Genomic DNA, 72089 nt, shown 5'->3' with positions numbered 1-72089 from the left:
GAGCAGAAGCTTTTTAGTTTTATGAAGTCCCATTTATCTATGCTATCTCATAGTCGCTGTGCTGCTGGGTTCCATTGAGAAAGTTCTGACCTAAACCTATTAATTCCAGAGTATTTCCTACTCTTTCCTGTAACAACTTTAGAGTTTGGGGTCTGATATTAAGATGCTTGATCCATTTTGAGTTAATATTGGTATAGGGTGATAAACATGGATCTAGTTTCAGTTTTTTGCAGACTTCTAACCATTTTTCCAGCAGTTTTTGTTGAAGAGGCTGTCTTTTCTCTATCGTATATTTTTGATTTTTTTGAGGCTACTGTAAATGGAATTATTTTCATGTATTCTTTATCAGTTTGCTCATTATTAGTGTATAGAAATGCTAATGATTTTTCTATGTTGATTTTATATCCTGCTACCTTGCTATAGCTTTTGATGATGTCTAGAAGCTTCTGAGTAGAGTTTTTTGGGTCTTTAAGGTATAGGATCATGTCGTCTGCAAATAGGGATATTTTGACAGTTTCTTTACCTATTTGTATTCCTTTTATTCCTTCTTCTTGCCTAATTGCTCTGGCTAGGAATTCCAGTATTATGTTGAATAGGAGTGGAGATAGTGGGCATCCTTCTCTGGTTCCTGATTTTAGAGGGAATGGTTTCAGTTTTTCTCCATTCAGTATAATGCTGGCTGTAGGTTTGTCATATATAGCTATTATAATGTTGAGGTGCTTTCCTTCTATTCCTAGTTTTCTAGAGCTTTTATCATGAAATGGTGTTGGATCTTAGCAAAGGATTTTTTCTGCATCTATTGAGATGATCAAGTGGTTTTTGTCTTTGCTTCTGTTAATGTGGTTTATTACATTTATTGGTTTTCATATGTTGAAGAAGCCCTGCAACCCTGGGATGAAGCCTACTTGGTCATGGTGAATGATCTTTTTGATGTGTTGTTGAATTCGGTTTGCCATTATTTTATTGAGGATGTTTGCATCAATGTTCATTAAGAAGATTGGCCTATAGTTATCCTTTTTGGAGGTGTCTTTGCCTGGTTTTGGGATAAGTGTAATACTGGCTTCATAAAATGTGTTTGACAGTTTTCATTCCCTTTCTATTTTGTGGAACAGTTTAAGGAGGGTTGGTATCAGTTCTTCTTTAAATGTCTGATAGAATTTAGCAGTGAATCCACTGGGTCCTGGACTTTTCTTTTTGGGGAGACTCTTGATTGCTGCTTCAATTTCATTTTGTGTTATAGAACTATTCAGTTTATTAATATCCTCTTGGTTCAGTTTTGGATGATCATATGTATTTAAAAATCTGTCCATTTCTTTAAGATTTTCAAATTTATTTGAATATAGGTTCTTGAAGTAGTCTCTGATGATTCCCTGGACTTCCATGGTGTTTGTTGTTATCTCCCCTTTTGCATTCCTGATTCTACTAATTTGGGTTTTTCTCTCTTCATTTTAGTCAGGTTTGCCAGGGGTCTGTTGATGTTGTTTATTTTTTCAAAGAACCAACTTTTTTTCATTAATTCTTTGTATGGTTTTTTTTGTTTCTATTTCGTTGATTTCAGTTCTTACTTTTATTATTTCTCTCCTTCTATTTGTTTGGGATTTGCTTGTTCTTGTTTTTCTAGGAGTTTGAGATGTATCATTAGGTCATTGATTTGGGATCTTTCAGTCTTTTTAATATATGCACTCATGGCTATAAACTTTCCTCTCAAGACTGCCTTTGCTGGGTCCCATAGGTTCTGGGAGGTTGGGTTGTGTTTTCATTTTCATTGACTTCCGGGAACTTTTTAATTTCCTCTTTTATTTTGTCAATGACCCACTGTTCATTAAGCTATGGTTATTCAGTTTCTAGCTGTTTGCATGTTTTTGTCTTTACTTTTGTTGTTGAGTTCTAATTTTATTGCATTGTGATCAGATAGAATGCATGCTATAATTTCTATTTTCTTATATTTGCTAAGGCTTGCTTTGTGCCCTAGGAAATGATCTATTTTGGAGAAGGTTCCATGGGCTCCTGAGAAGAATGTATATTGTGTAGAAGTTGGATGAAATGTTCTGTAGACATAAACTAGGTCCATTTGATCTATTGTATATTTTAGATCTAGGATTTCTTTATTGATTTTTTTGTTTGGATGACCTATTGATTGATGATAATGGGGTGATAAAGTCTCCCACAACCACTGTGTTGGAAATAATGTATGCTTTTAGGTCCTCAGGGTATGTGTGATTAAATTGGGTGCGTTGACATTGGGTGCATATAGATTGATAATTGTTAGTTCCTTTTGGTCTATTTCCCCTTTTATTAGTATGGAATGTCCTTCTTTATCTCATTTGATCAATGTAAGCTTGAAGTCTACCTTGTCAGAGATAAGTATTGCTACTCCTGCCTGTTTTCGGGGGCCATTGGCTTGGTAAATCTTCTTCCAACCTTTCATCCTAACCCTATGATTATTTCTGTCAGTGAGATGGGTCTCCTGCAAGCAACAAATTGTTGGATCTTCCTTTTTATTCCAGTTCATCAAACGGTGCCTTGTGATGGGTGAATTAAGTCCATTAACATTAAGTGTTAATACTGATAGGTACGTGGAGATTCCTGTCATTTAGTTGTCTTAGTTGTTTGAAGATTTGATTGTGTGTACCTAAGTTGAGGTTACTCTCTACTTTCTAGCTTTTTCTTTTCATGTAGGTTGGTGCTGCCTGCCCTTTCATGGTTATGTTGGGTTTCACTTTCTATGTACAGAATCCCTTGAAGAATATTTTGTATTGGTGGCTTTGTGGTCACATATTGTTTTAGTTTCTCTTATCATGGAAGACTTTTATTGCTCCATCTATTTTGAATGATAGTTTTGCTGAGTAGAGTATCCTGGGGTTGAAGTTATTTTTATTCAGTGCTGGGAAGACCTCACTCCAAACTCTTCTTGCTTTTAATGTTTCTGTTGATAAGTCTGCTGTGATTTTGTTGGGTTAACCCTTGTATGTTATTTGTTTTTTCTGTCTTACAGCCTTCAATATTCTTTCTCATGTCTCTGTACTTATTGTTTTAATGACAATATACCATGAGGTAGTCATGCCAACATAGTCACCACTTGACTGCATCCTTAAATACTGGTAAAGCTTTGGTCCAGCTAACCTAAAAATGATGACTGAAAGTGACTTTATGTTCACAGTACTAATTCATGTGGGCAGAAATGCCTGTCTCTCAGGGGGAGATGTCTTTTATTCCTATTACAGATTACTATTGTGAGACTGCATGTTACATGTAACATGTCTTTATGTTCCATTTGAGAGCCCTTTTGGAGATACCATGTGGTCATAGGAAATGATGTCATGATGATGGTGCCACCATGTGTCCAGCATCATCTTACCACTCTCTAGGGTAAGAAACTCATGGGTGACACTGTCTTGTCATCCCCTAAGAAAATTATAACTAATTTATGGCTAAAATTCTCTATATTAAGGGCTGAGATGTAGCTCAGTGGTAGAGCACTTGCCTAGCATGTGTGAGGCCCTGAGTTCAATCCCAGCAGCAAAAAAGAAAAGACAAAAAAAATTCTCTAAATTAATATAGTTTTTATGCTACATAAGAATTTAGCTGACAAACCTACTAAAAATAATGACAAAGAAATGATTTGTTTAAGAGTACTCTCTGGAGGAGTTAGAAAGATGGCGGCTAGAGGGAGGAGGCAGAAAGGAAGCCTCCTATAGTAAAATCTTGGAGAGACGCTGGAGACACACTTTGCAGGCATAATCACTGAGAAGAAGCATAACTTTGACCCCTCCACACCTCCAGCCGGCGCAGAGAATCTCCACTTCACATTAAACAGAGAAACCAGGAGGGCCCCCAGGCTGCCAGTCGCCCATGCCCAGATGGCTTGGGAAGATGCGGACCAGGTGAGCTTCACGGTACCGCGGTACTCCCACAGACAAGCCTGGGCCAGAGCAGCATAGCCCCCTGGACAGACTGACCTCCACCTGGGGAAAAAAGAGAAACTGAGTAATAAGCAATAAGAACAATTAAGACATGCGGGAAAGAGGGTGGGGTGCCCTGAGTGCTGAAGATTGGGGAAGGGAATCCTTCCCAGGACTGTAAATAAACAAGTCAGGTGGGCCAGAGAGGCTCCGGTGGGAGACAGGTGCGTGCCCAGCAACCAGGAGTGGGAAACCTTGTGAGAGTGGCAGAGGGAGGAAAACTCCACAGGAGAGGAGGGAAGACCCACTTCCCACGTGAGCTGTAAAGAAACATGGCGGCTGCCAGGAGCAGCAGCACTGCCCAGTAATCAGGAGCAGGAAAGCATGTGAAAGTGGCAGTGGGAAGAAAACTGCACATGAGGGGAGGGAAGACCCACCTCCCACATGAACTGTAAATAAACGCACAGGCCTGACAATGTGGGTGCAGTGTCACCTTTCCCAGTGTGCTTGGAAAGGGCAAAGCTAGTAGCAGAGACTCCCGCACAGGAGAACTCCAAGTAGTCAAAGCCTTCAGGGCCAGGTGAGTGCTAAGCTCACCCCAGAGATCTGCATAAATAATGCCACCAGTTACAGCAGACTGAGAGCAGCAGGCAGGCAAGCCACAGCTGCAGACACCATTCTCAGAACTGTCTCTAGACTCTTTTTTTCTTTTTCTCCCTACCCTTGATAAGAGAACAACTGAATTACACCTGCATGCTGAAAAACTTATTGAAACTGTATTGCATTTGAACTTGGGACACTTGGTGGGTTTTTGTGTGTGTGTGTGTGTGTGTGTGTGTGTGTGTGTGTGTTTGTGTAGTTTTGTTCTACTTTATGTGTCCCCTTTGATGAGACAACTACAGAACAACATCTGAGGCACCATCTCCAGGATTGGAGACTGAGACGGAAACCCAAATTACTAAGACTGAAGCTTCATTGCATTTGAACTTGGAGGTTTTTTGGCTTTTTGTTTTTTTTTTTAATTTTCTATTTTCCATTTTATTTTAATTCATTTTTATATATAGATATTTCTTTTATTTACTTCTTTTTTACTTTTATTCTTATCTTTATTTTTTTATTTTTGATTTCCAGTCCTCTCTCTGTCTCTCTAATATCTGTTCAGCTTCCTGTCAATTAGTACACTAATGCTCCCTATTTATACCTTTGAAACTTTCTTATCTGAAACCTTTTTCTGCTTTCTCCCTCTTGTCTGTGTATTTGTTTTCCCCTTTTCTTCAACTTCTTACATTCCATCTCAGCTCACCCTTCCATTCTAAATATTACCATTGTTATTATTACAAGCTAGAAAATACTTAATTGCACACAGTACAGGGACAGTAACAACAACAAAGACGATGACGGGAAGACAGAAAAAAACAGGGAAACCAGTTTCCCCACAGCAAAAAGTTAGTACAGGAATCAGAGGGGAATGAAGAAAACAGAAACTCAGATCCAGACTCCAACAAAATGAAGATAAACTATGCCAAAGGACCCAATGAAGCCCACAAGAATAATTTAAAAGAAGACATACTACAGGTACTCAATGAGAATTTTATAGAGATGATACTGGATAGGGTCAACCAAAATGTACAGGAGACACTCAAGAAATTCCAAGACAACAAAAAACAGAGAATTTGAAAAAGCAAAAGAAGAAATAAAGGAAACCATAGAAGCACTGTATAAACACCAAAGTGAAAGAGAGAAAACAATGAATAAACGGATAAATGAACTCAGGACAAAAATAGACAACATTAAAGAGGAAACCAACCAGGATATGGAAAACCTCAGAAAAAAGAACGAAAGAGAACTGCAAAACAATATGGAAGGCCAATCCAGCAGAATAGAACAAACAGAAGACAGAATCTCAGAACTTGAAGATGAAATGATAATTAAAGGAAAAACCGAAGAACTATTAACTATACAACTCAAGACCTGTGCAAAGAAAATGCAAGAACTCACCAACTCCATCAAAAGACCAAACTTGAGAATCATGGGCATCGAAGAAGGAGAAGAGGTGCAAGTGAAGGGAATGCGTAATATATTTAACAAAATAAAAATGGAAAATTTCCCAAATCTAGAGAAAGATATTCCCATACAGATGCAAGAGGCCTCCAGGACACCAAACAGACCAGATCAAAATAGAACTAACCCATGACATATCATCATTAAAACAACAAGTTCAGAAACTAAGGAAAGAACATTGAAGGCTGTAAGAGAGAAAAAACAAGTAACATACAAAGATAATCCCATCAAAATCACAGCAGACTTCCCAACAGAAACATTAAAAGCAAGAAGAGCATGGGGTGAGATCTTCCAGGCACTGAATGAATTAACTTCAACCCCAGGATACTCTACCCAGCAAAACTATCATTCAAAATAGATGGAGCAATAAAAGTCTTCCATGATAAGCAGAAACTAAAACAATATGTGACCACAAAGCCACCACTACAAAAGATTCTGCAAGGGATTCTGCACACAGAAAGTGAAACCCAACTTAACCATGAAAAGACAGGCAGCACCAAACCACAGGAAAAGAAAAAGCAAGACAGTAGAGAGTAACCTCAACTTAGGTACACACAATCAAATCTTCAAACAACTAAGACAACTAAATGACAGGAATCACCTATCAGTACTAATACTTAATGTTAACGGACTTAATTCACACATCAAAAGGCAACGCTTGATGAAATGGATTAAAAAGGAAGATCCAACAATTTGTTGCTTACAGGAGACCCATCTCACTGACAGATATAAGCATAGGCTAAGGATGAAAGGTTGGAAGAAGATTTACCAAGCCAATGGCCCCCAAAAACAGGCAGGAGTAGCAATACTTATCTCTGACAAAGTAGACCTCAAACCTACATTGATCAAACGAGATAAAGAAGGACATTCCATACTAATAAAAGGGGAAATAGACCAAAAGGAAATAATAATAATCAACCTGTATCACCCAATGTCAACGCACCCAATTTCATCAAACATACCCTGAAAGACCTAAAAGCATATGTAAATGCCAACACAGTGGTTGTGGGAGACTTTAACACCCCATTATCATCAATAGATAGGTCATCCAAACAATAAAGAAATCCAAGATCTAAAATATGCAATAGATCAAAAAGACCTAGTTAATGTCTACAGAACATTTCATCCAACCTCTACACAATATGCAGTCTTCTCAGCAGCCCATGGAACCTTCTCCAAAATAGATCATATCCTAGGGCACAAAGCAAGCCTCAGCAAATATATGAAAATAGAAATTATACCGTGCATACTATCTGATCACAATGCAGTAAAAGTAGAACTCAAAAACAAAAGTAAAGACAAAAAACATGCAAACAGCTGGAAACTAAATAACTCATTACTTAATGAAGAATGGATCATCGATGAAATAAAAGAGGAAATTAAAGAGTTCCTGGAAGTCAATGAAAATGAAAACACAACCTACCAGAACCTATGGGACACAGCTAAGGCAGTCCTGAGAGCAAAGTTTATAGCCATGAGTCCATATATTAAAAAGACTGAAAGATTCCAAATCAATGACCTAATGATACATCTCAAACTCCTAGAAAAACAAGAACAAGCAAATCCCAAAACAAATAGAAGGAGAGAAATAATAAAAATAAGAGCTGAAATCAATGAAATAAAAACAAAAAAAAACATACAAAGAATTAATGTAACAAAAAGTTGGTTCTTTGAAAAAATAAATAAGATCGATAGACCCCTGGCAAACCTGACTAAAATGAGGAGAGAAAAAACCCAAATTAGTAGAATCAGGAATGCAAAAGGGAACATAACAACAAACTCCATTGTAGTCCAGGAAATCATCAGAGACTACTTTGAGAACCTATATTCAAATAAATTTGAAAATCTTAAAGAAATGGACAGATTTCTAGATACATATGATCATCCAAAATTGAACCAAGAGGAAATTAATCACCTGAATAGACCTATAACACAAAATGAAATTGAAGCAGCAATCAAGAATCTCCCCAAAAAGAAAAGTCCAGGACCTGATGGATTCTCTGCTGAATTCTATCAGACCTTTACAGAAGAACTGATACCAACCCTCCTTAAATTGTTCCACAAAATAGAAAGGGAAGGAAAACTGTCAAACACATTTTATGAAGCCAGTATTACACTTATCCCAAAACCAGGCAAAGACACCTCCAAAAAGGAGAACTATGGGCCAATCTCCTTAATGAACATTGATGCAAAAATCCTTAACAAAATAATGGCAAACCAAATTCAACAACACATCAAAAAGATTATTCACCATGACCAAGCAGTCTTCATCCCAGGGATACAGGGGTGGTTCAACATACAATAATCAATAAATGTAATAAACCACATTAACAGAAGCAAAGACAAAAAACACTTGATCATCTCAATAGATGCAGAAAAAACCTTTGATGAGATCCAACACCATTTCATGATAAAAGCTCTAAGAAAACTAGTAATAGAAAGAAAGTACCTCAACATTACAAAAGCTATATGTGACAAACCTACAGCCAGCATTATACTGAATGGAGAAAAACTGAAACCATTCCCTCCAAAATCAGGAACCAGACAAGGATGCCCACTATCTCCACTCCTATTCAACATAGTACTGGAATTCCTAGCCAGAGCAATTAGGCAAGAAGAAGGAATAAAAGGAATACAAATAGGTAAAGAAACTGTCAAAATATCCCTACTTGCAGATGACATGATCCTATACTTTAAAGACCCAAAAAACTCTACTCAGAAGCTTCTAGACACCATCAATAGCTATAGCAAGGTAGCAGGATATAAAATCAACATAGAAAAATCATTAGCATTTCTATACACTAACAATGAGCAAACTGAAAAAGAATGTATGAAAACAATTCCATTTACAATAGCCTCAAAAAAAATCAAATACCTAAGTGTAAACCTAACAAAAGATGTGAAAGACCTCTACAAGGAAAACTATACACTTCTGAAGAAAGAGATTGAGGAAGACTATAGAAAATGGAGAGATCTCCCATGCTCATGGATTGGTAGAATCAACATAGTAAAAATGTCAATCCTCCCAAAAGTAATCTACATGTTTAATGCAATTCCCATCAAAATTCCAATGACATCATTAAAGAGATTGAAAAATCTACCATTAAATTTATATGGAAACACAAGGGGCCACGAAAAGCCAAGGCAATACTCAGTCAAAACAACAATGCAGGAGGTATCACAATACCTGACTTCAAACTATATTACAAAGCAGTAGCAATAAAAACAGCATGGTACTGGCACAAAAACAGACATGAAGACCAGTGGAACAGAATAGAGGACCCAGATATGAAGCCACAAAACTATAACCAACTTGTCTTTGACAAAGGAGCTAAAAATATATGATGGAAAATAGCAGCCTCTTCAACAAAAACTGCTGGGAAAACTGGTTAGCAGTCTGCAAAAAACTGAAACTAGATCCATGTTTATCACCCTATACCAAGATTAACTCAAAATAGATCAAGGATCTTAATATCAGGCCACAAACTCTAAAGTTGATACAGGAAAGAGTAGGAATTACTCTGGAGTTAGTAGGTATAGGTAAGAACTTTCTCAACGAAACCCCAGCAGCACAGCAACTAAGAGATAGCATAGATAAGTGGGACCTCATAAAGCTAAAAAGCTTCTGTTCATCAAAGGAAATGGTCTCTAAACTGAAGAGAACACCCACAGAGTGGAAGAAAATATTTGCCAGCTACACATCAGACAAAGGAGTGATAACCAGAATATATAGGGAACTTAAAAAACTAAATTCTCCCAAAACTAATGAACCAATAAAGAAATGGGCAAGTGAACTAAACAGAAATTTCTCAAAAGAAGAAATTCAAATGGCCAAAACACACATGAAAAAATGCTCACCATCTCTAGCAATAAAGGAAATGCAAATTAAAACCACACTAAGATTCCACCTCACCCTTGTTAGAATAGCCATCATTAGCAACACCACCACTAACAGGTGTTGGTGAGGATGTGGGGAAAAAGGAACCCTCTTACACTGCTGGTGGGAATGTAAACTAGTACAACCACTCTGGAAAAAAATTTGGAGGCTACTTAAAAAGCTAGACATCGATCTACCATTTGATCCAGCAATACCACTCTTGGGGATATACCCAAAAGACTGTGACACAGGTTACTCCAGAGGCTCCTGCACACCCATGTTTATTGCGGCACTATTCACAATAGCCAAGTTATGGAAACAGCCAAGATGCCCCACCACTGATGAATGGATTAAGAAAATGTGGTATCTATACACAATGGAATTTTATGCAGCCATGAAGAAGAATGAAGTGCTGTCATTAGCTGGTAAATGGATGGAATTGGAGAACATCATTCTGAGTGAGGTTAGCCTGGCCCAAAAAACCAAAAATCGTATGTTCTCCCTCATATGTGGACATTAGATCAAGGGCAAACACAACAAGGGGATTGGACTATGAGCACATGATAAAAGCGAGAGCACACAAGGGAGGGGTGAGGATAGGTAAGACACCTAAAAAATTAGCTAGCATTTGTTGCCCTTAATGCAGAGAAACTAAAGCAGATACCTTAAAAGCAACTGAGGCCAATAAGAGAAGGGGACCAGGAACTAGAGAAAAGGTGAGATCAAAAAAATTAACCTAGAAGGTAACACCCATGCACAGGAAATCAATGTGAGTCAATGCCCTGTATAGCTATCCTTATCTCAACCAGCAATAACTCTTGTTCCTTCCTATTATTGCTTATACTCTCTCTTCAACAAAATTAGAAATAAGGGCAAAATATTTTCTGCTGGGTATTGAGGGGGTGGGGGGAGAGGGAGGGGGTGGAGTGGGTGGTAAGGGAGAGGGTGGGGGCAGGGAGGAGAAATGACCCAAGCCTTGTATGCACATGTGAATAATAAATGAAAAAAAAAAGTGTACACTCTGAATCAATGTGATATTTTTGTGTGTCATTGTGTGTATTTTGTGTATGTCTTACTCTGCTGTCTGTCTCCTACCAATTTTGGTCACCAATTTTTTATTTTTTTGAGTTCATTCATGTGTGCTTAAATTGACATTTTTGGCATGCCTAGGCCGAAGTATGTGTATGTCTGTGTTTAGTTGTTTTTAAGAGAATTCTTAAAATACTTTTATAATGTTAATGTGTAAAACTGTCTCAAAAGTTATCTTAAGTTCTGATCCCAACCAGGCCTACCTATCCTCTGCCTTAGGACTAAAGAGAATTTATAGACAATTATCTGTTTCATTCTATCATAAGTGTAATTTACATTCCACTCTTTTATAATTTGGTTTATTGACCCATATGTTCTTGTAGATTCCTTTTATAAAAAAAAAAAAAGTAGTTTAATTTACTTTTCCTCCTGAGTCTTTTAAAGTATAGGTTTACTAAGAGTTTTACTAAAAATGGTGTTATCTAAATTTGGGTTTTTACAAAGTTTGTTTCAAGATACAAATTAAAGTCTGTAAGTTTATTGAGTTAGCTATAGTTTAAAAGTTTGCCTAGAAAATTTTCTGAGGTCAAAATTTAAGGTACCAATATGTATTTTAAAATGGGTCTCTGTTTTATCAAGATAACTGTCAGAGATTTTTAGTGCTGTAGGCTGATATAAAAATTTACCAAAAAACAAAAGTGCACTCTCCAGAGGGGGTGATGGAACCTTACGTTTTTATTGGATCTACTAAAAAAACAAAATGATTAATCCTAAAGTTACTGAATAATGTGTGTCATTAACTCTCAATGACTGAGCTATTATTTTAGGGCTCCAGGGGCTGCATGCAGGTCAACAACAACTCTGCTGTGAGTCCCAAGTCATTCTGTTAGTTAACATCAGCAGTCTAGGATGTGATTTCTTATCAGCATCCAAGTCATGGCTCTGTCATTGGGTTTCCTAACTTTATGTTTATTCCCTAATCTCTGTTTCTGTATCTAATCATTTGAGACATTAATCTTGTTGGTTAGAGTTCTCTTTTCAGAAAATGTACTGTTCCCCCATTCTTCTCAGTTTGCAAGCTGACTACAACCCCATGGCCAATTTTGCACATGTACTGCTGGTTCTTTCCTCACAGTCAAAGAATCCTGAGCTTTCTGCCCATAGCATCACGCTGCAGCAAGTGAAGGACCTAAATGTTCAGAAAATCTGACCATGGGCTGTGGGTCTGTATGCTAATTTCTTTGAGTCTATTACTGCTTATACTAATGCTCCAAAACTATTCAGTTTTCTTGCACTGAGGAACTGTTTCCCCATTTTTAACTCCTAGCTTCCATCAGCCAAGCTTACCTTGGTGTGATTTGGATTTGGTAGTTAACTCTGTACTGGTTGCCAAGAGTTCATATTAGAATGTTTCATTTTAACACTCAGCAGATTGTCTTCCTTTACAGTTTGTCTTCCTTTGCATTTGTATCTTTTTATCTTTCATGTTGCTTTTTGTATCAGCCTCTTTGCCCAGTATATGATAGTTCTACTAATGTTTCATTGTTTATTGGTAAACATATCTTCATTAAGAGGTTTTTAAAAAAAAAACTCATCAAATTCAATGAGTAAGTTCTTAACCCATTTGAAATTTTTTTACTATTCTTTGCATTCTGCCTAACTTAATCTCTTGCCAGACACAAAAACCAAGTTATTTTTCTTATAACGTGAAGAAAACTAAGTTTAAACTAAATAAAAATTCTTTTAAGTAGTTTTAATACTGCTAGTGCCTTGTACATGTATCTAAATGTTATAAAATCATTTATAGAATTAAAAGTGTACATGCAAACAATTATAGCTCTTTTAGCTAAAGTACCTTCTATTTAATAAGGTATTTGGCATTTCTGCTGCTTATGACAAACGCTGAAAGGTCTGCCATTTAGGCATGACATCTGTTTGTCTCAGCTAGATAAACATTGTAATATATATAATATGCAATTGAGCATTAAAACACTGACTATTTGGAGTTATTGACACTGCTTGCCCCTAACTAATGGGAAATTTAAGGTTTTTAATTGTCATTACTGTATTAACAGTACTGACAACTACTAACCTGTCACTTTACTTAACCAAAATTCAAGGTTTAAAATGATGCTGTTACTACCTCCTTTATATGTTACTGTGACTTTGTGTTCATGTATATAAGCCTTCTAAAATAGAATTATAAAAAGGTACTGTACCAAGTTGGTGTCTTAGCCTCTTTTCCCAATTGTAATAAAAGATTTAGTAATGCTGGATGCAATAAAATATAATTAAACTTATATGTTAATTGCTAAATTGTTAACCATGGTTATTTTAAGTTTTGTCATTACAATTCTGATACTTCAGGAATATTTATAGACAAGTCTATGGAAAATGACTCTGATAAGTGCTTATCTGACAAGCAGGAGAGACATTCTTAAGTATTGGGGTCATTTTGTATTTTCCTTGTAAAACTTTATAAATGTTGTCTGTTGACACTTAACAACAATTTGAAGGTGTCACTATATACCATATGGGACAGACAATTAGATTTAATTAAGCCCAGCCTAAGAGACACTTTTTTTTTGAGATAGAGTCTTACTATGTTGTCCAGGCTGTCTTTGAGCTCACCACCCTCCTGCTGAGGCAAAATCCTCCAAAGTGCTGGAATTACTGGCCTTTGCCACTGTGCCTGGCTTAGAGCCATTTTTTAATAAATCTCTTTGTTGCTTACTTTGAACTGAGATCATATCAACATTGACTTCTGATCAGTTTGATGCATTACTCCCCCTCCACTATGGAACAAATTTGACTTTCCAGGAAAAGATACTCCTGGCTTCAAGAAACCAAACTGCCAACTTAGCAGAATCTTCAGAGGCAACTGTTAAAAGAAACAGCTTAAGGAAACTAAAGTTCAAAAGTTCTGCACAGATGAGAGGACTTCTTCAGATCTAAATGGAGTCAATTACACAAGACCTCTAAAAGTAACAAAAACTGAGAGATTTTCAAAAGGGTACTCTTATGCATGTGCTCAAATATTTAAGCTTCCTAGGCTTCTGGCAAAAGACAAGCTCATGTCTTTGGCCAAGGCCTTCTGTTTAAGCAAAGGCAATATGATCATTTCTACTAGCTCCAGATCAAGGTAGTTTATCCTCTCTCTTGTATTCTACTTTCAGTGGTATCTAACTTCTGCTTAGGAATGCTGTGAGTCTTCTTTCTGTACAGAACTGATTCACTGATGTTCACCCTCTAATTGGACTGGCACCTGCCCACTAGTACACATAGCCCCTAATGCAGATATTACCTCAAAGATCAGTCCTTAACTGCCCACTATAGTGGCAATTCAAACAGAGGGCCACCAAAGGATTAGGAATAGCTACAGGTATAGATACCTATAGGAAAAATAACCATAAGACTCTCTGCCACTTTTCAAATGAAAAATTAGATTCTTTATCTTTCCAGGGTCCCTGCTGACATGCCTATCACTGTTCATGTTCAAGTCATGCCTTCAAAGCCAGATTTATCTCTTCCAGGATAAAAATCAACCAAGTGTGTGACCTGAGTTCTAACCCTAGTACCAACAAAAATACAAATAAGTAAAATATAGATGAGATTTTTTTTCCTGCTCACTCATTAGTTTAGTTTCCTCGTTTTTTTCTTTCCCTATTATGACAGTGATGGTGTTCATACTTTTTATGTCTTTTTCGGGGTGGGGGGCTGGGGTTTGAACTCAGAGCTTCTCACTTGGAGATGCTCACTACTTCAGCCTCACCTCCAATCCATTTGCTCTGGTTGTTTTGGAGACAGGGTCTGAAGAACTATTTGTCTTGATCTGTAATCCTCCCGATCTCAGCCTCCCAAGTAGGTAGGATTACAAGTGTGAGTCACAGAGGCCCAGATACTTTCTCTGCCTTAATTGGCACTGTGGTTTGTGACTTCTGTTCTGATCCATGTTGATAGCTCTACTTCAACAAACCCTGTCTGTTTGTTGTTCCCTGGAATGACTAAGCCCTAATTTATCTGCCCTCTATCTAAAAATTCAAAATGTTGTTTTCCCCTGAAATCTTTTATATGTCATCTTGACTGCATTTGTGAGAACTTTTCTAGAGTGTAAACACTAGAATGAATATCTAGTTTATCCAAACTACCCAACAGGGGCTGCAAATTCAAGTTCATGCTCTAGGTGTCATGCTTAATATCCAAGTATTATCTTGCAGCCTGTGAGAGAATCCATTACACAGTACTTTCTAAGTCCTTGGTTTTAAAACATTAAAAAAAAAAACTCTCTTTTCCAAATTGAAAGAGAGATATTTTTCACATTTTTTTATATTTGAAAATTTGGGGCAAAATTTTTACATTTATCCATTCTTGGGACATTCTCCTTTGTAAAGACTCAATCTACCTATGCTTTGCTCAGTTTTCTGTTCCTACTTTTTGTTTCTAATTTATGAACGGGTTAATAATTTCATATAGTAAGAAAATCAATCCTGGTGCTGGTCAGTTATGCCTATAATCCTAGCTTCTTGGGAAACAGAAATCAGGAGTATCACAGTTCGAAGCCAGCCTAGGGAAATAATTCACAAGACCCTGTTTCAAAAATACAAAATAGAAAACAGGACTAGAAGCTTAAGTGGTACAGTGTCTGCACAGCCAGTGTGATGCCTTGAATTCAAACCCTAGTACTACTGCAAAAAAAAAAAAAAGTCAGCAGAAAATCTGCTATGTGTTTTTCAAGGTTTTTCCTGAGCTTCAAGTACTCCTTCCAATTTTGTTATATTTCTCCATGTAAACAAATTTATGAATTTTTTCCAAACTTTTAAAATTATTTTTCTTTGTATCTTCTGGATTTGACTTTGAAGACACCCTCACACACACACCTTTTTCTATGATACTGGGTTTTGAACTCCAGGCCTCACGCTTGCTGGGCAGACACTTGAGTCTTTCCTCCAGCCCTGTTTTGTATCGGGTATTTTTGAGATAGGGTCTCATGAACTATTTGCCCAGGGCTAGGTGATACTCCTGATCTCTACCTCTTCAGTAGCTAGGATTACATGCCTCAGGCACCCAGCTGGACCTCTTTTCTTAAAAACTATCTTATTAACAAACCTATTGAGGCATGGTTTACATACCACACACACAGTTTGTGTATGTAAAATGCCAAGATTTTAATAAATTGATACATTTCTTCACCTACCACATTGTACTTTCAGAATCTTACAGCTCAATCCAATCCCACTTTATGCACCAACTGCTGTGTCCTCACATTGACCTCTATGCCTACTTCGTGTAAATGGAGTCACATGACAAGTAGCCTTTTCTGTCTGGTTTCCTTCACTTAGCACACTCTTTCTGAGGTCCATCCGTTCTGTAGCACTTACCATCACTTTGGGCCTCTCTCAGATTGTACTGCATCACTGTGAATGGTATTGCATTGAACACCTACAGCATGTGATGTTTATCCATTTAATGAATGTCAGGAATGTGGGTTGTTCCAGTGCGGGACTAGTATGCCTAATGCTGTTCTGAACATCGGCACACCTACTTTATGAGGACTATTTTCATTTCCAAGGAGTAGAATTCATGGGTCTTATGGCAAACAGGTGTTTAGTTGTGTAAGAAATTGACATTTGTTTTCCAAACCTGTTGTAACATTATACACTCCCACCAGCAAAACATCAAGATTTTGTCTTCAAATAATTATAATGATGATAATGATCACAATAGTAGCATCAGTAATAACTCTTGTACTAATTTAAACTTTCTTTGAAACCTATTCCTCAGAGGTCTGTTTTGTTGCATTAGTAATAGAGGATGTCAGTATCTTGAAACTCTCCAAGTGTCTTTTGTTTGGGAATGGGTGTGGCACTGGGGTTTGACCTCAGGACCTATAGCTTGCTAAGCAAGCACTCTACCACTTGAGCCACCTCCCTAACCTTTTTCCTTTAGTTTTTCAGATAGAGTCTGATACTTCCCTAAACCCTCTGCAAGACTAAGTCCTACCTCAGTTTCCCTAGTAGCTGGGATTATAGACAATGTACCACACCACTCACCTCTCCATGTATCTCAAACTAAATCAGAATGGCTTAAATCTAATTGTCCTCAGTTTTGCTAGTGTATTTAATCAACTGTTGCAGCAGTTTGCTACCTGAGATAAGAGGCTCTGAGGCAATTAGCAGGAAGCAATGTTTTATTGTGCCAGCACAGGCTCAGCAGTCCAAAGGCTGAGGCCCGAGGACAAAGGGGGTCTCACCTTATATACCCTTGCAAACAGGTTACAGAGGCAATAAAATTAAAAAATAAGGTTTAACCCATATATGGTTACATGCAATGCTATAGGCTACTTCAGCCTAGTGCTAGTGCCCTTCTACCCCTAGTGCTATGTGACCTTCTTCACCTTTGAATTCTTTAGGTTCTCTCTCTGCTATGCCATCCCTTCACCCCGCTACCTTATCAGAACTCAGGCCTCATTTATTTTCTTCTGATCCTCCTCCCTGCTGCAAACAATGAATGAATAACAGGTGTCTTTAGAGTACAGAAATAAGTTTTATTATCTTATAAAGCAAGTTCTTCATTATATTTCTTTCAAAAATATAACTGGAGGGGGGAGAGGGAGGGGGCAGAGTGGGTGATAAGGGGAGAAAAAAGAAAAAGAAGAAAAAAAAGGAAAAAGAAAAAAAATATAACTGGAAAATTTATCTTCCTTATAAAATTCCATACCATCATATTAAATTCTAAAACAATCTTGTTTGTTGTTTTGTTTCATTCTTATGAATGGCTAGCACACAATACTCAATGTTTCAAAAAAAGGCTGCATGCGATTCAGAATGCTTATCATGAATCTGTATCTCTTCATGAGAAATTACATAAGGGGCATCAAGAGGCATCATTTCTATACCCTAAAACTATTCTTTTCTACTACATCCAACATTTTTTTTCCATATTGAGGTTTGGCACAGGGCTTCAAACTTCCCAGGCAGGTGTACAATAAACAGTTTCCTTTTCCTGCTTTTAGAAATTGTGAGAATGTGTCATGGTAAGTGCTCTTGTACCAACTCAGGCAAGCTGACATGCTGTGAATGATTAAGGAATGAGCTATGAAGATCCAGCATCATTGGACATGTCACTGACCTGCTGACTGAGCAGCCTGTAGATGTATCTGGAGCCAGACGCTGAGACAATAAGGAGTCATAGAAAACTAAGTCAGTTATACTGCATTTCCTGCTATTCTCAGCAAAAACCATCTACATTGGAATATTTGTGCCTTATTGTTAATTCTACCACATAATGCCACCCCGCATTTTCAAATAAATTGAGACAACTCATTTCTTCATTTCAAGGAACAAAGCCAGAAAAAATTTGCAACCCTGGGATCAAGCAAAACAGTCATCAATGCCCACATATCAAATTCCAATAAGAAAGTCTTCAATGCAAGAATTATGCATAATAAAACTTAAAATATGGCTGAGACAAATTCTAAATTTCCTCAAAAGTACCAGGTGACTCTGACAGTTTGAGAAATTGCATTAAAATGCATATTCAAACTCGATAATTTGACCTAAATTTGGGACTCTTTGGATGGAATATAAGAGCAGAACCTTCAACTTCTCAACAATTCATTTCCCTTTCTCTGAAACCCATACAATTGCCTGAATAGCATATGAGTGAAGTCTATGGAGTTTAGATTCAGACACTGACTTGCAGTTATAGTTATGCAATGTTTTAGGGAAGGGCCCAAAAAAGCTTTGATTTACTTTTCTAGCTTGATTCAATCATGTGCTTTTTGATTGTATAAATTGTTATAAGTCTGTTCTGAGATTTTAGGCATTGTCTTTTAGATTTTAATTAATTTTTTAAATTATCTTAATTGACAAGTAAAACATATGCACTACCTTATATACTTCCCATATGTAAATGAAAAGAATTTTTGTAATATGATTTTCTTTTTTCAACATGTTGTCCTTGAAACTGTGAAGCAAGTAAGGTTTCACTCCATGTTTATTTGAGAAAAATGTAGCAAAACAATGTGGCACAAGATGACTTCAAATGCACAGTAGACAGTAAGGGTTACATGAAAAGGGGGTCGGGGAGAATTAAAAGAAGGTGCTGAAGTCAGTACTGGGGCTTCCAGAATGGGACAGGAGCTGAAGAAGCCATCACAGTGGTCATAATCAGTAGTCTCTGAACCAAGAGGGAGCCAGTTCCTGAGAACACATTCTCACCACGGAGGAATGAGAGTCAAGCAAAAAGCATTTTCATGACATGGAGAGGCAGGGAGAGAGGTCTTCCTTCTGTACTGTCACCTTCGCTTCAGCTCAGGAGTCCTGAAGAACACAGAAGACAGTGGTATTTCCAGATCTACCTATGAACATGACTGATTTCCCCCCTTGCAGGGGGAAAATATAGTAGCCCCTTAGTGTGTCGAAGAGGGGTATTTGTTCCTAGACCCCAGTGAATCCCTAAATCCCCAGATGTTCAAGTCACTTCTATAAAAATGGCCTTGTATTTGCATTTAGCCTGAAAACTTGAAGTCATCTGTAGGTTATTTATAATGTTATCTGACCTAGGACAAAGGGTTTAATTTGGGATCCTAACTCACTGGATTCTGCCACTCACTCACCCTCCCATAGCACTGCAGTAAGAAGAGAAAATCCTCTCAAGTCTCCCTGAGCCAGAGCTACTTCAGAGCCCAACTTTTTATTAAGTTCAGAGAAGAGCAGGTGTGTGTTGTGCAGTGGTAATGCACCTGGTTTACATGAACAGGACCTAGGTTTGATTGTCAGCACCATATGAACCAAAACAAAACAAACAAAAAAACCCCAAATTTGAAACAGTAATAAAAAAGAAAAGTTCAGAGAACAATGTTCAGTGCAAACTTCTGCCTGATCAGAAATTTGAATTCAAAACCTTTCCCAGTACTTCTGCTTCATGTCTTGCCATCTTTTGTAGGAAAAGCAAATCTGCCTCTGAAAGAGGATTAAAAGACACTACCTGTTGGCTGAAGTCCAGAGTGTCCTGCAAAAGAGGCGAGAAGATACACAGTTAAATACATGAAGACCAGTCTATCCCTAAACAAAATGTCCACATTCTTAGATCTGCCACCTGAGATTTGTCTAACACAACCCCACACCAGCCAGGCAGAGCTGGAACACAATAGGGAACAGGTAATCCAGGAAGCTTCTGTTACACAAATCCAGTGGCAAGTAGGTCTTTTTGAAGTTCTCAAACCAGTATATCCCTAACTTTTCCTTATCTCTATAAGACACAACCCCTTCTGCTTCAACACAGTAACTATGGGCAGTTGATTTTAGAATTCCCTTCATATCTGAAGTCATCTTAGAAAAGAAAGGCTTCACACAGGTTCACTGATACACTGACAACTATCCTCAGCAAAGCCACATTCCTTCTCCCAGAAATGTTTATGGGCCATGAACCTTAGCCACCAACATTTTTTTTTTCTAACCTTTTGGGTTCTTGAAGTAGATGAACAGCCCCAACCCAAGGAAGAGCAGACCCAGCACAAAGCCCCCGACTCCACTCAGCATCTTGCTCTGTGCAGATCCAGACTGTGCCCCTGAAAGTAGAAACCAGGATGAGTGACTTTTTTTTTTTAACCACAAATCTAACTTTTTTCATTGAGACCCTGAGACTCACAGCGTTGATACAGGGGAAGAAGCCTACATTAGAAGAACTGGGTTTCACCATTCCTGGATACAGGAATTAAAATTCACACTGAACAACCATTCATTTCCCACAATGAACTCATTTAAATATCACAGCTGTGAAATATCACCTGATGTGTGGAGAGACTGGAACTCAGTGAGGTTACGAAGGATTACAGCTAAAGAAAGGTACAACAGAAATCGGGCTTGTTGGAGCAAAAGTATGGTCATCTTTAAACTAGGTAGCCAGGTCAAGGCTCACCCTCTGGCCCACCCTACTCTGCTATTTCTGTCACCTTACATTGCCTTCTATTTCCCTGAAGTAATTTCCTGCAGCAATTTTTCATTTCTCTTAAGTGAGCAGCCAACTGTCGGTTTCCATTAAGTGATGGAGTCAACCATCCTGAGCTGAAAGAATCAACCTTCTCCCTAACAAACCCATGTTAACAATGAACTCCCATACACCAATTCCTGAAAAACAGCCCTTACAACTATATAAAAATCCCAAGCCTGTAAGAGGTGGTACCCTGGTTTTCTTTCTCTCTGACCAGAGTCTTCCTCAGGTTCATCCTGAAATAAACCTGCCTCTGCTGTAGAGGCAAGCCTCCTATTTCTGTCTTCTTTCCTGAACACGTTTTTCCCGACAGGAATTTCCTCAAGTCAGGAAGGACGATGCATTGCTTCTCTTCTTGGATCACAATGAACAACTCAGCAGCAGTAGCAGGACAAACACAAGCCTAGCTCTGAGACAGAAGTTGGAGTCAAGACAGAGGGGGTAACCCTGATCTCTGTGGTCACAGGAAACTTTAAAACTGTGTCAGAAACCTGGAGCCAGTGGCTCACGCTTGCAATCCTAGCTATTCAGGAGGCAGAGATCAGGAGGATTACAGTTCGAAGCCAGTCCTGGACAAATAATTCACAAGAACCTCTCTCAAAAATAGCCAATACACACAAAAAACAGGGCTGTTGGAGTGGCACAAGTGGCAGAGTGCCTGCCTAGCAAGCAAGAGTCCCTGAGTTCAAGCTTAGTACACAAAACCAAAAATAAACAAACAAAAAACAGTGTCTGGTAGACATAATTACTTTCCCAAGGGCATAGGTGTTTGTAGAAACAGCACAAGGCCACCCCCAGTGACCCCTGCCAAAGGAGAACAAAATGAAATAAATGAAAATTCAGTATAGGGAGAGAAACCTGAAATTTCAGCACAAGGACAGAAACCTAGCACTTAAGAGTAAGCCTGGTCTCCTTTTCCATGGTGTGTGAAGAATCTGTAAGTCAGGGAGCTTCTCACTCACTCCACTCCACTGTGACAGGGATCTTCAGGCTTGGGTGCTCCACGTGGCAGGTGTAAACCTCTCCACTCTGAGGAACTGTTTCCAACATCACCAGGGTCTGGAAGGTCCAGTCTCCATTCTGGATCAGGCCTGTGGACACGACTCCAGCCTCCTCCTCCTCCTGGCCATTCCGGAACCATCTGACCTCGATCTGGCCTGGGTAGAATCCACTCACGGAGCAGACAAGGAGGTTGTGGTGCTGCAGGGGCTGGGTCTTTGTGGGGTACACAGTGACCTTAGGCTCAACTAGGGGAGAAAAGACAAAGAAAGCAAGTCAGGAAGGCAGAGTAATCCTGCTTGGTCAGCTGCCTCACTGCCTCTGTCCAACCCCACGTTTAACTCCTTGCAGACTTCAGGCAAAGGGTCCCTAGGAATTCAGGGAATTGAAAACTTCAGCTCCAGCTCCCTACTGGAAATTCCATGCTGGCAGTAAAACTGGCCCAGCCAGACCTCTAAGCCAGGAGAAAAATTATCTTCCAAAATCACTGGGTAATTGGAGCCTATGATAAACTTATATATGTACATTTCCTAGCTTTTATTTCACCTTTACTATAAATTATATCAGTCCTATGTGCTAGGCAAGATAGACTGAAAATTTCTTTCTCCCAAGTTTTGCACAATACTGTAAATTCATTTTTCTTTAAACATATATATATATAAAATGCCATTTTGTCTCAATTTTGATGAACATTTGGACCCAGCACCAAGCCTTATGCATTGGTGCTCCATATGTTGCAGGAGTTTTGGGCCCTAGGTCTAAATTCCTGCGTTCCATAGTTCAGGCACCTGCCCCTATATGCCCAATAGAGACAAGTAAAGGTGGATGTCAGAGAAAGGAAACTTAATTGACAGGGCATGGGCAAGTTGCTGGAAGAGGCGGGTTATGCATTTCAATCCATCTTCCTCATGCAGACTTTTGCTCTGGGTTTAAATAGAAGAGGAAGAATTCAGGGAAGAGGTAGGCATAAATATCAAGCAGTCCCAGTCACAGTGTGTTCTTGTGTTCTAGGAGGCTGACAGAAGGGATCACTGTCTCAGGATTGGTCAGGTGAGGCCTTGTTAATAAGAGTCCTTGCTTTCTGGCAGGTGGTCTGTCCTGCAGAGGCTCTGCTATTCCTTTCCTTGGTAGTAGTTTTACTTGTAAAGATGTTATCAGTCTGTCCTTCCTAGAATCCAAGCTGATTACGAGGGAGGTAGAGAGAGAGAGAGATTCAGAGTAAAAGAGACAAATGCAAAATGGAGACAGGGATAATAATCTTATACTGCTTTTAGCTAATTCCTGAGCTCTAAAAGGGAGTCAGTGCTTTTCAGCCAAAGCAACTTTTGAGTACCTGTTGCACAGGTACATTCATGGCTGGCCAAGGGGCCTAACAGGAGCCTGGGTCATAAGTCCTGTGTTTAATCTCTACAGCAAGGACACAGTAGTTTTGAGAAATGCTGAGGAAAGATTTATTTCTTAATGTGTATTAATTGTACAAAGGGGTTTCATTATGGTATTTCCATACATTCATATAATGTATTTTTCTTTATTTTTCACAATTTTTAATGAGTTTCATTATTCTATTAATGATATGCAGCAGCTAGAAACAAGTAGTGGCCTCGAGAGAAAAGGAAGGAAGGAAAGAAGGAAAGAAGGAAGGAAGGAAGGAAGGAAGGAAGGAAGGAAGGAAGGAAGGAAGGAAGGAAGGAAGATCATTGTAACTGAGCTTCCCAACTCCACAGGTAACCAGTCTCTGTTAAGATCAAGTAACCAGAGGCCAGGAGACATTACAAGAAGCTTTGACTTTAGCCATTCACCTAAAGTTTAATCTTTTCTTTACTCAAGAGTAATCCATAGCCTAAACATCAGCTAGGCCTGGGGCTGACAGTTTTGCATGGGTAATCTCCTTCTTTTTTTTTTTTTTTTTTTTTTTGCAGTACTGGTATTTGAACTCAGGGTCTACACCTTGAGCCACTCCACCAGCCTCTTTTTGTGATGGGTTTTTTTGAGATAGGATCTCGCAAACTATTTGCCCAGGCTGGCATCAAAACAGTGATCCTCCTTATCTCTGCCTCCTGAGTAGCTAGGATTATAGGCGTGAGGCACTGGCACCTGGCTTAAGTAATCTCTTTAATATAACAAGACGAAGACCTAGACCCTAAGAGCTACACCCTAGGCATCTGACAGAGCAGGGACTAAATATTTCATACATGTAACTAAAGACCCAGGCCCCAGAACCCATCCTAGGGACCAAATGGACCTGGGGCTGAGTTCCTCAACAAATATTTCAACTCAAAATCTGACGTTTTTCTCACTCTAGAGGTGGCCTGTTTTCAGTATATTGAAAGTCTATTCCTTTTCTAATAAATTTAACTATGACTTTCACTGTATTTTCACTTGAATTCATCTCTTGCTAGGCAAGAGAACTGAGATATTTACCAGCACTAAACCTTCTAATAACATCAGGATTCCAGAACAGAAGGGAGCATTTATCCTACAGAAAATTTAAACCTGGTAGATTTACCACTGTTTACCACCTAGGTCAAATAAGGAGACTTGGCCTGTGGGACTCCCAAATTTATTGATTCAAAAACATAAGATGCAATTAAAGGAGTGCTGACACAGGAAACGATTAATCTGCCAGCTGATTCAAAAGAAAAAGCCTGCACAGAGATAAGAAGGAAGCTATGATAGGTAGTAGACAGACATGAGCAGTGGCCACTAGAGGAAGAAAATTATTATAATTAAACTTCCCAACTCCAAGGGTGACCAGTTTCTGTTAAGATCAAAGTAACTTACAAGGTCATGGGATGTCACAGGATGCTTGTAAGCCTGCCACTCATCTAAAGCTCAATCCTTTCTTTATGAAGAATAAGCCAGACCCTAAGCATCAACTTGGTCTGGGGCTGGGAATTTTACACAGGTAATTTATTTAATTTAACAAGATAAAGACCCAGTCCCAAAAGCTGCACCCTAGACATCAAATAAACAGGGAGCTGAGAATTTCACACAGATAGGCCAATAGCTGAGAAATTCACAGAGGTAATCTCTTTAGTTTAATAACACAAAAACTCAGGACCATAGGCAACATCCTAGGGATCAGATGAACCTGGGGTTGAGAATTCGTCAATATTCTAGCCCAGCTGATACTGTTGTTCTCACTCTAGAGATGGATCCAAGGCAGGCTAGAAATAAAAAAAGATTGGGACTCTTAAATGTATATGACTTAACATATTGCATCAGAATGAACTTTATCTCTCTCTCTCTCTCTCTCTCTCTCTCTCTCTCTTTTCTCTCTCTCAACCTGTTTCAGTTGAAAAAAAAATTTTTTAACAGCCACCAGGGCTCCTTTTCAACAGAAAATGTGTGTGGAGTGATCCATCATCACCCTAACCCAGGAAACAACCCCCCCCAACCCCTGGCACCCATTCACCAATTATTGGTGATCAGAAACTGACCAAATTTTCCCCCTCACACAAGTTATAAGTTTAAAAAAGCCTTGAAATCGAGAGCCTACCCCTTTTGCTGCTTCCATCCCACCTGCCCAGAAGGGGCCTCACCATTGCCTTTTGTAATGCCAATCCTTAACCTTTAAGAAACTCTATTACCTCAGTATCCACTTGTAATGCCTGAATGTTTCCATGCTGGGCACAAAGAATTTGGAAATCTTCTGATCAGAGACTGCAGGAGCCTACAATACACTTGCTTTGAGTTTAATAAAAGTGTACTCCACTCCTAATAAACTTAGCTACCATTTTCATGTCTTGCCTGAATTTTTCTCTTGCAGGATGCAAAGATGGATGTAGCTATGAGTGATACACTTTCCAGTAACACCTAGAGGCCTGTAGACTTATAATGTGCCTTACATTTAGGACTTGGCGTGCTTCTCGTGCTTCCACATCTCCCGTCTATAGCGATCTGCTTTGTTTTCCTGCTTTTCTGCTCTGCTAAATAAAATGTCTACACACTTCTCACCTAGTTGGACTTGTCCTTAAATTCTTTTCTGTGATGATGTCACAAACTTGTTTGGCATGATGTCATGAATACAAAAACCCATGTCATGAATTTGGCAACCAAGAATGAGGTTGTGCTCTCTTGGAACCTCCTGGGCTTGAACATGTCCTGGCTCTGGTGAGGTGACATGAGATGAAAATACTAAGGGAAACAGCTGCATCTGAACACATGTAGATTTTTTTCTCTTGTCATTATTCCTAAGCAAGCCAGTACAACAACTATTTACTTAACAATTACACTTTATTAGTTGTTATACTACCTGGGCTCCTTATATTACAAATTTTTAAAAAATTAAAATTGTTTTTGTTTTTTCTTTTGGTTTTGTTGTGTTTTGCTTGTCTTGGTTTTTCAATTCCAGCTCCCAACAGGAAATCTTCACCTGGAACCTTGAGGCTTTCAACGAATCTCACAAAATCAGGAAAACAAGCCTCTCTGCTGGACCCAAGGCCACATCCTGTATAAATTTGCACATGTACTTTATTTCCTAGCCTTTGTTCTACCCCTCCTATAAACTGTGACACCTCTCTGGGTTCATGGAAGGACACATTGTCTGCATTCCTGGATTGGCCAAGTTATGAATGGATAAATTCATTTAATCTTTTCATCCTTTCTCTTATACCAGGTTGGAGTAGGTAGCAGAATCCAGAAGTTAGGACCCAAATTGAGGCCTTTGTCTTAGGCCAGATAAATTATGAGTAACCTACCGATGACTTCAACTTGAATATTTGAGGATTTAGGGATTCCTGGAGTTCAGGAAGCAAATTCCCCTCCTCCACACACTAAGGGAACACTGTACTTGGCAGTGTTACAGTTGTACAAAGAAATAACGTGCAGCTACTTAAATACTATTAACAAAACAATGGAACATCAGAATGGTAAAAAAACAAAATTATAAGTTAAGGGCCAACATGCCATCATTTCAACTGTGTAAAGTGTACTAAGATAGCACACAAACAAAATTAGTAGAAATTTATACATGAAGAAAACTAAGAGTTGAGCACTGGAGCACCTATAATCCTGGCTAATTGGGAGACTGAGGTGAGGAGAATAGAGGTTTGAGGCCAGACCAAGGCCCCATCTCCAAAATAACAATAGCAAAATGGACTGGGGGTGTGACTAAAGTGGTACAGTGCCTGCTTTGTGATTAGGAAGCCCTGACTTCAAGTCAGAGTCTCACTAGAAAAAAATTAAAAAGAAACCTAAGAAAGGTCAGAGGTGCCTCACAGGTCACAAGCACACCCACCCACCCTCAGACTCACACATGCAAATTAGCTGATACTTAAATCTTATTGCTTATGCAAATAACACAGCACAGTTTATTTCAGGGTGACTTCAGGATTAAGAAGAGGGTGTGCAATCCTCACACTGTCCTAGCCATTTACAGCCCTCTTCTCTCCTCCCCTAAACCAACCTTCAATCCAAACACAGACAACTAAACTTCTCTTCCTAGTTACCATTCATCCTCACCCTCCACAGGGGACTCCAAGGGCCCTGACCCCACCTCCTGCCACCCTCATCCCTCTTCTCCTAGGCCCTCATCTACTCACACACTCCAGAAGTTTCTGGGTCACTGGGACACACACTTCGAAACACCTGAGGACACACAGACACAGGCTCTCCGGTCACCATCACACACTGACAAAATCCCGTTACCTCAGGACACTCAGAGTGTCTTCCTTTTGTCAAATCCTTCCTATTCCTTTACACTCAGCCTGGCCATGCAGCCCAGCGCTCACCTCTCCTCTGCACAGTGAAGCTCTCTCCAACCCCGTAGTTGTGTCTGCACACGGTGTCCACCGCGGCCCGCTTCTGCTCCAGGAGGTCCTTCTGGCCGTTCCAGTACTCGGCGTCGGGCCGCCCCAGCTCGGTGACCGCGCGGTACTCCCCGACGTCGCTGTCGAAGCGCACGAACTCCTCCCGGTTATGGAAGTATCTGTCCAGAAACCGCACGCGCTCCGTCCCGTTGGAGAAATGACACTCAGATTTAGCTTGCTCCAAGAAACGTGCTGTGGGAACAGGAACGGTTACTGGATCCAATCTTATTTATCATTGAGGACTGGGTCCCTGAAGGCTCAAGTTCCTCATCAGGAGCCCAAACCCGCTGGACCTAAAATGGCTGCCTGAGTGCTGCAGGCGTCCTCTACCGTCACATGATGGCGTCTGCACGCATGACACACAGGGCAGTGCGTTACAGTTGACAACTGCTATGACAATTGCTATGAAGAACCATAAAAGGAGAGAAAAGGATTGGTGCTCAAATCCAGGGAAATCTCCTCTACTCCCAGGAAAGGTGGAACATTTCTCCCTTAATTAGCCTACTCCTTTCTTCATTATATATAATATATCTGTAATTCCCAGTCCCCAGAGGTTGTTGAAGGGAGAATCACCCATTTCTCCTAGTCTCAGTTGTGAATAAAACTCACTCTTGCCATTGCTTCCACAATTCCAAATGGGAAAAATAACTCAGTTTGGGATCAAAAACTGGTAACAGAATGATTCATCACATACCAACCAGAAGAGACCAACAGGGACACTCACTATCTGGTCACCTCCCCAAAATTCAGCACCCAGTGGGTTCATCTTTCATATCCCAAAGGCAGAGGAAGCCCAATGTAGCTGGGACTCCCCTCATTTCCAACGCTATTATGGACCCAGTGACCCTCTGCTCTGTCTGCATTAGGGACACACTACTGTCAGTGCTGGGCAGGAGACCAACAAGTAGGAGCTGTACAAAGTTTTGCCCCTCAACACTGCCTGCACCACCTCCTGCTAGAGGCTCTACAAGAAAGACCCCACTCCTGACTGTGACCACAGCTCTTAACCCTTTCCTTAAACAGGACTCATCTGGAACATTCTGTGAAATCTCCCTTACCACTGACCATGTGCCAGGACTGTGCTGCCCTAGACAATCCAAAGAGGGAACAGCAGACACTTGCCCTCAATTCCTGGGGCTTAAATTAGTGACACTGAGGGACAAAGCCAAACACTCCAGAAATTATCCATAACAAGACATGTCAAAAGAGATGTGTAGAGATCTGTCAACAGGACAGGAGGACAACCCAAATGAAATGGCACCAGAGTAGGACCCTAAGGAGTCACATTCAAGATGTGACATGGAAGGTTAAGTTGATGTGAGCCAGAAGAAGAGTATGGTATATGCATAGGTTTGGGTGGAAAGGAGGTGAGACAGAGTGATGGAGAGGACAGGAGGAGAAATGATTTTTAAAAAGAACTGAAATGTAAAATAAACCTTTATACATTATGTTAAATTCATTTCTGCACATAGAACTTTAATCTCATAGAAATCCCACAGAAAACTGTAAACAGCCCTATTAAAGCATCAGACTCTTTAAAATATGTTAAAATGTCACTCTCCACAACAAGCATGTTCCTGTAGACTAATAGTAACTATGAGCTTTCTAGTTTGACCCTCACTATTTGAAGTCACACAGTATAAGGACAGGAATCATCAGGGTAACACTCAAAAAGAGAAACTTCAGATAATAGAGTAGGAGTGAAGTTAGAGCAAATAACTGAGGAAACAGAGGGTCAGTATAAAACAAAATCAATACAGTTCAGATTTCCCCAAATTAAGCCCAAACACACACACACACACACACACACACACACACACACACATCTTGTTAAAGATAGGATGGCATGTTTCTGTTAGGTCCACAGCCCACACTCAACTTCATGAGGGTGTCCTGTTCTTTTTGGAGCACTGGGGTTTGAACTCAGGGCCTACACCTTGAACCACTCCATGAGCCCATTTTTGTGATGAGTTTTTTTGAGCTAGAGTCTCTCAAACTCTTTGCCTGGGCTAGCTTCAAACCTCGATCCTCCTGATCTCTGTCTCCTCATTAGCTAGGATTACAGGTGTAAACTACCAGCATGTGGTGAGGATGTCCTATTTTTACTAATAAATTTGTTTAAATCTCAGGTCTATCTTGTCCTTAAATTCTTCTCTGCAGTCACAATGACTCTCTCTCACTCTCTCTCTCTCTCTCTCTCTTCCCTCCCCCCTTTCTTTCTCTCTCCTCTGTCTTGTGCACACAGTCACATGCTTGATGGGCACATTTTAAAATTATATCAAGAAATCAGAAGAAAGAAGCCCAATAAAAATTGTTCAAAAAAGAAAAAGCAAGGGGGCATAAGAAAGAGTAGTAAAAGGGTTGAATCTGACCAAAGTATATTATATGAATGTATGGAAATATCACAAAGAAAACACTTTGTACAATTAATGTACACTAATTTTAATGGGAAAAATCTTATAAAAACTTACATTGGTAAGTTTTTATAAGCGATTTCAAGCAAAAGTTGACTGTTCTTGGATGTAATAATGCTGACCCCAAACCAAAGGGGCAATGAGTGGAAGAAGCCAAAATCCAAGATGGCTGAGAGATGTATTTTTTCAAAAAAAGAAAATATGGACAGCCAGAGATACATATCCTGGCTGGATCAGTAAACAGCTTGTATCAGTGGCTTTCAATCATTACAGGTAAGCTGGACCCTGAGAAACCTGTAAAGAGTTGTCTCTGTACAACCACTCCATGTACCACTTGCCAAAAGGGAGGTTCAAATTTTTTTTTCACTTCTGATATTTGAACTCAGGATCTAGCACTTGCTAAACATGCACTCTACCACTTGATCCATGCACCCCATCTTTTGTGCTTTAGTTATTTTCCAGATAGTATCTCATGCTTTCTGTCCACACCTGCCTCAAACCAGGATCCTCCTACCTCTGCCTCCTTGTAGCTGGGACTACATGTGTGAGCAACCATGTTGGTAAGGATTGGGTTTTTAATGTTCCCCAGTATGACATCTGTATTGAAATATTGTCACCAAGATTCTTGTCCCATAAAGAACAAGTACAAATAGTTTTTAAATTCTATGCTTACTGCACACCTATGCCTAAATGCACATCTTTCTGAAGGAATCAGGTGCTGGAGCTTATTAGAAAAATAATAACTAATAGTTCAGTCTTAACAAATGATTGACACAAGTGAGGGATGAAGCTCATGTTTACAAAGGAACTTGAAGATGAAGATTGGGGACTACTAAGGGAGGTGGAAGAGGAGTGAAACAGGAGATGCGAGGGAGGAGAAAAAGAAGGGCAAAAAAGGGGGTGAATATGAGCAAAATATATGACACGCATGCCTAGCATTGTAAAGATGAAATCCTTTATTATGCTCAATTTATTACAGAGCAATAAAAAAGTTACTTTACAAAAACAAAAAGATTATTCAAACTATTATGTCACTGGCAATAAAATTACATAAATTTCAATATGTGATAAAAGTTTATCAGATTAAAATCTAAATAAGTCAGAGGAAACAAAACATAGATCATTAGCCATGAGGCCCCTGTGTGTCCAGGCAGTGAGATGTGGGGTACAAAACTGTCCCTGGGTGGAAACATGGTACTGGGGACCATGAGAGCAGAGGGCAAGATGACCAAAGGCGACATGGTGAGATTGGGATCAGCTACACTGTGGCCTTGACCATGGGTGTTCACCATAGAGACAGAGGTAAGTGAAGCCTCCTTACAGTATCCTCAGAGACAATGTAAGGACATTGCGAAGTCATTAAAGAGCAATGACTTCACAGGGCCTGCTGCTTTACCTTTGTGAATCCCATCCATTGAAACCAAGAAGTGCTCGACTCAACTTGCTCATGATTACACTAGTGACCCTGACATTTCTATGATTCTGAGTTTCTCTAGCCTTCAGACATACTGGATATGGTTAGGTATTAGCTTAGGGTTGACTCCATATAAGTCACAAATGTGTTCGAAGTTTTACCATATTCACAAAATTTTTTCTTAAGAATAATGTACTAGAAATAAAAGGAATACAAATAAGTAAGGAAATAGTCAAAGTATCTCTATTTGCAGATGATATGATCCTATACTTCAAAGACCCAAAAAAACTCCACCCAAAAACTCCTAGACATCATAAACAGCTTCAGTAATGTTAACAGGGTACAAAATCAACTTACAAAAATCAGTATCCTTTCTATACACCAATAATGAACAAATTGAGAAAGAATATAGGAAAACAATTCTGTTTACAATAGCCTCAAAAAAAAAAAAAACCAAATACCTAGGAATAAACTTAACAAGGGATGGAAATGACCTCTACAAGGAAAACTACAAGCCACTAAAGAAAGAGATCGAGGAAGACTACAGAAGATGGAACAATCTCCCATGCTCATGGATTGGCAGAATCAACATAGTAAAAATGGCTATACTACCAAAAGCAATCTACATGACATTCATTACAGAGATTGAAAAATCTACAAAAAGGTCATTTAGAAACATAAAAGACCATGAATAGCCAAGGCAATACTGAGCAAAAAGAGCAATGCTGGAGGTATCACAATACCCACTTCAAACTATACTACAGAGCCATAGCAACAAAACAACATGGTACCGGCACAAAAAGAGATAGGAAGACCAGTGGAACAGAATAGAGGACCCAAATATGAATCCACACAGCTATGCCCACCTTATTTTTGACAAAAGTTCCAAAAACATACCATGGAGAAAAGACAGCCTCTTCAACAAATGTTACTGGGAAAAGTGGTTTTCTGCCCCAGTGATTATCCATCTACCTGAAACTAGATCTATGCCTGTCACCCTGTACTAGTATCAACTCAAAGTGGATCAAGGACCTAAATATCAGACCCAAAAGAGCAGGGAATACTCTTCAAGCAATAGGTATAGGCAAGGACTTCCTCAGCAGAACTCAAGCAACCCAGCAACTAAGAGAAAGGATGGGACCACATGAAATTAAAAAGTTTCTGCACAACAAAAGAAATGGTCTCTAAAATGAAGAGACCACCCACAGAGTAAGAGAAAATATTTTCTAGCTATACATCAGACAAAGGACTGATAACTAGAATATACGGGGAACTTAAGAAACTAAACTCCCCCTAAATTAATGAACCAATAAAGAAGTGGACAACTGAACGAAACAGAACTTTTTCAAAGGAAGAAGTCCAAATGGCTAAAAAACACATGAAAAAATGCTCACCATCCCTAACCATAAAGGAAATGCAATCAAAACCACACTAAGAGTCCACCTCATGCCTGTTAGAATAACTATCATCAAGAACACCAACAACAACAAATGTTGGTGAGGATGTGGGGAAAAAGGAACATGTGTACCCTGCTGGTGGGAATGCAAGCTAGTACAACCACTCTGGAAAACAATATGGAGAATTCTTTAAAAACTAAACATAGATCTGCCATATGATCCAGCAATCCTGCTCCTAGGGATATACCCAAAGGAATGCAACTCAGGTTACTCCATAAGCACCTGCACACCCATGCTTATTGTAGCACTATTCACAATAGCCAAGCTATAGAAACAGCCAAGATGCCCCACTACTGATGGATGAATTAAGAAAATATGGTATTTATAGACAATGGAATTTTACCCAGCCACAAAGAAGAATGAAATTTTGTCATTTGCAAATAAATGGATGGAACTAGAGAACATCATCTTAAGCAAAGTTAGCCAGGCTCAAGGCCAAAAATCATATGTTCTCCCTTATATGCAGATTATAGACCTAAAACAAATGCAGTAATATTGTTGGGCATGGGTCACACATGAAGGGGAGAACATGCATGGGAGGAATAGGGAAAGGGAAAGAAACCTTAAACTTGAATGTGGCTGATATGCTCACCATAGAGAAGCAAATAAAGTAATTTTAAACTGGCAGAAGCCACTATGGGAAGGGGACCAGGAAGTAGTAAAGAATTCTGTTAGAAATGAACCAAGTGGCTTTCAATACACAAGTGCATGGAAGCAATGCTAGGAATCTCTCTGTACAGCTATCTTTATCTCAAACTAGCAAAAAAAAAAACTATGTCTTTCTTATTATCTCCTATGTTTTCTCTTAAAATTGGAGAATAGAGCAGAACAGGTTCTGCCTGGAAGGGGGGAGGGTGTGGGAGGGGTGGGGAGGTGGCCCAAACAATGTCTACACATGTAAGTAAATGTAAAAATGATAAAAGAAAAAGAAGTACTAAAGAGACTCTTCCCTAGATCTTCAGTGGACTCCAAAGGCCTACATGATAAAGATTTGGTCCCCAGCTTGTGGTGCTATTGAGAGCAGGTATGACCTTTAGGAGATGGGGCCTAGTGGGAGGAATTTAAGTGATGGGGTGTGCTCTCGAAGGAACATTGTACCCTTAACCTCTTTGTCTCTCTCCTTGCTTTCAGGCAACCATGAGGTGAGCATCTGCTTCTGCTGTAAGGGACTACCTTGGTACAAGCCCAAAGCAATATGGCCAGACAACTATGGCCTGAAACCATGTGTGAAAACAAAGCTTCTCCTTCTCTCAGGTATTTTGCCACAGTGATGCAAAGCTAACACACTCATGCAAATAACTCTGAGGTAGACATACTGGGTTTCTTTTGGTGCTTGGTGTTTCCTCAGTAGAGAAATTAGTTTATTTGAAAATGCAATATTGCATGATCTCACTTATATGTAGAATCTACAAAAACTAACTAAAATGTACAGAGAAAGAGAAAAAAAAGTGACCACAAAGGTGATGGTGGAAGAATGGGAAGACGGAGGTTACCAAATGCAAAGGAACAGATCTGGAGGATGAGCAAGTCTGCAGATCTAATGTGCAGCATGAGGATAATAAGTAATAAAATTGTACTGTAAGTGGGACTCATGCTAAATGAATAGATTTTACCTGCAATTGCCACAAAAACAAAAGCATCATGTGAGATAATAGATGTGCTAACTCACTTCACTGCAGCAATCTTTTTACTATCTATGTTTTCCCTAATATCATGTTGTTAAATAGATGCAATAAAATTCATGAAAAATAAAAAAAGAATAACATACTAAATTTCATTCTATGCTTGTCCTACTGCTTCATTTTATTATCTTATCCTGCATGGTGCTCACAGGTTGGGATGTAGAAATATTGGTGTATTTAATTATAGGTTTTACACCTTTATTTCACTGAAATTTTTCTATAATTAATTGAAAAGAAACTATCAATTTTCTAAAATCCAAAATCCGATCTCCAAAGCACTTCGAGCTTCAGAAATGGAATTGTGGATCTGAGGATGTTTGGAGACATCACTGACGACAGTGTAGACAATGGCTGTAATAAATAAGAAGGCAAAACTGGAAGAAAAATGACAAATCTGCAGGCTACTGGAATAATCCAGGAATAAAGGATGATAGCTAGCAGTAGGCAGTGGGATTGAAAACGCTTGTTTTTTTAATTCTTTAAATTTTTTTTATTGGTGTAATACTGAACTGTGATTTGAACTCAGGGATGTGGGGTACTCGACTGCTGGAGCTATGCCACAGCCTTCATTTTCAAATGTTAACCAACCTTGAATTGAGGACACACTCCACTTGGTCGTGATGAATTGCTATTTGTAAATATTTCTTAGATTCAGTTTGCTAATATAAAACAAATTGCCACATATTCTCTCCTCTATTTTCTGAAATAGTTTGTGTAAGATTAGTGTTATTAGCTGGCTCACGTCTGTAATCCTACCTACTCAGGAGGCAGACATCAGGAGGATCACAGTTCAAAGCCAGCCCTGGCAAATACTTCACCAAGATACCATCTCAGATAAACCCTTCACAAAAAAAATAGGGCTGGTGGAGTGGCTCAAGTTCAAACTGAAGTACCACAAAAGATCTTCTTCCTTAAACATTTGATAGAATTTACTCATAAAGCCACTGAAATATCTGGTGTTTTCTTTGTAGGAAGTTTAATCCTGGATTCAGTTTCACTAGAAAGGGTCATTCTGATGTTTGCTTTGGTCTGCTTTTGTGGGATTAAACCAAGTGCCTCACGCACTCAAGGCATGTTCTCTATCACTGAGCTGTACCTCCAGCTTGCATCAACTTTGGAAAGTTACATTTTCATATTTCATGTAAGTCATTAAACTTACTAGAATAAGTAATAATCACATTCATTTTATTTACTCTGTGGAATCAGAAGTAATATTCCACTTCATTTCTAATAATGGCTGTTTATACTTTTTTCTTGATCAATCTTCCTATGGGGTTGTTGACGGCATTAATCTTTTCTTTTTTGCAGTGCAAAGAATCAAATCCAGGGCCTCAAATGTATTAAAGTGCTCTACCACTACACTCTATCTGCAGTCCTTATTCTCGGAATAAACCAGCTTTTACCTTGATCTTTGTTTTTTTGAGACAGTATCTAGATATATAGTTCATGTTTGCCTTGAACTTGAAATACTCATGTCTTAAATTCTCCAGTACTGGGATTATAGGCAGGTATCATCATGCCTGGGCCTAGCTGCAGAACTGGTTTTAACTCAGGGCCTCATGCTTGCTTTTGGATGAGAAAAGCTTTGTGGCTTCTTTAGCCTAAGTGGTAAAGATTGAGATACAAGGAGAAAAAGGGAGAACACTCAGATAAAGGGCACAGCGCAGGCATTCAACAAATAGTCCTGGGTCCCACTTGGATATCGGTTTTCTAGGGTGCTGGGTGGGTTTCCTGCAGACTCTCAGCACTATCTGCTCCTGTGAAAGGGAGTTTGGAGTTAAGAGACCCTTTGGCCAGATAGCTCCAGGTTTCCCTAACAGTCAGGAGCTTCAATATCTTTGTGGACTCTTGCTGTCACCTGGTGGAAGAGTGAGAAACACCGTGACAACCATTTGCAGAGGCACGTTGCTAAAATGGCTGCAAACCCTCCCAACTGGAGGACCAACATAACAGGATCCAAGTCCCTGAACTGTAAACCCTGGCATCCTTCTGACCCTGCAAGACAACCAACCACCCTCCAACCTCATCCTATAGGAAAACTGCACAAGCCTGAGGGGAAAAAAAAAAAAAGCAGGACTGGACCATCTCTCCTTTCCCTCAAATAAATGTTTTTATTAGTATATGTTATAAATGGGGTTTTGTTGTGATATATATTGAACACTTCCCCTCCATTTTTTTCCCTCTTACCCCACTCCACTTCTTAAAATGACTTTGCAGGTTACCATGTTGCATATTCATAAATGTATAGAAAGTACATCAATCATATTCACCATCCTTTACCCTTGTCATTTATCCTTGAGAATATTTTGGAGACAGCATATGTGGCACCCTATGAATGGTAGGTTGAAAATAACCTCACAGGAGTAAATGCAGAGTGTGGCAGGCATTGTCCATAATGCTTTATGCACGCTGTCCCTTTTAACTCCCAAGCAACACTACAAGTAGATCGATCTTCCTCATTTTACATTTAAACTAAAGCAAAGAGGGATTAAATGATTTTTCCACAGTCACATAGTTCATGAAAGATCAATCAAGCATTAGAAAATGAGAAATCTGGCTAGCATTTGACCATTACATATATTCTATACAAAATTAATAAGATATAATGAAGTACGACCTTGTGTCATAGAGGCTATGCAAGTCTCCATCTATATGTAGATTGAGAGTAACCACAAAGGCCATAATCCAATCTATTCCTTTCAATCATTTCAATTTCTCTGCAGCTTTTAAGAATACTATAATTTTTTTTTTCATAAAGGGGTGGGAGTGGGGGAGGAGAGAAGAGGGAATGGAAACACAACAGAAGGAATGAACTTGTTCAATGTACACTATATGCATGAATGGAATTATACAATGAACCCCCTCATATTATTAATGTATGCTATTTCAAAAATAAAACTATAATTTAAAAAATGAATGATATGGTTTGCATAAGTGTACCCCAAAGGTTCCTGTGTTAAAAGATTTGTGCTAGGTTTGGCTCCATTGGAAGGTGGTGGAAATGTTTAGAGGTAAAGCCTAGTGTGAGGAAGTGAGTTCATTGGAGTGTGGAGTATGCTGTTCAAGGAGATATAGGAATGCAATCTCTCTCTCTCTGACTCTCTCTCTCTCTCCACTCCCCTCTATGTCTGTCTCTCTCTTGGGTACTGGGTAGGCAGGTACTCTACCACTTGAGCCACTCTACCAACCTTGTTTTGTATTGGATATTTTCAAGATACAGTCTTGTAAACTATTTTACTGGGCTGGCCTTGAACCATGAACCTCCTGACCTCTGACTCCTGAATAGCCAGGATTACAGGTGTGAGCTACCAGTGCCTGGCCCAAAATCTCTCTTTCTTAGCCTCCTGGCTGCCATGGAGTGAGTAGTTTCTCCCTCAAAACTCCCACCCTGACATACAACCTCACCACAATCCCAACAGCAACCGGGCCAACTGACCATAAACTGAAACCATGAGCCAAAATGTGGGGAGTGGATTATGAGACAGTCTGAGTTTGGCATGGCTCCAGCTGCAGAAAAGTGAGAAGGCAAGATGCAGCACAGCTGCTTTTCCTAAGTTGTTTATGTTCAGGGAAGCAAGAATGCATGTTTCTCTTGTTACAATGTCTCACGTCTCTCCCCAAGAACTGTTGCCCCACCCCCTTGTTTACCACTGATAGAAAAGACTAGCTGAAGGGGGTTGCTCTTTGATGGGAGGTCTTTTGATGGAGATTTTGATTGGCTGCCACTGATGCTGGCTATCGCATGTCTCCGCCAGAGCAGCTTTCTGCACCAAGAACTTTATACATAGGCTTAAGAAAAGGTAAGCTAAAGAAAAGCTAAAGAGAACATGGGACAGTGCAAGTCTAAGCACTGAGACTTTAAGAGTTATGCATATGCAGTTTTTAGATACAGCTGCTGTTGTTTATCTGCAAGTCTGAGGAGAGATTAAAGAAAACATGAAACAGAGCTAGTCTAAGGAAAGAGACTTTAAAGAATAGAAAAGGAGCAAGGTTTTAAAGAAAGACTTTAGAAGGAAGGTTTTTAAGATATAGAAAAGAAGCAGAGTAAAGAAAAGAGAATAATAGGAAAAGGAAGCAACGAGGCTGTTGTGTGTCTCCATCTGAGCACCCAGTACACCTGGCCCCAACTTTATGCATGTCTGTTTTCTATCATTTGTCCTTTCTGCATCTTCCATTGCCCCCAGTTAGGTTCAATAGTAACAGGAGCAAGAGAAAGCTCGATCCACCAAAATAAACCCTTCCTCCTCATAACTTGCTTATCTCAGATAACTTTTCACAGGGACACAAAGCTGACTAACAGAAACATTACTAACGTCCCATCTTGTAAAACTCTACCTTTTTGAATTGCTTAGTTGTGCTTATCTCATGCTGAGTCCTCAACACACTTCATTATCTCATGTCCTTCACACAATAATGAAGTCAATATGTAAGTTCTATGTAGGAACTCGGTCAATTTTATTCAACATATTTTTACCTGCTTTTCAAGCCTTCCATTTTCTTTCCTTTTGAATATGTAGTTATAAATACAGATACAGACATACAGGAACACATAATACTGGAACATATGTATATATATATATATATTTGCAGATATATGTATACATACTCTGAAATGTTTATCAGGATATATACATAGGATCTGAGTTACTCTATAGATGAAACTTTCAGTCACTTCACTGATTTCTTTGCCTTTTTAACAATCACTAAGCCACATTAATTGACTTTCTCACACATTCCCCAGTGCTTTCTCACCCACTGTCCACTACTCATCTATAACAATCACACCACTTTATTTCTAGTCAATGACTCCAAGTACTTTTTTTCTGATTTTCAGTCTTCACCTCCCAACACTCATCCTGTACATATGGACCTGTCTTGTTGTAGGTTCCCACAGAAGTAGTGCAACTGTGAAGAAGATGGTGTCCTCAACTCCACAATGTAGAAGAATAATCAGTCTCTGACTCTGAGTAGAGACTTTCACCAAGCAACCTCTGCCTTGGAGAACTGTGACACTGGGGGTGGATTCTGGACCAGAACAGGTCTATCTACCTGTTCACAATTCCTCTAGGTGTCTTCTTGCCAGGTGACAAAGATAAAAAATAAAACAGGGAAGTTGCTATTCCATGTCACCTGTCCACCTTGCCCTGTGGTTAGCACTGTTAATCCATGCTCTCACGCTGTCTGTGTGATAGCCATCCCCAGCCATGTGCCCAACTTAGGGTTGCCATATATAGCAAATAAAAATATACGATGTCCAATGGAAATTATTGTATGTTAACTGAAATTCAGACTTAACTGTGCATCCTATATTTTATTTGGCAATGTTAGCTAAAGAAGCAATGGATTTAATATTCCTTTTTTTTCCCTTAAACATAAGCCTATGATAGTCTGCTTATAGAGTGGGCCTCCATAGAGTTTTAAATGTTTTCTGTATATCAACACTAACAGCTCTTGAATTTAGCCCCCAACCTTAAACATGCAGTGGGACATCTGTAACCACGAGCTTTACCAACATTTCACTGACCACCATATTCATTTCATTTAGTCAGCATTCACTAACAGATGGATGCTAAAAGCCCAGACTGTAGAATAAGACCTTCTGAATCTCAATGTGCACTTTTTCTCCTTGTACCTGTTTCTAATATCTGTGGCCTTTCTTCTTTCTTTGTCTGTAAGATAGATTTTAAAGTAGCATATTCCTCACAGCACTACTGTTAACTGAGACGTTATCCTTGTGGTAGTTACATAATAAATACTGAGTAAACACATCGTCATTTTAATTTTAACACTGTTGTGAATGTAAACTCACAAGATCTGCTTATTCTCTGATTTCTTGAAATTAATAATACCTTCATCATGATATGGCAATTTTCTGTTGGTTTTATCACTAAGTGACATTTTGATCACATGAGGGCATAGACCTGTGATCTCACTTACATATACTGATGAGCCTGCATAAGCAGTGTACTGACGCAGAAGAGAGGTACATTCCACGAACTCTGATTTGCGCTGTAACCTGGGTCCTAACACTGACTGTGTGACCCTGGGTGAGTTACTTAAGTGGTTTGAGCTTTCGATTCCATAGGCATATATGTTTATATATGCTGTGGATATGACAGAATAGTTATTAGAATGACAGGCTGAAATGTATAGATTTGTGAAATGTGACAGCACTCCACGCTGCAAAGCAGATTTGTTTGCTCATCACTCCATCCTCATTAATAGGGTAATAACGGTGTATTCCAAGTCATCAATAAGTAATGGCTGTGTAAAAAATTAGTTTTTACATGACCAGAGGGCACTAGGGCCTTCCAGAGTGTCTTTTTGTGAACAACTGACCGTTTCTGTGGGATTCTCACGTCCTCTCACTTTTCTTAGGTGAGTTCCATGAGAGTAGGGGAATTTTCTTTCTTATTCAAATAGAATTCTCTGAGTGGGAGAACAGAGCCCAATATATAATACTTACTCAAGAACATATCTGTGATCTAAGTGAAACAACCAGTGTTCTAGAAATTGATCACAGTGGCTAGCCTGGAAAGCAAGAAGTTCAAGCTGAGGATTCTTTTTTTTTCTTTTTTTTGCATCACTGGGATTTGAACTCAGGGCCTATACTTTAAATCACTCCACTAGCCCTTTTTTGTGATGGGTGTTTTTGAGATAGTGTCATGCAAACTATTTTCCCAGGCTTGCTTCATACTGCAACCCTGCTGATCTCTGCCTCCTGAGTAACTAGGATTACAAATTTACAAATTGAGCCACTGGCACCAGATGCCAACATTCTTTTATTGTAATGATACATTACATCTCTTCCACTTCCTGTGAGAAATTTTGACAAACTTCCTCTTTCTCCTCCTTCTAATTATAAGTATTTTCAGGTAAGGAAAAGACAGTTTCAAGAAAGAGGAGAATCACATTTCATGTGCTCCGACAGATCTCATACAGAGCTAAGGATGTGCGAAAAGCTGAGGGATCTTTGGTAATCATAATATTTTTGGTGAAAGAATAGGGAGGAAGTAGCAGAGGTAGAGGTAACCAGAGAAGGCTAATTAAGGAAAACAGAGAAATTCTGGATAAGACCCTAGAAACTGATAAGGAAACCCAGAGATAGATCAAAGCTGGGAAAAGAACCAAAGACAAGTAAAGCCCTTCCACTTAGCCAGGCCCCTGCATCCAGCTATCTCGTTAGAAACTGCGAATAGTACCAAAGATTGCCTCTAGATGACCTCCCTGAAACAGTCATAAGGGATTATGATGGATAAGAGGAGGGAATGATAAGGAAACTCAGAAAAAGATCAAAGCTGGGAAAAGAACCAAAGACAAGTAAAGCCCTTCCCCTTAACCGGGGCCCCTGCATCCAGCTATCTCATTAGAAACTGTGGATGACCTTCGTCCACAGCTGTGCTGACATGATATATTGTAACCTTGAACAGCTAACTGCCAATCTGCTTCTGCACTCCCTGCTTGCTTGCTGCTGCTTTTTTCAGTATAAAAACTTCAGCCACCTGAGCTTGGGGCCTGTGCCATTTTGGAGATATCCAGGTGCTAGCCTGCTATCATAATAAACCTTCCTTTCCTCCAAAAGGAAGGTTTCCACCTGGGTTTGAGTCTTATTCTCACTCATCAGTCACATTTTCTGTACCGTTCCTGCAACATTTTGGAGGCCCCCGTGAGATCAGACCACCATACCCCGTTGGGCAGAGGGTCCCCATTCCTTGGCCCTGTAGCCTGTGGAGGTTCCTGGAACTGGGAAGTGCACACCCCCAGTGTGATTCCAGGGTCTTCTTCCAGACAACTTAAGGAGGCTGCAGAGCCAAGGACTGGACTGGTGGAGTGAAACGGAGACCTGCAACAGACGTCTGGAAGCCCCAGGGTAGTCAGTGTAGGAGCCAGTGAGGACTGATCCCCGCAGGGGACCGGCTGAGCCCTGATGTGATTCCAGGGTGATGCGCCCCCCCCCCCCGCCCCTTCCTCTGGGATTGATGTGATTCTCGTCATCTGTGGCCAATGTGATTCCGGCCAACTGGTTTAGAGGCCAACAAGATTCTGGCCAACTGGGTTTAAGGCTAGCCAGGATTTTAGGGGAAATAAACAGGGACTGATTGTTTTAAACTCTGAGTGAATGGTGTGTGAATGAGCGGCTTAACTTGCTTGCATTTCAAGCTCGAATCTGTGGCTCCATGGCTGGGCACCCTTAAGGTCCCCTGAAGGCTACAGAGTCTGAATGGGTCACCTGCAATTTCGTGGTGATTGACATATGGTCTATGGTGGGATTGGACTAGCGTCCAATCGTAAGTCACCCTGTTGGGCTCAATCCATTCTGGCTAAGTCACCCAGCTCCATTGTCTGGAGTTGCAGCCAGGCAAGCATCTGTGCGGCCCCTTGCTGAGGGGCACTCCTCCCTTGTCTGTCTGGTGACATCAGCCACTGTCAGGCACATATAAAATGGGCTCTCTGGGTCAAAGCCCCTGATAGTGCTCCAGACTATGCTTGGTAACTTTAGGAAAGGCTTTTCTTGTGACTATGGGGTTAAAATGAAATCAGCCAAGCTTTGGAGATTCTGTGAATTGGAATGGCCTGCCTTTAGCGCATGATGGCCAGCAGAGGGCACTCTAGACTTGGCTATTATCGCTCACATCAGAAACAAAGTCATAGGGACCCAGGCCATCTGGACCAGTTTCCTTACATTGACACCTGGTACATCCGGACCGCCCACCTGCCTGACTGGCTTTGTTTTCATGCCCCACAGAGGCATATAGCCATTTTGGTTAATGGCAAAATGAAAGAAAAGAAATTTGAAGTCCACCACACCTGAGAATTTGAGTCATCAGATCCACCATCATATGTCCTTCCAGTGTGCTCAGCTACTCTGGTCTCCCCAAGATCTGACTTTAATGCAGGGGACCCCAATGGAAAGGAAGAAACATCGGGCTCGGGCCCCCAACCATGCCACCCAGCAGCTTCCTCATTATATCCCCCTTTGCCTCCAATGGCCCCAAAGGAAGAGAGCCATTGGGGAAGGTCACCAAACTCTGGGAGGCTGGTGAGTAAGAAAGGAGGGGCCCCAGCAGCAGCCCTATGCCCCCTCTGTCAGGTTCCAGGGCCGCCACCACCCCAGGCAGATGAGTTATACACGGCTGGACCCATGAAATATGTGTATCAGCCATTCACCACTACCGACCTCCTGAACTGGCGACAGCACACCCCAGCATACTCAGAGGAGCCACAAGCTGTGATAGAGCTCCTAGACAACATCATGCACAGCCACCAGCCCAACTGGGATGACTGTCGTCCACTCATGTCCACCTTCTTCACTTCTGATGAGCGCCGACAAGTATACCAGGCAGCCAGAGCTTGGCTAGTCACACAAGCACCACCTCAGACTGCAAGATGAGAGAATCCCAGACACCAGACCAGACTGGGACCCCAACACTCCAGATGGACTCCAATCCATCCAGCACATGAGACAAGCTATCCTGGAGGGAGCCCTCCAAGAGGCAAGAGGGGCAACCAACCTTGCCAGGATCAGTGAAGTCACACAGAAGCCTAATTAATGAGCTGCCTAGCCTATTTTATGGTAGGTTATGTACTGATGCCTACCATCAGTACACCCCATTTGACCCTGAGGCCCCCACAAACTGATCCATGATTAACACCACCTTCATCCAACAGTCTGCCCCTGATGTTCACCAAAAGCTGCAGAAGGTGGAGGGCTTCACAGGTGCCAACATTGACCAACTCATTAGCATAGTAGCCAAGGTGGTGGCAAACCGAGAAGAAATGGCTAAAAGAGAGAAGGAAAAATATTTGGAGAAAAAGACAAAGATCCTGGCCATGGCCCTCAAGGAGAGAGGCAAAAGGACTGAAGGCCAGAGAGGGGGCCTCAACATGAAAGGATGGAAAAACCCTCTTGGGAGGAACCAATGTGCATACTGTAAGGAAGAGGGACATTGGAAAAATGAATGCCCTAATAAGGGGAAAAAGGGAGAGGAAAAAGTGACAGTGGCTGCCAGCAAATCCAAGGAAGCCTGCAACCTAGAGACAAACACAGCCTGGGAAAATGAGTCCGACTGAGGCAGACCAGGCTCCCTTCTGATCTGCTCTCAGGAGCCCATGGTCAAGATTGATGTAGAGGGCTGCCAAACAGACTTCATTCTGGATACTGGGGTGGCCATTTCCACCATGATCACTCCAACCGGCTGGCTCACTAAGGACTCAATTACCATTATAGGGGCCACTGGGAATACCAAGAAGTACTGATTCTACGAGCCCTGAGAATGCACAGTTGGTGCATTCAGACACTGATTTCTGTATGTACCAGAAGCTCCAGGTCCCCTTCTGGGAAGAGACTTACTTTCTAAACTGGGCACCACAGAATCTATGGACTTGGGACCACCTGGCATGAGTGCCTTGCTGGTGCTAACCTTAGAGGTCAGTCTTGAAGAAGAGTGGTGCATGCACACCCCAAGGGACAATAAACCTGCTGGTCCTCCACCATTCCTAGCTCACCTTATGGAGTGACTCCCAGGCATGTGGGACCAAGATGGGCAGATTGGGCTGGCAACGGGACACCCTCCAATATTGGTCACCATCAAACCAGGAGCCAATCCAGTGCGCCAAAGGCAATATCCAATACCCCTCGACGCCCGGAAGGGAATTGCACCACACATCCAACGCCCGTGAGACCAGGGAAACCTGAGGGAAGTACATTCGGCCTGAAACACTCCCTTACTTCCTGTCAGGAAGCCAGGGTCCAACGATTTCCAACCAGTTCAAGACTTGTGCTGGGTGAATGAGGCAACAGAGACCATTCATCCAGTTGTCCCCAATCCATACACTTTGCTGAGTTTGATTCCACCCACCACCAAGGTGTTCACATGTTTGGGCCTTAAGGACACCTTCTTCTGCCTGCAACTGGTGGAGGCCATCCAGCCACTGTTTGCATTCGAGTGGGAGGACCCTGACACAGGGATGAAAGGACAATTGACCTGGACTAAGCTCCCATAAGACCTCAAGAACTCCCCCACTATCTTTGGGGAGGCCTTAGCCTGAAACCTAGAGAACAGCTGACCAAAGGCCTGCACCATCCTCCAGTATGTAGATGACATTCTCCTAGCAGCCCCCACTCCAGAGGCATGCAAGACTGGGACAGTGGAGCTACTCCAGATCCTACAGGAAGCAGGATACAAGGCCTCACTCAAGAAAGCACAAATATGCCAAGAGGAGATCATATACCTAGGGTATCACCTGAGCCAAGGTAAAAGAAGGCTAGGAACTGGGAGAAAAGAGGTGATCCTCCGGTACCCACGCCCAGAGTCCCAGAGGCAACTGAAAGTTTCTGGGTGCTGCAGGCTTCTGCCATCTATGGATCCCGGGATTCTCAGCCACAGCTGGGCCACTCTATGAGGCACTAAAGGGGGACCCCACAGGACCATTACACTGGGGCCCTGAACAAGAGGATGCATTCCAAAACCTTAAACAGCACCTGGGTGGGCGAGGCACCAGCCCTGGCTCTTCCGGACGTTACTCACCCCTTCCACCTCTACATCCATGAGAAGGGAGGCATAGGATTAGGTGTCTTGACCCTACCACAGGGGCCATGGAACCTACCAGTAGCCTATTTGTCCAAGAAGCTAGACGTGGCCTCAGGTTGCCCCCATGCCTCCAGGCACTAGCAGCAACAATTCTCTTAATACAAGAAGCAGATAAACTGACTCTGGGACAAAACATCACGCTCAGGGTCCCCCATCAGTGACTTCTCTGCTCAATGGCACTGCCAGTTGTAGATGACTGCGGAACGAGTAGCCAGATATCAGGCTTTATCAGGTGAAAACCCCCGATAAAAGTCAAACTGGTGACAGCTCTCAATCCAGCCACATATTTACCAGAAGAGGAGGGAGAGCCCCTCCACTCCTGTGAAGAGGTTTTAGACAAAGTCTTCTCTTCTCGGCCCGACTTAGTGGATACTGCTATTCCCAGTGCTGACCTGGAGCTCTTCACTGATGGAACCCAGAGCCTACAAGAAGGAGGATACCGGACTGGGTATGCAGTGACCACCGTCACACAAGTTGTGGAACATAGACAACTGCCAGACCACTGGTCAGCTCAAGGGGCAGAATTATACGCCCTTACTCAGGCCCTCACCATAGCAGATGGGAAGAGAGCCAATATCTACACTGACTCCTGTTATGCCTTTGCCACTTTACATATCCATGGGACCATTTACAAAGAGAGAGGCCTTCTGACGTTGGGGGGTAAAGAGATCAAAAATAGCCAGAAAATCCTGCAACTGTTAGAGGCAGTCTGGAAACCCAGAGACATTGCAGTCATCCACTGTCTGGCCCATACCAACCGACCATACAAGATTAGCCAGGGAAATGGACTAGCAGACAGGACAACAAAGGAGGCAGCCCTCTTAAATGAAGTCCAAAGATGCTGCTTCAGCCAAAGTATGCTTTGCCCTCCCTGTCCTCCCGGACTGGCCAGAGTACAGCCCACAAGAAACAGAACAGGCCCTTAAGACAGGGGCTAAAGAAAACTCAGAAGGCTGGTTCATCACCCTGGAAGAAAGGATCCTGATACCAGAAAAGGCAGCCACAGGCCTGGTAAGGCTTGCACGTGACATCACTCATTTGGGCAAAACTTCCCTGCAAGGACTGTTAGAAAAACATCTGGTCATTCCCCAACTGGCAACTCTAACTCAGTTGGTCAGCAACGCTTGCCTACGCTGTGCCCAGCACAATCCAGGTCAGGGGCCCAGGCCCCCACTACTAGTCCAGAAAAGAGGAGTCTACTCATTCCAACGCCTGGAAATAGACTTCACTGAAATCCAATCCAGCAAAACTTATCGGTACCTCCTGGTGGTGGTCTGCACTTTTACAGGCTGGGTGGAAGCACACCCCACCCACACAGAGAAGGCTATAGAGGTATCAAGAGCACTAGCCAAAGAAATCATTCCCCGGTTTGGGATGCCTAGCAGCATTGGGTCAGACAATGGGCCTATTTTGTTAGTCAGGTGATCAAAGGAATATCTCGTGCAGTTGGCCTGGCCTGGGACTTGCATACCCGGTGTCACCCCCAGTCATCAGGCTGAGTGGAGAGGATGAACAGAACTATTACAACAGCTTTGGCAAAACAATGTCAAGAAACAGGGCTGCTCTGGCCAGATGTGCTGCCCTTGGCCCTGATCAAGATCAGATGCACACCCAGGAAATGTGGCCTCTCCCCTCTTGAAATCTTATATGGACAGCTACCACCACCACTAATACCTGGTTAGACTGGAGACCTTTAAGACTATGGACAGATCGACCTCCACAAATTTCTAAGAGGCTTAGTACACGCCTTTAGGGAAATTGCCCAGCACCTAGGATACCCAGAACCAGCCCCTGTGACCCTCAAGCCTCTACACCCATGGAGCCCAGGAGACTGGGTTTGGGTAAAAACACAAGTTAGAGGGAGTAGACCCCAGATGGGAGGGACCTTACCAAGTCATTCTGACCACCTCTTCAGCTCTTAAGGTTGCAGGGCTAAAACCGTGGATCCATCACACACACACTAAGCCAGCAGAGGATCCAGGCCAGGAGTGGAGATCTCGAACCAACCCAGACCAGCTGCTGAAGCTGACCTTGACCTGAGGAACTCCTGATCAGGCATCAGACAGACCTGCTGATCCTGCTAACGACTGTGACATAATGACTGACTAGCAAGTGAGGCCTCCAGGCCCTACTGGGATCCTCCATAAGCTAGTATGGGAGGTCAGATTCTTGAAAGAACAAGAGGGAACAATATCAACTAACCAAACCACCTGTGCTTTGTCAGGCCCTTGTGTTGTTTCCTTTAGGTACTGCCTAGACTTGGAAGTTAGAGAAGTAGCTTGCTTAGGGCCCACCACCCTGGTCTATTCTGGCCAATTCAAATATTGCTTATCCAATGTGTATGGCCAAATACCATGGACCTGGAATGACTTGGGAGGCCCTCATGGTCCTTTTTACAATACTGGTCATGTGTTGATTTTGCCTCCCCAGGAGCTTGGAAGGGGCCCCAACCAAAGGCCAGGGTGTCAGTATCCAGAGATTATCCTCAAGCAACTACAACAAAAAAGAGCGAGCCAGAGAACAAGGTGAGGGAAAAGGAGGCCTCTTCCAGTTAACAATAGATGAACCTCAACGGTGGGGAGTTAGGGTCTTTGGACTAGGATGGTTCCTTGAACGTGATGCTGCTTCTATGCAAACCAATCAGGGATAATGAGAAAAAATGCTCACTACTTGCTAGAAAAATCAAAGCAAGAAACCAGAAAACATTATGGAGTACAGGGTTAAGGAACCGGGCCCCATGGGTAGCCCCCTGGTGGGCCCACTCACTGCGTTACTCTTACTACTGCTCCTAGGACCTTGTGTGATAAACCTCCTCACCAGGTTCATTCACAACTGGATAAATGCTGTTAAATTACAGTTAGTGTGACAGTACCAAAGACTGTCCCTAAATAACTTCTCAGAAACAGTCATAAGGGATTATGATGGATGAGAAGAGGGAATGATAAGGAAACCCAGAGAAAGATCAAAGCTGGGAAAAGAACCAAAGACGAGTAAAGCCCTTCCACTTAGCCGGGGACCCTGCATCCAGCTATCTTGCTAGAAACTGTGAATGGCCTTCGTCCACAGCTGTGCTGACATTGAACAGCTAACTGCCAAGTCTGCTTCTGCACTCCCTGCTTGCTTGCTGCTGCTTTTCTCAGTATAAAAACCTCAACCACCCTGAGCTCAGGGCCTGTGCCATTTTGGAGATATCCAGGTGCTGCCTGCTAGCATAATAAACCTTCCTTTCTTCCAACCACCTGGATTTAAGTCTTATTCTCGCTGGTCAGTCATATTTTCTGTACCATTTCTGCAACAAAACCAATGAATTTCTATTACCTGCTTATTGGCATCTAGTCCCTCGAGATGTTAACAACCTTCACACTCTCTTTGTATCCCAGCTGGGGTGCATAATTTGATGTCCATAAAGTTTATATTTCACTATTTTTTACTTAAAAATAGATTTTTCTTTCATTTTATTAAACTAGTTCAATCCCCTTTCATGGGCTCAAGTTAGAGAATGTAGGATATGTTAGAGAAAATGATAGTACAGATAGGTACAGAACAGATTCATAAAGTGAACACTAACCTGTGTCAGATGCCTTAAGTACTTTAAGACACTAAAGAGCAACCTGTAGAGGATCACTGTCTATGGCACCATTTCAAACACAAAGGATCTCTGCTTCAGCTGCAGGGTGCTAACCACGGGAGAAAGAGGGACACTAACCCCACCATCCATCAGAGCATCTCCAGGACAGGGACACAGGCTTCCTAAACATTGGAGTTTAAGATGAAAGAGAAGATAACAGAGGACACCTCTTGGTCTTCCTCACAGATTAGAGAGGCAGCAACACCACAGATCCTGTCCTGAGGACGTAACACAGGATCTTCTGGGAGATACCTTTCCAATTTCCTTTGGCTCTCTATAACATTTTCAGAGAAACCTTCTAACTAGTTGAATATTTGATGATTTTTACTTAAAACAATAAAACAGAACAGAACTATACACATAGAATAGAACTATACACATATGCTCTATTTTTAAAGAGAGACCTCTTTTTCTGGCATAACTCAGTACAATGAAGGGAAGTCTATATGGGGAATGAGTTTAACATTATTCATAAATCCTCTCAAGGCACTGAGGGAATTTGATGTAATCTAATTTTACTGGAGAAGGCTTGGAAGAAATGGCTTATACATGGAGCCCTCTTACATATATCACATACAGAGGGCAAGCAACCAGGCTTTTGTTTTGTGGAAATAGTTTGGATTTCATTCAAGGAAGATGGGTCATTATTGAAGAAAATATGACAAATTTTAAGAGATTTGGCCTGAGAAAGTGAGGAAGTTAACTCCCTTCCTCTCCCCCAAGCCCATAGTACCCAGCAACTGAGGTGTGCACTTACGTTGGGTGTCCCTGGCCAAAGCCAGGGGGGGACTCAGCATCATCAGTATCACTGTCAGAGTTGCCATGTCAGAGCCTTCAGGGAGCCACAGACACACCATGCTGGAAAACAGGAGAGGAATGGGTTGGGGAGCAGCAGACAAGTCTCAGGCGACAAGTCTCAGGCAGTGAGAACTATGTCTTTTCTCTACCCACAACCCAAATAATAAGAACCAAAGTATTCATTTGTCTGATGCTGGATTGGGTAATCTCAGTGTTGAAGAACCAATCAGCATCAGAGATGAATAGCATCATCATAGCATCAACTATTGCTGGTCAGACATGCAGTTTAAAAGTCCTCTTCTGAAACCTAGAATCTCTTTCATTAAGTAATTATTTTTATTTAGTGTTTTAAAAGTTTGATACAGTTGCATCTGAAATAGCCTAATGAGCCACTTTGGTGAGCCAGTTCTGAGTTGGTCATTGATGCAGTCACAATTTTTAACCCTGCATTCACCTCTTACTTGAAGAGAGCTATTTGGACAATTGTATGTGTAAGGTTTTTAGGAGTAAAAGGGTGGAAGTGAGATAACTTCAAGTTAGGAGATCTTTAACCTGGTACTTAATATACCATAACTTTGTGTTACAGATTATTTACCCTGTCCCAGTTGAAATGAAAGTACTGTGAGCTTTCACATAGTCCAATACTAGAACATGCTGTGATTCTGTGGACACCTCAAAGAGCAGTTTAACTGGTAACTGATGATGTGGCAGAATTAAAGCTGTTGATTGGAGAGTATAATGAGTATTTCTTTACAAATCAGAAATATCTCGATAAGCTAAAGGAAATTGAAAGTTAGTAATTTAATCTAAATAAAAAGGATTTTCAAGTTTGTCTCCTGATGCTGTCACTGACTTTAGTGGAACTTCCAGAAACACATAAGCAAGTGTCCCTGTGGTCATCCAAAGTCTATACCCCTCCAAAAACAGCCACACAAAGCAGAGACTGGGGACTCCAGAGAGATATGCAGGGTGCTGGCAGGCTTCAGCTTGAAAGTCCCGTGCATCTTGGGAATACAGAGTGTGTCACCCAAATTGGATCTGAATTTAAACCTTAGTTCTTTGACTTGGTGTATAATCTTAGGAAACATTAATCTTTTTGAGCTTCAGTTTGAGGCAAAGTTTCTTCAAATTCCAAATACCATTTATTGATTCAAGTTATCTAGTCTTTTTATCCTTTAGCATATCACATTTAGTTTACAACCAGGATGTTTGTCATGGAGCACTCATAGAGAGAACAGTTAGAATTCTCACAGACAACCCCCCCATTAATATTGTACAAAGGAAGAATTTTAGTTTTCTTTCTCTTTCATCTAGCTGTTGTGTCAAATGTGCTGTGGCAAATTATCTACCTCTTTAATTCAGTACAAATATTAGATTATTTTTTAAATTCTGTCTTAGTGTTCCAAAAGCTCCTTGTCAAGTGATTCCATGTGGTGTGGGGAGTGTAGAAACTGATCAACCTGCTGAACTGCTCCAACATCTTTACGATCCTTTCTATAAAGTGTGTGCCTGGAAAGTTGCTTGTTTTATTCAAAATACTAGTCTCAGTATTCATTTTATTAAATGGTGGATGAAGAAGTTTCTAACCTAACCTGAGAAGATAAAATTGCTATAACTTATTCACATTCGCATTTTATATAAATAAAATCAATCTGTAACGTGGTGCTGGTGGCTCATGCCTGTAATCCTAACTACTCAGGAGGCAGAGATCAGGAGGATCAAAGTTCACAGCCAGCCCAGGCAAATAGTTCAAGCACCCTATCTCAAAAATATCTAACGAAAAAAGGGCTTGCAGAGTGGCTGAAGTGGAGAGTGACTGCCTACCAAGTGTGAGGCCCTGAGTTCAAATAACTCAGTCAAAAAATATTAACCTGAATGTTTACAAAAGGTTCCCCAAGGGGAAAGTGACCTACTCTGATTGTACTGACATCTCTTCCTACAAGATGTACCAGTCAAAGAGAATTTTTTGATCTTGCAGAGTAATGTTGAGAAAAATCAGTGCATACAACCATCAATTATTGACACCCTCCTTAGTTTGGTCATAGGTTACACAAACAACATAAAAGAACAAAATTGGTCTGGACACAAGTTTTTTCCTCCTAGAAACTCTAAAGGTGGTCTGGTGGACAAAGCCATCCTGTCAGCATTGACAGCTCAGAAATTTGAGATGAGACCTTAAGAGGAAGGCTGCAGAGGAGTCAAGCAGAGGTTAAAATAAAAACAAGAGTTTTAGTTAAAAAATTATCCACACCACAGCTACATTATTAACAACAGAAAAATGGTTTTTAAGAACTTTGGCAGAAGACAACATTATGATTATAAAAAATGTTAATCTTCTCCAAAAGTGAGGAATTCTATTGCTTCTCAAATTTCTGAAGCTATAAAAGTCACAAAAGCATGATGAGAGTCAGTACAAAGGGGATTGGTTTTGCATCTCTGCAAAATACATAGCAGTTGGCTCATTTTACCTCCAGAACAGGAGTTAAATACTAATTTTTTAAAATTATCAACATTTCCTCCAATACTATTGCTGATATTAATTGTGATATCTTTCATCTTGACCATGATGTTTTCACTTATTGTTTTATAGCTATGTGGTTTCAGACCTTCAGAAACAAACTTGTGCTCCCATCTGGGCAATTCACTGGACTGTGGACCCATCTAAGTTTGCAAGGATGCCTCTAGTTACCCTGTCAGTAATGACAGAGCCACAGTCAAGATAAAGACTTACACTGTTAAGTGAGTTGTAAAATTCTAGATGGGCTCAAGAATGATCAAGTAGGCCATGAAAAGTTGAGAGAAATTTTTGGCATGCAGGAATTTTTGTCATGGAAGATCACTGTTATAACAACACCTATGAAGTCTAAACATGAAACTTCTTGGGAAAATTAAGGGATGTAGATGAATTCTCTACAGGTTTCCTAACCAAGGAGTATTGGAAATTGTGACTATACATATTTGCCTGACAGTGAAATCAGGAAATCTGGCACTATCCAGGCTGATCACATGGGATACAAATTGAGCATCTTTGTATTGGACCTCCAGATTTGACATTTATATTCAGGTAAAAACTCCCAAATCTCCCATATTTGCAGTCTGATGTCATCCCTAAAGACTTCATTGCAAAAGTTCTTAAAATGTTAAACTTCAAATATTATAATAACCTTATAATTTTGTGCACAAACACATTGAGCTACAGTAGGAGAAAGCAGGTTGCTGTCATTATGATCTCTGCACAGGCTCAACAGATAGTAAAGATCAGCTTTCCATGTACCCTGAACAGTGAGATGAAAAATATCCTCAGTAGGTATACTATTACCCTTGGAACTTAAAAAATAATGAACAATTAAATACACAACAAATACATATATAGTGTACATAAAATGTGCTAAAGGACTTTAAGACACCTGTGCTATCTAAGAGTTAGAGAAATTGGTTGTTGTATTGTCATTTCTAAAATAAGCACAAATAACAGAACCTATAGAACCTCTAAACTTGCAGAAGAAAAATTGTAAATATTTATATCTCTCAGCCATAGTGTTTCCTGACTTCATTCTACATCTCTATGAAACATTTCTTTAATGCCAGACATTAACAGAGAAACCAAATAAACTTCACCAATCTGAATTATAGGGCAGAAGCTTACAATATCACACTTTCCTCAGTGTTTCACTTTTTAAAGTAATGAATAAATATGCATTTTACAAGTTTAATACCATATTATAATTTACAATTGACTCTTTGGAGAATACAATGATAGAATGCTGTTAGAAAAATATAAGACTATCTGGCCAGGTATGGTGGCTCAAACCTGTAATCCCAGCTACATGAGAGGTGTAGGTAGGAGGATCACAGACCAAGTCTCATCCAGGCAAAAGTGAGATCCTATCTGAAAAATAACTAAAGCAAAAAAGGGCTGGGAGTGTGGCTCAAGTGGTAGAGTGCCTGCCTAGCAACCTCAAGGCCATGAGTCAAACTCCATTAAATAAAAAGAAAGAAAAATATGTAACTACCAAAATATTCATAATTGTGCAAGTGACTACTCAGCATCATAAAAGTCAAGTTAAAAACTCATTACCTTTTTAAACTATTAGTGGAGAAATTAAGTAACTTTGCTTTCATGGTTTAATCTATTTCCTCAAAAAAATCTGTCTTCTGGAATAATTTAGAAGTTAGTTCACAGATTTTTCTTTGTTTGCAAATAATACTTTAAGAATTTCAACTAACAACTTGGTCAGATTACTCTCGTTTCTTCATGCAATTAAGAAAATAGGCCTGTGTTTCAGAATCCTAATTAGTATGATTGATGGCATTGTTGAAACCTAAAGTTATTTCTCTAATTGTATGGAGCCATGAGTTTCACGGATCAAAGTCTAGATCCCAGAGCTGACTCTTCCAGTGTCAGCTGTAACATCTGTATTGACAAAGGAGTCGCCCTGAAGCCTGGGAGATCCGACTGCCTTTGAAAGATGTCATCTTCACTCTCCTTCCACCTTCATCTTTCCCCACATGGGTATTAGGAAATCGGGTTTTTGGCTCAGGTACTAACAAATAAGAGAAAGGAATCGGTACCGTGTGTAGGGCTCAGGATGGCCTATGCCATGGAACCATTAGCAAAGAAGATCTTTAAAGGAGGTTAAGTAGCTGAACTTATGGACATTTTTGGAGCACATTTTTTGTTTAATAAGATGAACACAAGCCAAGATTTCAGGCAAACAATAAGAAGAAATTGCCCTTCATCTTGGAAGTTTATTACAAATCTATTGAACAGTCTAAAATGTATGGAACCAGAGAGCAAGACCAAGAAAAATGAATGGGTAGCAAAAATTAAGAAATTGGCCACTGACCAGAATTTGCCCTTAGAAGAAGAAATACTATAGTATTGTTCAAGATTAAAATTCCAAAGATGACATGGATGGGGTTTGGAATATTTAAGACAAAATGTCAGTTTTAATTCAGAGGCCTTATTCTTTGGACTATGAAAAAGTTGACTGAAGATATGATTACTGTGCTTTCAATGAACTTTTGTTTGTATTATGAAAATAAAGAGGTGCTTGTTAGTTCAAAAGAAAAAAGAAAAGAATAGAAAAAGGAATAGACATCGAGCCTGAAATCCAGAGGCTTCTGGACGCATTTGGCAGTGAGGCTAAGCCTACATATTGAAGAACTTGTCAGAGACAATATCCAGAAAAGTCCTGTTTGTAGGAAGTAACATGGGAAAATAAATATTGTGCACAATGTCGAACAAAAGAAGATGGAATGAAATGAGGAAAGCAACATAAACATCGCTATGTGCCATGATTTAAATTATTTTTTAAAACACTGCTGGCTGTAGGATGGGGCTCTCTGAAAGGATATTCTCTACAAGTGTGCAATAGTGACTTCTCAGAATGTGGATTAGAAAGTGCAGGGTGGGGCTTTTATGTCTAAGTCATACATTCCTGACTGCTTAAATTATTGCAGTGAACATGTATTAATTTTATGATTGAATCACCATTGTGCAATGAAACCAAAGACAACAGTAGACAGTCAATGCCTTACCTTTAGCACTGAAAACTCTGGGGACCAAATAAAATGGGAAAATATGGTGAATTATGAACTTTCTCTCATCTTGTCAAGGGAAGTCTACTAGTTCCTCAAGAGGTATTTATTTTTCAAAACATTTTTAACATATATTAGTTGTACGGGGGGGTTAATTGTGTTTTATATATATATATATATGTGCTTACAACATGTCTGAAATAGATTCATTCACTAAGCGTGTGAAATACCAAGGTGAAACACCAAGGGTAGCAGTGAGGGGGGAGGGTAAATGGAAGGAGTGAAGGAGGGCAAATATGGTTGATGTACTTTGTATATGTGTATGAAAATAAAACAAGGATGTATTTACTTTTTATATGACTAAATTTTTTCAGGAGTTTGTATATTATAGTCTCAGTGAATAATATACAAATGTTGTATACAATATACAATTGTTTTCTAGGCATAATAGAAACATTTACATGGTCATATGTTTTATTAATCCTTGGGGAAAAATCAACATATGAAATTAAAATGTAATTCAGGGAAGACATTTCACGAATGATCTATTCATCCAAGCCTGAGTTATGTGACAAATTTCTTTCATAATAAAATTTATCAAGCACACTAAATTGATTTAGGCAATATATTGCCTAAAATTTTTATATAAAGCAAAAACATTCAATAACATGTAAATTTAAAACAGTTATTCTTGGGTTCTATATGTCTGAGAATACCAAATGAATTAAATTCCTAACTGACACAGTGTATGAACCTTAATAACATTTTTAGATTGCTAAAAGGAAAGTCCTTCTTCTAATCTATTTTACTACATGAGACAGTATTTTTCTTTTCATTCTATCAAAAAATATGTATTTAGTGTTTATTTTATAACTTCAAAATTTAACAACCATAAAATTACAGCAAGATGTATAGTCTTTTATAACAGTGACTATACCTTATTCTATGTAAAAATAAAGAAATTCAATAGGAAAAAAGTCCCCCAAAACATATGCAGTAAAATAGATAAGAGATCATGTGACAAAAATACAAATGGCATATTTTACCTAACCTAATGTCTTCCAGGTTCATCCATTTGGTGAAAATGGCATGATTTCCTTGTTTTAAAAGATTGGATTATATTCTATTGTATGCACTGTCATTTTCTTAATCCATTCATTTGTGGGAACACTTGAGTTGTTTCTGTATCTTGGCTATTGTGAATAGTGCTGCTGTTAACATGGGAGTACAGACATCTCTTTGAGATTCTGATTTCAATTCTTTGGGATATATATCCCAGAAGTGAGACTGCTAGATCATATGGTAGTTTGTATTTTTGGGGGGGCTGGGAATCTCCGTCCTGCTTTAAGAAAACTTCCATATCTGTTATACCATTTTACATTCCCACCAACAGTGTACAAGACTTCAAATTTCTCCATAAGTATGCCAACAACTTATTATCATTTTAAAACATTTTTATTATGATATACTCATTATACAGGGGGGATTCATAATGATGAATCCTATTACACTTATATTGTACAGTAGTTACATTGCCCCCATCATCTGTCCCCTCAACCCCTCCCTGCCCCACTTAAAACAATTGCAAGAAGTTTCTTTGTTCTATTTCATAGAGCTATATGAAGTCCATCAACCATATACCCTCACCTTAATCTCCTGCATTCCACCTTCCACCACCCATTTGTACCCACTCCTCCACACACTCACTGTACTATTTTACAAAACTGTTTTTCACTATTAATAATTGAGTTGATGTTCAAAGGGGTTTCTCAATGTATCCCCACTGTGGGAATACTTTATTTTGGCCCATTCAACCCCTTCCATCACTCTCCTTATCCCTTTACCTCCCATCTGCATTTTTCAACAGCTTTCAGTACACTTCTTTAAATTCTTTACCGTAGCAGATGTTATGTTTTATGATATTATGAATGCTCTATCATTCTCTTTTACTTTCCCTCTTTCCCCGAGTCCCATAGAGTAGTTCCACTACTGCAAACATGTTGTACATATGAGTTTGTATATGATCATGTTTATGTTTGTGTATATGCTTATGTTTTGTATCTGTCTTCCAAGTATGAGAGAATACATGTGGCCTTTGTCTTTCTGAGCCTGGCTTACTTCACTGAACATGATGTCCTCCAATTGCATCCATCTACCTTCAAACCACATGTCATTATTCCTTATGACTGAGTAAAACTCCATTGTGTATATATATCACAATTTCCATTCATCAGTTGTAGGGCACCTGGCTTGTTTCCAAAGCTTGATTTTTGTGAACAGTGCTGTGATAAACATCAGTGTACAGGTGTGTCTATTGTATCCTGACTTACGTTCCTTTAGGTAGATGCCCAGGAGCGGTATTAGTAGATCATATGGCAGGTCTATCTTTAGCTTTTTTGAAGAATCTCCATACTGCTTTCCATGGTGGTTGTACTAATTTTCATTCCCACCAGCAGTGTATAAGGGTTCCTGTTTCGCCACAACCTCACCAGCATTTGTTGTTGTTATTGCCCTTAAATATGGCCATTCTAACTGGGGTGAGATGAAATCTAAGAACTGTTTTGATTTGCATCTCTTTTATAACCAGGGAAGTTAAACAGTTCTTCATGTATTTATTGGACATTTATACCTCTTCCTTTGAGAATTCCCTGTTTAATTCATGTGCCCAGTTCTTCATTGACATGTTGATTCTTTGGGGGTTGAGTTTTTTGAGTCCCCTGTAGATTCTGGATATTGGTCATGGGGATGAGTAGTGGCAAAGATTTTCTCCCATTCTGTAGGCTGTCACTTGAGTCTAGTGACTGCTTTTTTAGTTGTGCAGAAGCTCTTTAGTTTGATGCAGTCCCATTTATTCATTCTTTTTCTTAAATGTTGAGCCTTTTGAGTTTTATTTAGGAAGTTGTTTCCTAAACCTATTTGTTCCAGGTTGTATTTTCTACAACTTCCTGGAGTTGTTTCAAAGTTTCAGGCCATATATTAAGGTCTTTGATCCACTTTGAGTTGATTTTGGTACAGGATGACAGATAGGGAACTAGTTTCAGTCTTGTACAAGTGAGTATCCAGTTTTCCCAGCAGCATTTGTTGAAGAGGCTGTCTTCTCTCCCTCATGTGTTTTGGGCTCCTTTGTTGGAGATTAGTTGGGTATAGATGCATGGGTTTATGTCTGGGTCTTCTATTCTAATCCATTGGTCTTCCTGTCTGTTTTTGTGCCAATCCCATGCAGTTTTTATTGTTATGGCTCTGTAGTATAGTTTGAAGTCCGGTATCATGATGCCTACAGCATTGGATTTTTTGCTCAGAATTGCTTTGGCTAGTTGAGATTGTTTTGTGTTTCCATATTTCATGATTGACTTTTCTATTTCTGAGAAGAACATCATTGGAATTTTTTTCTTTCTTTCTTTTATTATTCATATGTGCATACAAGGCTGGGGTCATTTCTCCCCCTTGCCCACACCCCCTCCCTTACCACCCACTCCGCCCCCTCCCTCTCCCCCCACCCCCTCAGTACCCAGCAGAAACTGTTTTCCCCTTATCACTAATTTTGTTGTAGAGAGAGTATAAGCAATAATAGGAAGGAACAAGGGTTTTTGCTGGTTGAGATAAGGATAGCTATACAGGGAGTTGACTCACATTAATTTCCTGTGCATGTGTGTTACCTTCTAGGTTAATTCTTTTTGATCTACCCTGTTCTCTAGTTCCTGGTCCCCTTTTCCTATTGGCCTCTGCTGCTTTTAAGGTGTCTGCTTTACTTTCTCTGCGTTAAGGGCAACAAATGCTAGCTAATTTTTTAGGTGTCTTACCTATCCTCACCCCTCCCTTGTGTGCTCTTGCTTTTATCATGTGCTCAAAGTCCAATCCCATTGTTGTGTTTGCGCTTGATCTAGTGTCCACAAATGAGGGAGAACATACGATTTTTGGTCTTTTGGGCCAGGCTAACCTCACTCAGAATGATGTTCTCCAATTCCATCCATTTACCAGCGAATGATAACATTTCGTTCTTCTTCATGGCTGCATAAAATTCCATTGTGTATAGATACCACATTTTCTTAATCCATTCGTCGGTGGTGGGGCATCTTGGCTGTTTCCATAACTTGGCTATTGTGAATAGTGCCACAATAAACATGGGTGTGCAGGGGCCTCTGGAGTAACCTGTGTCACAGTCTTTTGGGTATATCCCCAAGAGTGGTATTGCTGGATCAAATGGTAGATTGATGTCTAGCTTTTTAAGTAGCCTCCAAATTTTTTTCCAGAGTGGTTGTGCTAGTTTACATTCCCACCAACAGTGTAAGAGGGTTCCTTTTTCCCCGCATCCTCACCAACATCTGTTGTTGGTGGTGTTGCTGATGATGGCTATTCTAACAGGGGTGAGGTGGAATCTTAGTGTGGTTTTAATTTGCATTTCCTTTATTGCTAGAGATGGTGAACATTTTTTCATATGTTTTTTGGCCATTTGAATTTCTTCTTTTGAGAAAGTTCTGTGTAGTTCACTTGCCCATTTCTTTCTTGGTTCATTAGTTTTGGGAGAATTTAGTTTTTTAAGTTCCCTATATATTCTGGTTATCAGTCCTTTGTCTGATGTATAGTTGGCAAATATTTTCTTCCACTCTGTGGGTGTTCTCTTCAGTTTAGAGACCATTTCCATTGATGAACAGAAGCTTTTTAGTTTTATAAGGTCCCATTTATCTATGCTATCTCTTAGTTGCTGTGCTGCTGGGGTTTCATTGAGAAAGTTCTTACCTATACCTACTAACTCCAGAGTATTTCCTACTCTTTCCTGTATCAACTTTAGAGTTTGTGGTCTGATATTAAGATCCTTGATCCATTTTGAGTTAATATTGGTATAGGGTGATATACATGGATCTAGTTTCAGTTTTTTGCAGACTGCTAATCAGTTTTCCGAGCAGGTTTGTTGAAGAGGCTGCTATTTCTCCATCATATATTTTTAGCTCCTTTGTCAAAGACAAGTTGGTTATAGTTGTGTGGCTTCATATCTGGGTCCTCTATTCTGTTCCACTGGTCTTCATGTCTGTTTTTGTGCCAGTACCATGCTGTTTTTATTGTTACTGCTTTGTAATATACTTTGAAGTCAGGTATTGTGATACCTCCAGCATTGTTCTTTTGACTGAGTATTGCCTTGGCTATTTGTGGCCTCTTGTGTTTCCATATAAATTTCACGGTAGATTTTTCGATCTCTTTAATGAATGTCATTGGAATTTTGATGGGAATAGCATTAAACATATAGATTACTTTTGGGAGTATTGACATTTTTACTATGTTGATTCTACCAATCCATGAGCATGGGAGCTCTCTCCACTTTCTATAGTCTTCCTCAATCTCTTTCTTCAGAAGTGTATACTTTTCCTTATAGAGGTCTTTCACATCTTTTGTTAGGTTTACACCTAGGTATTTGATTTTTTTTTGAGGCTATTGTAAATGGAATTGTTTTCATACATTCTTTTTCAGTTTGCTCATTGTTAGTGTATAGAAATGCTAATGATTTTTCTATGTTGATTTTATATCCTGCTACCTTGCTATAGCTATTGATGATGTCCAGAAGCTTCTGAGTAGAGTTTTTTGGGTCTTTAAGGTGTAGGATTATGTCATCTGCAAATAGGGATATTTTGACAGTTTCTTTACCTATTTGTATTCCTTTTATTCCTTCTTCTTGCCTAATTGCTCTGCCTAGGAATTTCAGTACTATGTTGAATAGGAGTGGAGATAGTGGGCATCCATGTCTGGTTCCTGATTTTAGAGGGAATAGTTTCAGTTTTTCTCCGTTAAGTATAATGCTGGCTGTAGGTTTGTCATATATAGCTTTTATAATGTTGAGGAACTTTCCTTCTATTCCTAGTTTTCTTAGAGCTTTTATCATGAAATGATGTTGGATCATATCAAAGGCTTTTTCTGCATCTATTGAGATGATCAAGTGGTTTTTGTCTTTGCTTCTGTTAATGTGGTTTATTACATTTATTGGTTTTCATATGTTGAACCACCCCTGCATCCCTGGGATGAAGCCTACTTGGTCTTGGTGAATAATCTTTTTGATGTGTTGTTGAATTCGGTTGGTCATTATTTTGTTGAGGATTTTTGCATCAATGTTCATTAAGAAGATTGGCCTATAGTTCTCCTTTTTGGAGGTGTCTTTGCCTGATTTTGGGATAAGTGTAATACTGGCTTCATAAAATGTGTTTGGCAGTTTTCCTTCCCTTTCTATTTCGTGGAACAGTTTAAGGAGGGTTGGTATCAGTTCTTCTTTAAAGGTCTGATAGAATTCAGCAGAGAATCCATCAGGTCCTGGACTTTTCTTTTTGGGGAGACTCGATTGCTGCTTCAATTTCATTTTGTGTTATAGGTCTATTCAGGTGATTAGTATCCTCTTGGTTCAGTTTTGGATGATCATATGTATCTAGAAATCTGTCCATTTCTTTAAGATTTTCAAATTTATTTGAATATAGGTTCTCGAAGTAGTCTCTGATGATTTCCTGGACTTCCATGGTGTTTGTTGTTATCTCCCCTTTTGCATTCCTGATTCTACTAATTTGGGTTTTTTCTCTCCTCATTTTAGTCAGGTTTGCCAGGGGTCTATTGATCTCGTTTATTTTTTCAAAGAACCAACTTTTTGTTTCCTTAATTCTTTGTATGGTTTTTTTGTTTCTATTTCGTTGATTTCAGCTCTTATTTTTATTATTTCTCTCCTTCTATTTGTTTTGGGATTTGCTTGTTCTTTTTTTTCTAGGAGTTTGAGATGTAACATTAGGTCATTGATTTGGGATCTTTCAGTCTTTTTAATATATGCACTCATGGCTATAACCTTTCCTCTCAGGACTGCCTTAGCTGTGTCCCATAGGTTCCGGTAGGTTGTGTTTTCATTTTCGTTGACTTCCAGGAACTTTAATTTCCTCTTTTTTTTCATCGATGATCCATTCTTCATTAAGTAATGAGTTATTTAGTTTCCAGCTGTTTGCATGTTTTTTGACTTTACTTTTGTTGTTGAGTTCTACTTTTACTGCATTGTGATCAGATAGTATGCAAGGTATAATTTCTATTTTCTTATATTTGCTGAGGCTTGGTTTGTGCCCTAGGATATGATCTATTTTGGAGAAGGTTCCATGGGCTGCTGAGACAAATGTATACTGTGTAGAAGTTGGATGAAATGTTCTGTAGACATCTACTAGGTCCATTTGATCTATTGCATATTTTAGATCTTGTATTTCTTTATTGATTTTTTGTTTGGACAACCTATCTATTGATGATAATGGGGTGTTAAACTCTCCCACAACCACTGTGTTGGTGTTAATATATGCTTTTAAGTCTTTCAGGGTATGTTGATGAAATTGGGTGCATTGACATTGGGTGCATACAGGTTGATGATTATTATTTCCTTTTGGTCTATTTCCCCTTTTATTAGTATGGAATGGCCTTCTTTATCTCGTTTGGTCAATGTAGGTTTGAAGTCTACTTTGTCAGAGATAAGTATTGCTACTCCTGCCTGTTTTCGGGGGCCATTGGCTTGGTAAATCTTCTTCCAGCCTTTCATCCTAAGCCTATGCTTATTTCTGTCAGTGAGATGGGTCTCCTGTAAGCAACAAATTGTTGGATCTTCCTTTTTAATCCATTTCATCAAGCAGTGCCTTTTGATGGGTGAATTAAGTCCGTTAACATTAAGTGTTAATACTGATAGGTATGTGGTGATTCCTGTCATTTAGTTGTCTTAGTTGTTTGAAGGTGATTGTGTGTACCTAAGTTGGGGTTACTCTCTACTGTCTTGCTTTTTCTTTTCCTGTGGTTTGGTGCTGCCTGTCTTTTCATGGTTAAGTTGGGTTTCACTTTCTGTGTGCAGAATCCCTTGCAGAATCTTTTGTAGTGGTGGCTTTGTGGTCTCATATTGTTTTAGTTTCTGCTTATCATGGAAGACTTTTATTGCTCCATCTATTTTGAATGATAGTTTTGCTGAGTAGAGTATCCTGGTGTTCAAGTTATTTTCATTCAGTGCCCGGAAGATCTCACCCCACGCTCTTCTTGCTTTTAATGCTTTTTTTGAGAAGTCTGTTGTGATTTTGATGGGTTTACATTTGTATGTTACTGGTTTTTTCCCTCTTACAGCCTTCAATATTCTTTCCTTAGTTTCTGAACTTGTTGTTTTAATGATGATATGTCGTGGAGTAGTTCTATTTTGATTTGGTTCGTTTGGTGTCCTGGAGGCCTCTTGCTTCTGTATGGGAATATCTTTCTCTAGATTTTGGAAATTTTCCATTATTATTTTGTTGAATAGATTGTGCATTCCCTTCGCTTGCACCTCTTCTCCTTCTTTGATGCCCATGATTCTCAAGTTTGGTCTTTTGATGAAGTCGGTGAGTTCTTGCATTTTCTTTTCACAGGTCTTGAGTTGTTTAATTAATAGTTCTTCGGTTTTTCCTTTAATTAACATTTCAGCTTCAAGTTCTGAGATTCTGTCTTCTGTTTGTTCTATTCTGCTGGAATGGCCTTCCGTTTTGTTTTGAAGTTCTGTTTCGTTCTTTTTTCTGAGGTTTTCCATATCCTGGGTGGTTTCTTCTTTAATGTTGTCTATTTTTGTCCTGAGTTCATTTATCTGTTTATTCATCGTGTTCTCTCTTTCACTTTGGTGTTTATACAGTGCTTCTATGGTTTCCTTTATTTCTTCTTTTGCTTTTTCAAATTCCCTATTTTTGTTGTCTTGGAATTTCTTGAGTGTCTCCTGTACACTTTCGTTCACCATATCCAGTATCATCTCTATAAAATTCTCATTGAGTACCTGTAGTATGTCTTCTTTTAAATTATTCTTGTGGGCTTCATTGGGTCCTATGGCATAATTTATCTTCATTTTGTTGGAGTCTGGATCTGAGTTTCTGTTTTCTTCATTCCCCTCTGGTTCCTGTACTAATTTGTTGCTGTGGGGAAACTGGTTTCCCTGTTTTTTCTGTCTTCCCGTCATTGTCTTTGGTGTTGTTACTATTCCTGTACTGTGTGCACTTAAGTATTTTCTAGCTTGTAATAATAACAATGGTAATATTTAGAATGGAAGAGTGAGCAGATATGGAAAGCAAGAAGTTAAAGGAAAGGGAAAAGCAAATCAACAGACAAGAAGGAGAATACAGAACAAGGAATCAGACAAGAAGGTTTCAATGGTATAAACATGGAGTGTTAGTGTACTAATTGACAGTAAGCTGAACAGACATTAGAGAGACAGAGAGAGGATTGAAAATAAAAAATAATAATAAAAGATAAGAATAAAAATTAAAAATAGATAAAAGAAAGAAATATCTATGTATAAAAATAAAATAAAATAAAATGCAAAGTAGAAAATTTTTTTAAAAAACAAAAAACCTCCATGTTCAAATGCAATGAAGTTTCAGTCTTAATAATTTGGGTGTCCGTCTCAGTCTTCAATCCTGGAGCTGGTGCCTCAGATGTTGTTCTGTAGTTGTCTCATCAAAGGGGACACGTAAAGTAGAACAAAACTACACACACACAGAAAATCCCCACCAAGTGTTCCAAGTTCAAATGCAATACATTTTCAGTAAGTTTTTCAGCATGCAGGTGTAATAAGGCTGTTCTCTCATCAAAGGTAGGGAGAAAAAGAGAAAAAAAAACAAAAAAAAGAGTCTGGAGATAGTTCTGAGAATGGTATCTGCAGCTGTGGCTTGCCTGCCCACTGCTGTCAGCCTGTTGTTGCTGGAGGCGTTATTTATGCAGATCTCAGGGTGAGCTTAGCACTCACCTGGCCCTGCAGGCATTGTTTACTCAGAGTTTTCCTGTGAGCCTCTACTACAAGCTTTTCCCTTTCCAAGCACTGGGAAAGGTGACACTGCACCCGCATTCTCAGGCCTGTGTGTTTATTTACAGTTCATGTGGGAAGTGGGTCTTCCCCCCTCTCCTGTGCAGTTTTCCTCCCACCACCACTTTCACAAGCTTTCCTGCTCCTGATTACTGGGTGGTGCTGCTGCTCCTGCTAGCTGCCATGTTTGTTTACAGCTCACATAGGAAGTGGGTCTTCCCTCCTCTCCTTGGAGTTTTCCTCCCTTTGCCACTCTCACAAGCTTTCCTGCTCCTGGTTGCTGGGCGCAGGTCCCTGCTCCCGTGAGCCTGTCCAGCCCACCCAGCTTGTTTATTTACAGTCCTGGGAAGGATTCCTTTCCCCCACTCTTCAGTGCTCAGGGCACCCCACCCTCTTTCCCACGTGTCTTTATTGTTCTTATTGCTTATTACTCAGTTTCTCTTTTTTCCCCGGGTGGGGGTCGGTCTGTCCAGGGGGTTATGCTGCTCTGGCCCAGGCTTGTCTGTGGGAGTACCACAGCACTGCGAAGCTCACCTGGTCCATGTCTTCCCAAGCCATCTGGGCGCAGGCGACTGGTGGCGCGGGGGCCCTCCTGGTTTCTCCATTTATCGTGAAGTGGAGATGCTCTGTGCTGGCTGGAGGTGTGGAGGGGTCAAAGTTTTGTCTCTTCTCAGTGATTATGCCTGCAAAGTGTGTCTCCAGCGTCTTTCCAAGATTTCACCATAGGAGGCTTGCTTTCTGCTTCCTCCCTCTAGCCGCCATCTTGGAATCCCCCCATCATTGGAATTTTGCTAAGGATTGCATTGAGCATGTAGATTGCTTTTGGTAGTATGGCCATTTTCACAATGTTGAATCCATAGCATAGGAGATCTTTTCATCTTCTGATGTCTTCTTTGATTTCTCTCTTCACTGGCTTATAGTATTCACTTAAAAGGTCTTTTGTTTCCTTTGTTAAATTTATTCCAAGGTACTTTATTATTTTTGAGGCTATTGTAAATGGGATTGTTTCCCTTACTTCTTTCTCAGTCTGTTCGTTGTTGGTGTATAGGAAGCCTACTGATTTCTTTATGTTAATTTTGTAACCTACTACTTTGCCAAAAGAGTTTATAAATTCTAATAGTTTTTTGGCAGAGTTTTTAGGATCTTTTAGGTATAGCATCATGTCATCTGCAAATACAAATAGTTTGACTTCTTCCTTCCCTGTTTGAATGCCTTTTATTTCTTGCTCTTGTGTTATTGTTCTGGCTAGGAATTCCAAACCATATTGAATAGGAGTGTGGAAAGCCAGCATCCTTGTCTCATTCCTGACTTTAGCAGGAATGGTTGCAGTTGTTCTCCATTTAGTATGATGTTGGCTCTAGGTTTGTCATAGATGACCTATTATGTTGAGGATCATTCCTTCTTTTCTTAGTTTCTTTAGAGCTTTCATCATGAAAGGGTGTTGCATTTTCTCAAAGGCTTTTTCTACATCTATTGAGAGGATCCTATGATTTTTGTCCTTTCTCCTGTTTATATGCTGTATTACATTTATAGATTTATGTATGTTCAACCATCCTTGCATCTCTGGAACGAAACCAACTTGGTCCTGATGTATAATCTTTTTGATGTGTTGTTGAATTGTTTGCCAGTATTTTGTTGAGAATCTTTGTGCATACATTCATTAAAGATATTGGTCTGTAATTCTCTTTTTTTGTTGCATTTTTGTTAGGTTTTGGAATGAGTGTAATGCTGGCTTCACAGAATGAGTTTGGCAGTGTTCCCTCCCTTTCTGCTTCTTGGAAAAATTCGAGGAGAATTGCTATTAGTTCTTATTTAAAGGTTTGGTAAAATTTGGCCATGAAACCATGAGGTCCTGGGCTTTTCTTTGTCAGGAGGCTCTTTATTACTGCTTCAATCTCATTGCTTAAAATAGGTCTATTTATGTGGTTGATATCTTCTTGGTTCAATTTTGTTTGGTTTTATGCATACAAAAATTTATCCATTTCATCTAGATTTTCCAGTTTACTTGAATATAAGTATTCTCTAATGAGCCTCTGGATTTCATTAGTATTTGTGGTTATATCCTCTTTTTCATCTTTGATTTTATTAATTTGGGTCTTTTCCCTCCTCTATTTTGTCATGTTGGCTAAGGATTTGTCATTCTGTTAATCTTTCCAAAGAACCAACTTTTTGTTTCATCAGTTTTTTGTACAGTTTTTTTGGTCTTGATTTTATTGATCTTGGCCCTGATCTTTATTATTTCTCTCCATCTGCTAGTTTGGGGTTTGGTTTATTCTTGTTTTTCTAGCAGTTTAAGGTGCATCTTTAGGTTATTTACTTGAGAAGTCTCTGGTTTTTTGATGTAGGCACTTATAGCTATGAATGTCCTTATCACAGTCTTTGCTGTGTCCCACAGATTCTGGTAGGTTGTGTCTTCATTTTCATTAGATTCTAGGAACTTTTTGATTTCTTCAATTATTTCTTTGGTCACCCCCTTGTCTTTCAGCAGTGTGTTGTCCAGTCTCCATGTGTTTAAATATTTTCTGTGGTTTCTTTTGAGGTTGAGGTCTAGTTTTATTCTGCTGTGATCTGATATGATACACCAATGGTTATTTCAATTTTCTTAAATTTGTTGAGACTTGCTTTGTGCCCTAAAATGTGATCTATTTTGGAGAAAGTTCCCTGAGCTGCAGAAAAGAATGTGTATTGCCAGGTCATGAGTAAAATACTTTGTAGAAATCTGATATGTCCATTTGGCCTAATGTGTGAAGTTGCTCTGAATTTTCCTTGTTGATCTTTTGCCTGAATGACCTCTCTACTGGTGACACTGGGATGTTCAGGTCTCCCACTATTTCTGTGTTCCGGTCTATCTATGCTCTTAGGTCCATTAGAGGTTTTTGGGGTTTTTTTAATGTAGATGGGTACCCCTGTGTTTGGTGGATATATGTTAAGAATTGATCCACTGTGGTGAATTGATCCTTTAATTATATAAAGCTACCTTCATTGTCTTCTGACTGATTTTAATCTGAAGTCTTCTTTGTCAGCTACAAGCATAGTAACTCCTGCCTGTTTAGGGGGTCCATTTTCTTGGAAAATCTTTTCCACTCTTTGACACTAAGTCAGCATTTTTTTTCCGGTAAGATGAGTCTCTTGTAAGCAACATATGGTTGAGTCTTGTTTTTTTAATCCAGTTTGCAAAAAAGTTAACAAGACCCAATTTCAATCAATAACTGGATGTGGTGGCATACACCTGTCACACTGCCATGTGGGAAATATAAATAGAAAGATTGTTGTCCAGGCCATCCCAAAATAATTAAAGGAGAAAGGGCTTAGGGTGAGATCCAAGCAAATGCCTGGCAAGCACGAGGCCCTAAGTTCAAACCCCAGTACCATCTAAATAAATAAATTTTAGAAGCATACAATGAAAAGTCAGATTCATGAGACAATCAGAATAAACCTTCAAATATCTTTTTGATATATAGTTGAGGTGATACATGCACCAAAGACAGAAATGGGCTATCCTATGCTGAGGATACAAAGACACATATGATTTACATATTACTTTTAAGGAAAGAATATTTTCTTAAAAGAAAAATATTCTTAATATTTTAGTATTTCTTAAAAGAAAAATATTCTTGCTATCTCCCTCTCATTTTGCTGCAATGATGTTAACCATGTTTGCCATTCAGTAAATTTTAACTGAGGATCAACATATGCAATCTAGTTGGGAATTTTCAATTCACAAGACATTTATTAAATGCTGAGGATACAAAGACACATATGATTTACATATTACTTTTAAGGAAACTAGATTCATAGTAAAGACAGACATAAAATAATTTTTAAAAACACTATAAAAACACAAATTGGTTCCATTAATTTTAAGACAAAACAAAATGTTTAAAATTAAGTAGGAAACAACATTTATAATAAGAAAGATTTGTGGACCCAAGATGATGGATAGCAGAGGGAAACAGAAGTCCTGACCTCCATGATTTCAGAAACACTCCAGAGTAATGGTGAGGCAGGCAAAAATTAGGGAAAGTTTGGGAATGAAACCCCTCCCTGACAGGCCTTAAGAGCTCCATTGTAATTACAATAAGGTAGAAAGAATGGAAACTCCCTCCCTCATGGATGAGGCAGCTGAGAATTAACAGAGGTGTATACAGAAGTCCATCCATTCCTCCTTCTGGCTCATAGGTCAAGGGAGGCAAGTAATGACATGCCCAGCTCTTTCTTCTGGCTTTAAGGTCATTGGAGTCCTCACCTGGCTCAGGAACCACCCATTCCCCTCCCCACTCATTGATTATTAGATGAAAATCACCTGATTCCTCCCTTCCCATAGGTTATCATAGGTTTTAAAAGCACCTAAAGAGGAGAAGTTTGCTCTCACAGCCTCCAGATTCCACCTGGGTCCCACACACTCCCCTTTGTATTTCCCTTTCTTAACTTTTAATAAACTCCATTTACACCCAAATGTCCTGCCATGGTTTCTTCCCACAGGACACAAATAATTTGGAAGTCTTATGTTCACAGAGTGCACCAGCACCATTAACATTTGTGGGAAGCCAGCCAGGAGAAATGGTGAACCCCTAGACCTTACACTTTAGAGGATCATTTTTACTCTTCTTTTTTTCTTTTCTTTTCTTCCTGCTGCACAGCCAGGGGAAAGGGCTGAGCTCTGCCCTCAGGAACTGCAGCTGGGAGACACAGGGTCCACAGGACCCAGCATTAAAAAGCCTGACAAAGGAGCTCCCACTGAGGCCCACAAGTCATGTTGCAGGGGTGGGTGGCCCATGGGACCCAGCAGTGCTTTTTTGCCCAACATGCACTCCCTCCACAGCTTGGGGTTTACAGAGAATGCTCATACAGTGGTTCCTGTGATCCATGGTTTCCTCTGGGACAGGCCACCTTAAACTGCTGTGCAGGCCAATCTCTTTAATGGACATAGAAACAAAAATCCCCTATAAAATAATGGCAAACCAAATTTAACAGCATATAAAAAAGACCAAGTCAGCTTCATCCCAGGAATGCAGGGATGGTTCAATATATGCAAATCAACAAATGTAATATACCATATTAACAGAAGCAAAGACAAAAATCACCTGATCATCTCAATAGATGCAGAAAAGCCCTCAATAAAATTCAAAACTCTTTCATGATAAAAGTTCTGATGAAACTAGGAATAGAAGGAATGTATCTCAACATGATAAAGGTTATATATGACAAACCTATGGACAACATCATACTTAATGGGGAAAAACTGAAACCATTTCCCCTAAAGTCAAGAATGAGACAAGGGTGCCCACTCTCTCCACTCTTATTCAACATAATCTTGGAATTCCTAGCCAGAGCAATAAGACAGAAAGAAAAAATAAAAGGAATACAAATAGGTAAGGAGGAAGTCAAACTACCCCTTTTTGCAGATGACACAATCTTATACCTAAAAGACCTAAAAAAATCCACCAAAAAACTCCTAGATACAATAAACACCTTCTACAAAGTAGCAGGATACAAAAATCAGTACACTTTTCTATACACCAACAATGAACAGATTGAGAAAGAATATAGGAAATAATTCCATTTACAATAGCCTCAAAAAATCAAATACTTATGAATAAACTTAACAAAGAATGTAAATGACCTCTACAAGGAAAACTATAAACTACTGAAGAAAGAAATCAAAGACTACAGAAGATGGAAAGCACTCCCATGCTCATGGATTGATAGAATCAACATAGTAAAAATGGCTGTACTACCAAAAGCAATCTACATGTTCAATGCAATTCCCATCAATCCTTATGACATACATCACAGAGACTGAAAAAGCAACCCTAAAGTTCATTTGTAAACACAAAAGATCACAAATGGCCAAGACAATACTGACCAAAAAGAGCAAACTGGAGGTATCACAATACCCGACTTCAAACTGTACTACAGAGCAATAGCAATTAAAAACAGCATGGTACTGGCACAAAAATAGACAAGAAGACCAGTGGAACAGAACAGAAGACCCAGATATGAATCCATGCAGGTATGGCCACCTAATTTTTGACAAAGTCACCAAAAACATATGGTGGAGAAAAGACAGCCTCTTCAACAAATGTTGCTGGGAAAA

The 72089-nt window shown here is 39.8% G+C and overlaps 1 protein-coding gene and 1 pseudogene across 1 annotated transcript; one reads left to right on the top strand and one right to left on the bottom strand.

The window, feature by feature from the left end:
- Nucleotides 1–18846: 18846 nt before the first annotated feature.
- Nucleotides 18847–50800, bottom strand: LOC109695196 (HLA class II histocompatibility antigen, DRB1 beta chain). Its single transcript, XM_020177589.2, has 6 exons — nucleotides 50615–50800; nucleotides 27594–27863; nucleotides 21825–22109; nucleotides 20330–20440; nucleotides 19858–19881; nucleotides 18847–19190 (listed from the first exon to the last, which is right to left on the bottom strand). Exons 1-6 carry the CDS (start codon nucleotides 50712–50714, stop codon nucleotides 19177–19179), a joined length of 804 nt encoding a protein of 267 aa, XP_020033178.2. The 5' UTR covers nucleotides 50715–50800; the 3' UTR covers nucleotides 18847–19176.
- Nucleotides 50801–55244: 4444 nt separating this feature from the next.
- Nucleotides 55245–55486, top strand: LOC109695169 (protein CEBPZOS-like; annotated as a pseudogene).
- The last annotated feature ends 16603 nt before the right edge of the window (nucleotides 55487–72089 follow it).

This window comes from Castor canadensis, chromosome 8 (assembly GCF_047511655.1).
Source record: "Castor canadensis chromosome 8, mCasCan1.hap1v2, whole genome shotgun sequence".
Classification (NCBI taxonomy): domain Eukaryota; kingdom Metazoa; phylum Chordata; class Mammalia; order Rodentia; family Castoridae; genus Castor; species Castor canadensis.
The sequence above is the reverse complement of the archived record's forward strand: the minus strand, read 5'-3'. Positions and strand labels throughout refer to the sequence as shown.

Bases quoted from the DNA above. Each gene is read 5' to 3' on its own strand.
- LOC109695196 (XM_020177589.2), bottom strand. From the start codon at position 50,714: ATGGTGTGTCTGTGGCTCCCTGAAGGCTCTGACATGGCAACTCTGACA. The intron at 27,864-50,614 runs GTAAGTGCACAC...CTGTTCCCACAG, and splicing joins TTTGGCCAGGGACACCCAAC to CACGTTTCTTGGAGCAAGCT. The intron at 20,441-21,824 runs GTGAGTGAGAAG...TTCTACTTTCAG, and splicing joins CCCTGTCACAGTGGAGTGGA to GGGCACAGTCTGGATCTGCA.